This window comes from Papilio machaon, chromosome 15, assembly GCF_912999745.1.
Source record: "Papilio machaon chromosome 15, ilPapMach1.1, whole genome shotgun sequence".
Taxonomy (NCBI): Eukaryota; Metazoa; Arthropoda; class Insecta; order Lepidoptera; family Papilionidae; genus Papilio; species Papilio machaon.
Window position 1 is genome coordinate 6,826,788 of NC_060000.1, and position 72,089 is coordinate 6,898,876.

At 34.1% G+C, this 72,089-nt stretch overlaps 4 protein-coding genes across 4 annotated transcripts; all 4 read right to left on the minus strand.

The window, feature by feature from the left end:
* Positions 1 to 8,879: 8,879 nt before the first annotated feature.
* LOC106713105 (chromosome transmission fidelity protein 18 homolog) lies at positions 8,880 to 33,228 on the minus strand. Its single transcript, XM_045681187.1, has 16 exons — positions 32,960 to 33,228; positions 32,420 to 32,831; positions 32,129 to 32,282; positions 31,294 to 31,467; positions 30,841 to 31,060; positions 29,921 to 30,049; positions 29,461 to 29,623; positions 28,575 to 28,761; positions 27,887 to 28,035; positions 26,735 to 26,966; positions 26,025 to 26,180; positions 25,592 to 25,736; positions 24,629 to 24,720; positions 24,091 to 24,234; positions 11,536 to 11,590; positions 8,880 to 9,119 (listed from the first exon to the last, which is right to left on the minus strand). Exons 1-16 carry the CDS (start codon positions 33,045 to 33,047, stop codon positions 9,016 to 9,018), a joined length of 2,604 nt encoding a protein of 867 aa, XP_045537143.1. The 5' UTR covers positions 33,048 to 33,228; the 3' UTR covers positions 8,880 to 9,015.
* A 4,677-nt stretch (positions 33,229 to 37,905) lies between these two features.
* Positions 37,906 to 50,361, minus strand: LOC106713210 (cyclin-dependent kinase 5 activator 1). The gene is made up of 2 exons (XM_014505936.2): positions 49,687 to 50,361; positions 37,906 to 38,376 (listed from the first exon to the last, which is right to left on the minus strand). The coding sequence occupies exons 1-2, from the start codon at positions 50,359 to 50,361 to the stop codon at positions 37,996 to 37,998; spliced, it is 1,056 nt and encodes a 351-aa protein (XP_014361422.2). The 3' UTR covers positions 37,906 to 37,995.
* Positions 50,362 to 57,006: 6,645 nt separating this feature from the next.
* LOC123721741 lies at positions 57,007 to 58,493 on the minus strand. The gene is made up of 2 exons (XM_045681383.1): positions 57,137 to 58,493; positions 57,007 to 57,087 (listed from the first exon to the last, which is right to left on the minus strand). The coding sequence occupies exons 1-2, from the start codon at positions 58,193 to 58,195 to the stop codon at positions 57,007 to 57,009; spliced, it is 1,140 nt and encodes a 379-aa protein (XP_045537339.1). The 5' UTR covers positions 58,196 to 58,493.
* Positions 58,494 to 63,881: 5,388 nt separating this feature from the next.
* LOC106713166 (eukaryotic translation initiation factor 4E-binding protein) lies at positions 63,882 to 68,365 on the minus strand. Its single transcript, XM_014505882.2, has 2 exons — positions 68,150 to 68,365; positions 63,882 to 64,145 (listed from the first exon to the last, which is right to left on the minus strand). The coding sequence occupies exons 1-2, from the start codon at positions 68,289 to 68,291 to the stop codon at positions 63,940 to 63,942; spliced, it is 348 nt and encodes a 115-aa protein (XP_014361368.2). The 5' UTR covers positions 68,292 to 68,365; the 3' UTR covers positions 63,882 to 63,939.
* Positions 68,366 to 72,089: the final 3,724 nt, after the last annotated feature.

Sequence of the window (72,089 nt, forward strand, 5' to 3'; positions counted from 1 at the left end):
TTTGAGGGCTTAAGATTGAGTTTGATGTAAAATAAAAATTGTGCTGTTTGAGAAAAGGAATTCTTACCACAATTAAGCTGTTTAAGCTCCCGATATTTCGGTACAGTTGCATGCGCCATGTACACGGGTTGATTGTTAGTGTGACAGTCGTGATAGGAACCCCGATTATTAGTGAAAACCACGAAAATTTTAATTTATAATAATGGTTATTAAGCGTCTCTGACTATTGTTTCCTGAGACCGAAACCTCCGTTTACCTAAAACATATTGTTATCTCTGTTCTGTCATAAATAATGACAAGGTTGACGATATGGTTTACACAAAGATTTTCGTCTTAGTAATACACGTTGAGAATGGTAGCGTAAGTTTTGTTCAACTGTTATAGAGTTACATGGTCAAAGTATTTCATTTATCCATAAATTATAAGATAAACAACAAACATCCATACATCCATATAAACTTTGTAATTTTTTATATTTCTAAGATTTACAGGGCGTAAAAAATAATTATCTAATTCTGTCATAAGTAAAAAAGTATTAATAAATACTGGACAATTTAAATACCTGTCCATTTCATTGAAAGCAATCATTGGAGATGTTAAAGGTTACATTAATTCCCTTTGTTCCAAAACCTTCTTATATTCAATTCGCTAGTTGAATATTCATATTAGTCGAGTCTGGAAGGAGAACGTTTTCCTACCCGCCCCCTTCCTTCTAACCCACCACAACCCTGTTCCTACCCCCGCGGAAACCAATTAATAGAGGCACGCTTCGTTAGCCAGTCCCAAGATGACTTGACCCTTGTGCTACTAATGGAATCTTCACAGCCCCACTGCCTACACTTTGTATTATTCCAGCAAATTAATTATTAGTTACCAAATGACAACATTTCAAGTTAAATAATTAATTAGACAGAAGTTACTATTTAATTTGATATATTTTCAACGTCCGATAATTCGAACAATATTCCAAATTAATATTTAACCTCCAGACCTTTAAAAATTATCAAGAAACGACAAAAAGATGAATTAAACTAGTTGTTAATTTAAGAAATCAATGAGCCCGACTGACTTTACAACACTCAGGAACATAATACCGAATCAAATCACACCTCACTCTTCAAAATCGGTCAAGCCAGGCTACAGGCGGTCGCAATGTAACGGACTTGTACTCCTATACTAAACATACTTGCAAAATATCATCTACCACTCGGTCGGACTAAAAATAATAGCATATTGGAAATTTAGTTACACGTGTATAAAATAGTGCAAGGGCAGAGGGCGTAGGTCGTAGGGTATGAACATAGTGCAAGCCAAGCTGTCAGTGGTGGCCGTCGGCTCCCATCAATTATTACGCGCCGTAATGAACGCAAATCCTTTGATTCCATTGAACGAGTGCCCCGGGGAATTCGAGCTGCAATTCACAAGCGATAGCGTATTTAGATTTATACAGTCAATTGCTTTTAATTGATGAGTAAAATAAGTGTTATTCTTTCATTTATTGAACTCGCTGGAAAGTAAGAAAATAAATTTTGGAGATAATATTAAAGCTGAATATGGCGTAAGATTGAAAACTGGATGAATAAGTTGAAGTTGCTTTAATATTTTGTTTTTACCATGTAACTCCAGAATCGCTGAAAGAATCTAGAAAAAATATGTAACAGAGATATACAACATTCATAAGTTACTCAGTTTTTTTTCCTATGCTGATGAAGTCTCAAGCGACAGCTAGTACAACAATAAATTATAATAAATTACTTCGTAAGAAGAGTAATGAAGAATACTTTAGAGCTATGAATATTCATCATAAATATTAACCCGCTGTCGCCTGTGCTTTGTAACCGTCGTTCCGCTACATCGGCTATGCACTGAGGGAATGTGGGAGCGCGACACCTACGCTCTACTCCGCGCTCATTTCATTGTCTCCAATCTCTTCACAGCTGTGCGATGCTGCTGAATTTTACAGCATCAACCCATCGAGCACGTACGTGCGCTAAAACAATTTGCTATATCGCTTTTTGTCAGATTTTTATTTTATTTTATTTATCTTATTTAATATGATAAGGTGGCAAACGAGTAAGCAGCCACTTAAATCCACAGAAATAGCGAAGCGACGGCTGCCTATAGACATCCGCAATTGTAGATACTTACCTTTAATTGACGGAAGAGGGGATGCACAGATAGGTATATTTCTCCTTCCTATGCTTCCACTCCTGCGTTAAATTCACTTTCCCTTCTCATGCCCCCAGCATCACACTCATCAGACGAAACTCGGAATTGCTTCCACTTCACGACCGAACGAGCCGGTCCATCGAGTAACCGATGTTGTTGCCGGCGTCTACCACTATTAAAATATTTTTAGAGGTTTCAGTCGAGTTGACATCATTATACTGTACTATTTTTTTGGTTATTTAAGATTAACCAACCGAATACCGTCAGCGCCAAAATGGCGAAACTGAAATAGGCACAAAATATCACGTCTTATATCCCGTCCATTTATAAATTTCAGTGATTTGTTATTATTATAACAATGGATCAATCAACTATTGAACATAAGTTCACAAGCAACTAAAATATACATACATTTCTAAAGAAAAAAATCACATAAATGTGTATAATAAACATTTCATTTTATTTAAGTCTCAATAACTTAACCCTAACTGTATGACTGAATGAAAGTGATACGACATAAATAAATAGAAATATCATATAATTGGATTGTCTGAGTGAGTTTTATTCAAAGTAGTAAATAAAATAAGATGTTCGTCTCCAATCGACGTCGGTTGGCTGATCGCAAACGATATTTAGGGATCAAAGTGGCGCGGGATGTCGCAGCAGATCGATACCTTTCTCTGTTTCTTTCTGCACTGAAATATATTCAGATGAGGTCATTGAATGCTTTTATTTTAATTTAAGAAATTTTAAATTAAAAAAAAAACGTGAATAGTATAACCTTAAGTTAGTCGATTAAAGGATTAATTGATTATATTAATTAAATACAGAATTTTGATTAATTTTACTGTAAATAAAAATATTTAAGGTTTCTTTTCCTTTGTAATTAAGTGAAAGAATACTTTAAGCTAGTTGATTAGACACGGTTTGGCGTAAATTGAATTTATAGTAAACAATATTACAGATACAGATACTTATCGTATTTAACTTAATTAAAAAAAAACAGATGCAGAAATGTCGGATTTTCCTGATGGATTTGAAAAGAAATGATATCCGCTTAATCGTAGTATTGAAAGCTATAAATCATATTTATGGTATAATTTTCTTTGCAACAGTTCCGGTGGTTTCCGGTCGTCGGGTGGCGAGCAGGCAACAGCGCCTCCAGCGCCGCCGCTCTTCCTGCCCCCGCACCTCTCACATCTCTCGCACCATCTCAACCAACTGTCGCAGCCATTTTTCCCACTAAAAGGTAAGTTTTCACTAAAATTCGGTACATTTCTTAGAAGGCAGGCAGTATGAGTTAACTCTCATTAAAACAGTCGCATATTCTTCGATATACTTATTGACCTGTCTAAAACAAAAATAAAGTATTAAGAATCAGAAAGCATATCTGAATTTCAAAATAATACCTAAATAATATCAACAATTTTCTGGCAGCTAATTCCCAATCGGTGTGCGACATACGTCATTTTCGAAATCTCGAGTCATTTCTAAATTTATTTATTTTTTGTATATCCTACAGGTTGGGGAGCTCCATGTCCCTGCTGTCCTAAAGAGGAAGCACGTTCTTCCAGCGTGGCAGAACTACGTCGTAAAGCGCACGAACATTCCGCAGCATTACTGCACTCGCTGGCTAGTTTCCAGTCGAGGGCGTTGCTGCCTCTGCCACTGCCACCGCTGCCATTGCCCCTACCACTGCTGCCACACGACTCGAACGCACCCACAAACTCTACCGAACACAAACTTATGGAGTAAGGAAAATTATGGTGTTCGAAGTTTATTTCTTGATAAAAATTCTATACTTTGCATACTTAACCGTGGATTTACACTGACGTAACATTCATACGAAAAACATTGTTATCTATGGTTCTTTTAATAGATAATGAAAATATTGTAATTTTTTTAATATGTAAAGAAATATAGACTCGGGCTAAAATTACTTTTTCGGGGGCAACAATTTACAATAATCATGTTGTTGTTAACCACTTGTAAAGCTTTGACCGTGAAATTGTACTATTCATTCCATAGTTGGACTGATCATTGTAAATTTAAACCCTATCATGATATTTATATCTTTTGTTTCATATGAGAGCAGTTTCTTCAAAAATCGTAAGTAAAAATATTATTAAGATTTGAAATATATTAGTAATGTAATTATTAAAAAATTCCAATAAAAAAATATTGTGAAATAAAAAATTTGACATGTTTAATTTATTTTATGAAAATAATTTAGTATATAAAATACCATGTAAAATATATAATTTATCAAAAAAAGTGAATTGCAAATGTCGTGTAACAAATTGTGCCAATGTTTTGTGCCATAATATGTAATAAGTATGTTTAATTTTGAGTTTATAAGTTAACTTGTAAATAGCTAAAATATTCACAAGTTAGTAGGCTTGTTTTCATTACAGTGGAAAGTGAACGAACAATTTTGAAAATAGCTTTGTTAAAAGATTTTTATTTGAAATTTTTAATACAGTCAAAATCTGTTATAACGACATCGAAGGGACTACTCATATTGAGTCGTAAAAACCGATAGTTGTAACAACCGGTGACAGGTATTAATAGGAAAGATATGTAATAACATTCAGCCAGGACCTTTGATTTTGGTCAATTTAACCGGTATGTTGTTCTAAACGATGTCGCTATAAACGGTTTTGACTGTATCTGATAATAGATTTGAAATAGAATAATTAGTGACTTTCATATTTTTGTTGTTAATAGACTTAATGTCAGCTCACAGACGTACAGTTTAGACTAAACAATTAACTGTCCAGTTAAAGCTGAAGTTGTGTAGCGGACTTAAGCGACGAAAATTGAAATAAAATGGCGATTTCCAAAAATCTTTTAAGTGGCAATTAATATACGATAAATGCGTTATGATAAATTATTGGAGAAAAATGTTTTTTATTCCTAATCTGCTCTTAAATAAGATCGAAAAATTTTCCACGCACATTTTCTATACCAACCTCTGATACTTTTTTTTATAACAAAATTAAATATATTGTTGTTACGTTTAACGCGATTTAAATTTCATAGCACTGTAGTTTTTAATTTTATTTTAAGCCAATGAAATTTTCTAGTTTAGGTGAAATAAAATTTTACCAAATGAAATGTAAATAAAAAGCTTACATCACCGAAGCAGTATTCGACCAAAATGTTGTGAATATTTCTTTTTAATACGTAGTTTTTAGAATAAAACTTCAGGTAGACTGTATCGTATAACCATAGATCAATGTTCGTATTCTGTAGAATAAAAATTTAATGTAAATAATATTAATAATTAAGGTTTCAAACTTGTAAATTATGGCAATTCTTTTGTTGTACGTAATGACAGAAACTTTGACAGCTGTCCAAGTGACAGTACGGATGTGTTACCATTTAACCATAAATCATGAGTAATTTAAAATTTTATAACTATGTTTTGTTTATTTTAAAATTGTTACCTTTCTATTTTAAGGTTGTTTTTTAAAATTTAAGGATGAGATGGCGTTAAAAAAGACTTTTATTCTTACTGTCAAAATAAGTTTGTATTTTGTATTTCGTTTTTTGCCACTATCAAATATTTTACTTTGTAGAAAAATCCATTTTATGCACATTATTTGTAGCAATTACATATTCATTTTGAAATGTTCCTTTCAACGCAATATTTAAAATATTTTTGCTGTAATACTAAATAAGAGATAGTGTAGAAATATTTCTAGTTGTTAATTAACTTGTATTTTAAATGGCAATACCCGCGCCATGTTTGTATATAAGTGTGAGAGAGAGAGGAAGAAAGAAAGACGAGTATACCCACTGCACTATGCACGACTCGTGGAATTGTCGGCGCGGGAAAACTTGTAATATAATATAAATATGTATAACATACAATAAAATGTAGGTTCAAATATAGTTGTTTTAATTATTACTAAATAAAGAAACATTAAACACATACTATAGTTTAATTTAAAAATACCCAACAAAAAACAACCTTCCCCTATTTGTTCCATTTATTGTAACACGTGAAATATGTTTCCCAAAAAATGGAAAACCAACTGTATTTTCTTTGGTACAAGATAAAAGACATTCCACACAATGTCCTATAGCATATGTCATCAATTTCTTCGTTCGAAATTATGGTGAAAAGGTAAAGTAAATAAAGCATGATAATGATAAAGTAACGATTTTAATAATACAACACTCATGAAAACAATTAACAATTCGTGTGATTCGTAAAATATAAATGGCATATGGCAACACAATGCCAGCACCAAATCTTATCGAAACTTCAACATCAAATACATTGCGGGTTACACATGAGAAATAATTTATCAGCAATCAATGAATATCAAAATTTAAAAGGTACCTTTTAGTTAAAAAGAAGGAAACAAATGAAAACAAAAACCAACCATCATCTTTATTTATTGTGCTTTATTTGTACTTTCGTAGTTTAGAGATAGATAACAACTGAATGGTACAATACATTCATATATTATAGATGGGCAAATTTAATCGACCATATTTAAAATCTATAAATTTTAGCTTCATTGTGAGATGAGCTGATTAGAAAAATCGATTCGTACTTCAAACATATTTGAATCGAATTTAGTTGTAATGAAATGTCCATGTTTTCATTCGATTTTTTTGTAACATCTTTAGTGTTTAAAAAAGAAAAAGAGTTAACTGTCACAACATTGTAACGGCGTTCAATTCATGGTTACAATAAATACGTAAGCAAAATTTGAATAAAAGTAAGCAATTGTGCATTTGTATATGTAACTTCAAAAAAAAATATACGTTGTGTCATTACGTTGTGTCAGTTAATTCGAAAGACAAACCTTTTCTTTCTTTCGAAATCTTCTATACCAAAAAGAATAATTTCTCCCTGACGACTACCAAAATTACACTGTCCATTCCTCCTTTGATAGATGGCTAAAAACACTTTTTCTAAAAAGCTATAAATCATTTAAATTTACAAAAGCTATCATTAAAATTAAAACAGTTCCCATATCATTAGAAATCCCATCAGATAATTAACAAGAAACGCGGAGTTGTTACAAAGTTGGGCAGTTTGTCTTTTGTTTGTTGCCAACTAAACTCATAAATATAGCGACTGATGTATTTATTACAAGAGTTTGTTTGAACACCATATTTAACAACTTCTTAGAACTGGTTTTATTAATACAAATGGTATACTAAACACCTGTAACAAATACTAAAAGATTACTTAATACTTGGTTTATAATAGATGAGCCGTTTATTTTGAAAGTGACCTAACCCCGTTTTTCAATTTTTTGCCGCTTACCATAGTAACATGTACAACTTCATGTTATTTATCAGTGAAGCACTTCAGATTGCTTATATTCAGAGAAAATACGATACATTTTTTACACATAAGTTTTCCGAATTAATTGAATAACTGAGCCGTGTAGTTTGAAAGTGGCCCAACTCCATTTATAGTTACATCAAGTTATTGTTTCATGCATCTTAAAACATATTAAAAAATTAAGAAGTGAAAAACACATCACAGCTTACAGTGACATGTGCACCGGGCAAAATAGAAACATTAAAGAAGCTTTAATGTGGTTGAAAATTGTCCAAGCTTTGGATAATAATATAGAAATTATAGATCATAAATTTTTAATATCAGGACATTCGTTTTTACCAAATGATAGAGATTTTGCCGTGGTAGAAATGGCATTAAAAAAATAATTTACTGTACGTTCCCCAAGATTATTAAAAAGTGTCGGAAGGGTAATAATTTTATTCTAAATGAAATGAGACAGGAAGATTTTGTATCGACAAAATTATTAAAAGACGCAATTTTTAAAAGAGTAAAAAATTCTGATGGAGAATCAGTAAACTGGTTAAGAATATGCTCGATGCGTTTTGTCAGAAATGAACCATCTAAAATTTTTTATAAGACATCCATGAATGAAAATGAAAATTTTAAAGTTCTGAATTTATTACCACGTCGGGGTAGTCTAGTAAATTGTTTTGTAATAAATTTATGTTTGTAATTTTCTATGTTCTGTAATTAAAAAATGTTTTGAATCGCATAAATTATGTTTCCGAAGTGTTTTCAACATATGCAAAACAAATTCAGTATTCTTTTTTTTTATTTGAAACATCTTAAATTATGTTGAATGGACTTGGGCACCTTCAAATTTTATAATGAATCTGGCTGTTAATTTTGAAAGTGGCCCAACTCCATTCTTGATAAGAAAACGCACGTTATTTACTTAATAATTGCCACTATTTTAACAGGAACTTTAAATTTAACATCCTTAGATACGCTTAAGCAGTATGACTCCTTAGTATCTTATACGTATATTTTTAAATTCATTGAAACGCAAACCTTTCAATATCTCGATTTGAAGATAAATGGAGTTAGGCCACTTTCAAAATAAGCGGCTCAGATATTGAAAGAATCCTGGTAAAATTTGAGAGATGTTTCTAACTACTAGAAATTAAAACGGACTTACCTCAAAAGATTAAGACTTTTACGTGTACTATTATTGAGTACAGTGGAACCTTAAAAACGAGAGACTGAGGGACCGCGATATTTTCTCGCTTCTAGATGTTTCTCTCTAATCCGAGTATCTCACGTGTGGAGGTTGACCGTCGGGACTCTCGCTTACAAAAGTGCTTCGCTTATCAATGTTCAACTATACACGAATATATAATTTTTATTATATCACAACATTTTAATTATTTTTTGTCTAACATTTTAGTTTCTTTCACAATTTTAATAGTGAACGCAACATTACTTAAATATGTTAAAAACTATCAATTTCATTGAACTAGTTTCAAACCTAGATATATGTACAATATAGTGAGTTTATATTAACTGACGAGCTTTTAAAGTAAATCTCTGAGGCGCACATTCCGTCGCACGGCGTTGTTGAATCCCTCCCTGTACTGGTAGAACACACCGCTGGATGATATCACGTCGGGTAACGCCTCTGTGGGCAACAAATAATATTATTGTATGGAAGAATTTTTTCCTCACAATGGAGTCTTGGAACTACGACTCACATGAAATTTAGTTATATATAATTCTTTGTTTTTATATGTAGCAAACACAGTTTGTTATTTTTCTAAGTGATTTGCAGTTGAATACTAAAAAAAAGTGAGCTTAAAAATTTGCCTTACAATTAATAAGCATGAAATCTCTGTCCTAAAAGTCTCAGTCCTAAAATGAAGAAATAGTTACCAAAATAATTTGAAATAACCTCTTCTGCCAAAAACATAATACAAAATTCATAAGATAATTAGACAAAGTTATACGAAAACAAATAATATCTAAAACCATCCATCCATCCATCGTAGTAAGACTGATAAGACAAATTAAAACAATTCAATTCCATTCAAAGTTAAGTAGATAACCCTAAAACAAAATTAACAAGGGTATAATCACGGGCGCCGGGTGGGCAGGCGTTCGGGGGGTGCGGAATGGAGGTTGGGGGTATGTTTGCACTAGTTAATTGCCATCCATTGTGCCGCGCGGCGCTGGCGCGGGGCGACGCTTCTCCAACGCTATCGCATTATGTAATCTCGTGTGCGCTTACCTACTTTCTTTAATAACGACTCGCCGTAGGTATTTTAATATACACCGTTCTCAAAAGAGACCCCCCACTTAACTATTCAGTCGCTGAAGCTCGTTTGCGTTTCATTTAAGGCCCGGACAAAAATGCATGAATAAAATAAACACCATTTTTAAACGGATGTATTTTAAGAGATTCTTTTTAATTTTATTTTTAAATTCCTAGTTAAAACGGTGATTATTATTTAATAGCGCGTGACATACGCGGGAAATTAAAAAAGAAATTTAATATTTTACTGGAATGTTTTCTTCGGTTTACGTTAAAGGGTTACGTTAATAAAACAACACGAAACTATTATGCTATAAGGATCTCGTTAAACCAGAGACGTTTTCTCTAAAAATTATACCTACCAGTGTAATATCCTGTTTTTTGCGTTAGTTACGCATAACACATCTTAGTTGATTTTTTTTGTAAAATGACGTCTACTTCATTCATTAATGAAAATTGTTAAGCTCGCTTCATTTTAGTAAATCGCGTAATTAAAAGTTAAAATTATCAAAATTTAGTAGAGTCAAACAAACATCATAGTGATTAGAATCGGGCGGTTAATCCGACTGTTAAATCAAATAGCTCAGTTGAATTGTTCGGGTGTGGGCGGGGGCGGGGGCGAGAGCGAGGGGAAGCAGAAACAATTACTACATATAGCCTTCATTACAACTTCCTCCCGCCTCCAAAGTCATCTCCATAATGTTGAATGTTTATTTTATTGCTAATACTAAAACCGATAGTTAAATGGGTTTAAAAATCTAATGTAAAGTTTCAATTGTCGTTCGTAGATTGTAACCTTTTTCCGGCATCTACAATGCTACGGATAATCGTAGTCCATACGTAGCTGATAACGTAGAACTCTTCTACGATCCACTCGTAGATGTGTACATTCTACTTGTAGACATCTATGTACAAATCTACATAATATCTACGAATGTAGACGTTGTTTTTTTTATATATTATATTACAAGGTGGCAAACGAGCAAGCGGCTACATGAATTCGCCGAAATGGCGAAACGACCGCTGCCCATAGACATTCGCAATTGCAGATGCGTTGCCTACCCTCAATCGACGAAGGAGGAGACGCACAAAAAGAGAATATTTAACCTTCCTATGCATCTCCTCCTTCATCAAATCCGCCTCCCCTTCCCATCCTTTCCTTATAAGAAAAGGGGTGGAAAGGGAAAGAGGACTAAAATTAGGCCTCCGGCACCGCACTCATCAGACGAAACGCGGAATTGCTTCCACTTGAGGCCTGTCTTCTGTTTGGTCGTGGTATTTCACTGAGCGAGGCCAATTCGTGCAACTGATGTTGTTGTTGCTGTCGTCTACCACTGTTTAAGTAATCTCCGTAACATCTTTGAAAAAGGTTAATAAAATAAAGGTCATTAGTGTGTACACATCCTAAAGTCACCAAAGGCAATTCTATTGATGTCTATTAAAATTTCTCATTCGCGACCGAATTATACGCAATTAATATGAGAACGGTAGACAATCGGGATGTGGCGGGCTGCGGGGGGCGAGGTGCGGGGGTAAGGGGATCAGGTGTTCGATTCTCGGGCGAGTGTCGGGGAATGAATATTAACAACCCTTCCTGGCGGCGCGAGCGGGTAATTGAAAATAATAGACCCGCCGCTAACTCGACATGTGATTAACGTTATGTGATAATGGCCGGGCGACGTTCACTACTTGCGAATGAATTCGCTTTAGCCTAATATACTGCGGATTAGGGATATAATAAGTGGTTTTTATAACACTTTTTTTTATTCATGTAATTTGATCTTACCTTGTCGCTGTATCTGCGCCATCGGTACTATTCTTCCGAAGAAATCTTTATGTACCTGAGGAATAAAAATAAATTACATTAATTTTTTTTATAAAACTTCGAATGTATTTATCTGGTGGATCTAAAATAGAGATGTACCAGAGAACCATAAGTGTGTTGTAGTCGTAGCAGAGCCTGCGCCCGCGGCGTCGTCTCCAATTAGACGAGTGCAGTCGCGACGGTCGTTAGCCGCGGCGGCCCTACATCGTTACCGCGCCCTCAACGACCACTGACGCCACTGAAACGCCACTGAAATACCACTGAAACGCCACTCGACACGCTCGACGTCTTCCTTTACTCGGCGTGTAGACAGTTAGCACGTTTTTTAAAGTAATTCTAAGTAATCACCCGACTGTGTAGACTATTTCATACAGTGTATGTAGTTATAATTATCTTTGAGTCGTTTTGAAAATTTTTTGCGTAGTTAAATTTTACCTACATTATTATGTATTTTGCGATATGATAGAGTAATTCATAACATAAGAAATAGGAAGGGATGGTAACTACGAGAAAATACATACATATTAATAGAATTTTCACTCCAAACTTGTACCATACAGTAATTTTGTTTTGTCGCAATATTTTCTATCAGCCTGCCCCAGCGGTTGAGATAAATCGTTACATATAGGTATAAACACAATTTGCCGCTCATAAAAGTTATCGGCGGTATGTTACGAAGCTTCGGCGATATTGTCAATCATGAGACGAGATCCGCCTTATAGCTCTAACAATGTTTACAGATTTATAGCGAACCGAGACTTGAACTTTATTACGTTACGAGTGTGTAAAGATAAAAAGAAGATTGTTTTGAATTACACCACTAATATTATTATCAAATTACGTAGTAAACGTGAGACTTTATGCGAATTGCGTAGAAGGTGCTACGGGCATTGCTACGAACAAAATCTTGTTTAATAAAACACGTGTAAAAAATTTACTTTTTCACGCTTATGATCCAATGATTAATGTTTAAAATGCAATCCAAAATGCTATATCCATCACACAAGTAACGCTTGGGCACGCAAAACAAATTTAAACATTCATTCTACTCTCAAATATTTATCTCAAACATAGATATTTCGCGTTGTAGACGATATTTTTCCACTCGGATGCACCGTGGGGGGTGGTTGAAAGGGGGGTGTACTAGGTATCAATTCGCCCCGCCCCGCAAACAATACAATCAGAGGCAATCTGCCGCGCAAATAGGAAAATAGAGTGCGCGCCGAGACAGGGCCGCCTCAGGCGACGACGACGAATCTTACACTTTTCTGCAAATTACACATTATTTCAGGCGCATCCGTATGTCTTTAAATTGGCAACTATAGTTTCAATCTATTAGAGCTATAAAGTAGAATGTAAAACAATTTATACGATATTTGTTGGCACACATCTTAACAAATCGTTAAATTCTATTTGTACCGAAAATCGGATTTATATTTCTGAGACTTTTAGAAACATGATTAGATATTATCACAGACAAAATTATAAATTAAATATATCGTTAAAAAAATTGTATGAACTTTTTTTCCATTATTTATTTCAATGAATGACAATAAATTTCATTTAAGATCTTATCTTCTATTTGTTTCCGTTATGAATTGTAATTACGCCTATATTACCTACTACCAAATTTCACGTTACCGCAGTTATATAAATCGAGTCCGTCCCCTACAATATCTTGTAGTAACTCTGGGTGCGGATCCCTGCGAATCCGCGCAATTTTCCGCCGGTCATTTTTCATTGTTTCAACTTGAGAGCCTCGGGCTGGGCCAAGCCGGATACTTATTTGTTACCACTCGTAAATACAGCCATCGGTACGCTTAGATTGTGTTTACGACATAGACTTATATAGAAGATTGTTTAGAAAGTTTAATTGAAAAGGTGAATCGAGGCCTAAAAGATCCTATCAATGATTTACTATACAATAGTATTGCATAGATACAATACGATAGGATTCGAAATGAGTATTTTAGACGAAGTCTGAAAGTAGCACTGGTCGTCTGGTCTTATCGTGGTATGGGCATGTTGTGAGGAGGGAAGAATCGCACGTGGCAAAGAGAACATTAAGTATGAGTGTGGAGGTACACCAGTAGAGGTAGGCCTAGGAAGAGATGGATGGATTGCGTGAAAGACGACATGATCAAGAAAGGGGGTGACAATGGAGATGGCAGACAGATTCATTTGGAGGACGAAAACCTGGTGCACCGACCCTACGTAAGTGGTACAAGGCCAAGGAGATGATGATGACAATCCAAAATTTAAAAATATATATTCTTTTAACGCAATTTCAACTCACAATTTCTTCGAAATTATGGTCAATTAGACCTACTGTGATATTATCCCAAATATCAAGTCATAAATATATATTCAGAGGCTCGTATGGTCACTTAACTAATATATAATATATTATTCTATGAACAAAAAAGACTTTAAAGGAAAAACTCTTTAACCTTCACATGTATTTAAACATCTATTATTCACTAACGCATCCTTTTCTTTTATCACTGTCTACCCTTTATTCAAAGATCGTTTTGACATCATTACTACGATAGTACTTTAGCTTGAAGGTAATAAAAGTGAAGCAAAAGTACTGACTGACAGGTTAAATATCTTTTAAGCCTATAAACAATTCACGAGCGGTCAGAAAAAGGAAACTCATATATCGTAATGGTCTTCCTATTTGCTTTATATTTTGATTTAAAATTGTTTTTTTTATTTTTTGTTTACTGATGTATTGTTTACGATTGAAAGACGCCATTATCATCTTACTAATATTATAAATGCGAATGTTTAGATGGATGGATGATTGTTTGAAGGTATCTTCAGAAAGATTCAACGGATCTCGATGAAATTTGGCATAGATGTAGATCATAGTCTGGAAGAACAAATAGACTACTTATTATATGTTTTATTCCGCGCAGACAGAGTCTCGGGCGACAACTAGTATGACCATATAAACATTGGTTTAAAAAGAAAAAGAAAATCAATAAAAATTCTACTCATAGAATATCCCTAGAGAAGTAAGAGTTAAGTACAAAAATGAAAAAAGTTCGTAATAAAACTTGTAGCAAATTTGTAGTAATAGATTTGAATGGCTCTTAAATATAATTTCTCGCTTCTTTATACAAGTAAATATTAATATTCACAATCTTACTAATATTATAAACTAGCTTTTACCCGCGACTCCGTCCGCGCGAAATAAAAAAAATGCACACAAGGTAAAAAAGTGCCTACGTCCGTCGCCTAGTTCTAAGCTACCTCCCCATCAATTTTCAGCTAAATCAGTTCGACCGATCTTGAGTTATAAATATTGTAACTAACATGACTTTCTTTTATATATATAGATGCGAATGTTTAGATGGATGGTTGTTTATTACAAGGTATCTCCAGAACGGCTGCATATATCTCAAGAACACATAGACTACTAATTATTTTTTTTTATTCCGCGCGAACGGATTTGCGGGCGACAGTTCGTTTTGATATTTTAGAAGTGCTTTAAGTTTCTCAATTTAAAATAAGTATGCATTTTCCAATGAGGTTATTTTTAGCAAGGTTCGATCGGGCTCTTACACAAATTATATTCACCGACAACAATTTGTTACTGTTACAAATTGATAATGGGTATTCCCCGATCACTTTAGCTCTATGATCGATCGCTTATAAGCGTCAATAACAAATTATAATGTAAATTTTATAAAAACTCGAGTTCGCAAATGTTCCTTATTGAATTGGAATTTCGTAATTTACTTTATGAGTTGTTTAAAGTTTGAAGTACTTATTATCCACAAATGAATAATGTAACCGAGTTATCTTCATTTGTAGGCCAAAATTTCTGTATAAAACATATCGTCATCCTTGTCATTATAGTGACAAAACAGAGATAATAACATGTTTCAAACGCAGATTTTGGTCTTAGAAATCCACGCTGCATCTTTCATCCACATTATTAAAGCTTTGAATTGGTTTGTAATGTACTTTATCAAAAGTTTTAAAACCTTACAACTTTCAGGAAAACTACAAACAGAAAGAGTTACCAAAAAATCTGGACAAAAGAGTCTAAGCCCAACAACAAATTGCAATTAACCCGACCATTTTGTATAGTACAGTACAGCCTGGGGCGCTTGCTTTGAGCTCAAAGGCGTGGTCTACCACCGATAGCTATTCAAACTTGTTTGTGTTAATCAGATAGGGTCGGCATATGTAACATGTTTGAACAAGTCTAGGCTCATAATGGTTTTTATGCCGGCAACTGTCGCTTTGAACTTATGATTAGTGGTCACAACCACACACCATATTTTAACAGACATTAATTATATCTTTTCTTATCTTTTAATACCTAATTATTGATAACAGCTAAATTTAATATTCCTCACATATAAATTTCCTTAAATATTAAAGTAAAATTAATTATTTACACGTAAATATATTAATACTAGCTGTCGCCCGCGACTCCGTCCGCGCGCAGTTAAAAAATGGGGGGGAGTATGAAAAATAGATGTTGGCCGATTCTCAGACCTACTGAATATGCTCACAAAATTTCATGAGAATCGGTCAAGCCGTTTCGGAGGAGTACGGGAACGAAAACTGTGACACGAGAATTTTATATATTAGATAGTGATACTAAAAAGCTTCCAAGACAAATAAATGCGATACTTTGACTTATCAAATACTAGCAGTTGGATTTAAAATTAACTAGAACAAAAAAACTAGTAATAAATATAGCCTATGTCACTCGGGAATAGTGTAGCTTCGCAACAGTGAGATAATTTTTCGAGATCGGTTCAATAGTGTAGCTTTTTCTGTACAAACAAACAAACAATCAAATATTTACTCTTTATAACATTAGTGTAGAAAACATGTGTCATGATTTTTCTACTTTTTTCTCCAAACAAACTTGTTCAAACGCTAAATAATACCAAAAATATGAACAAAATAACATTTGCTTTTTATTGTACCGTTCTGTTTGCATGCACAAGGCGCGGTAAAGGGTGACGATGATGCAGGCATCGCCGCGGGCGACACATATGGCGTGTTCACGTCAATTTTGTAAATTATCCGCATGTTTAATTTTTGGAACCGCATTATTTGAGCCTATTTGAATTGTAACCGCCTCCTAATCGTAGTAGGATTTGTGACAAGATTAGTTACAATAATGCAAAGTTAGGGGAAGGGGATTGGATTCATTGTTTGTAATTTCAAGCGACATTATTATGTTCTTGGTCGACGTTAGCTTACTAATATTATAAATGCGAATGTTTAGATGGATAGATGTTTGTTTGAAGGTATCTCCGAGACGGCTCAACAGATATTAATTAAATTTGGCAAAGATGTAGAACAAGTCTGAAAGGACACATAGGCTACTTATTAAGTTTTTTTTTTTAATTCCGCGCGGATGAAGTCGACAGCTAGTGATATTATAAAGGACTGTTAAAAAACTTCTTAAAATACACGTTTACGTGACCTTCATTTTATACTGAATTATCTTAAGTATAGTTAAACATATTATATCCAACAAATATGGTTTTAATTAACAAAAAACAAAGAAAAAAGAATTTTTATTTACACTAATACTGTAATAATAAATGTCATTTTGTAAACGCCAAAACGGTATTCACATCAACATAAGGATAAATGAGACCTGAGTTTTATAAAAATACTAGCTTTTACCCGCGACTCCGTCCGCGCGAAATAAAAAATAGAAAACTGGGTAAAAATTATCCTATGTCCGTTTCCTGGTTCTAAGCTACCTGTCCATCAATTTTCAGTCAAATCGATTCAGCCGTTCTTGAGTTATAAATGGTGTAACTAACGCGACTTTCTTTTATATATATAGATTTTATTCATTTTTTTCCTCGAAAACGTGTTAAATCAACCTTCAAAGGAATCAAGTGAGAAAAAATGCAATAAATTATATAGAGAGAGAAATATGCATAGAGTAACAAAACGCCTGGAGGCAGAGGAGTGAGTGGGCCGTTCGTTTCCAAATTCAAATAATAGTGTAACGAGCTCGCGCGGGATCGCAACCGACAATCATATTACAGCACACCGCATTCACAAATGAAAATTTATTTTTGTATTGCAGTACTGAATTAAATAAACTATGTACTTGCTCTATAATCTTGGCATATTTAGAAGACTACGCTTTGGAAAAATTTTTGACTAAAAAAATATTAATTTTATATTCATTTTTACATTATACCTTTAATCAAATTAACAAGTGTAAACAATTGTTTTTGATGTGAAACATCTATAGGATCACTTGTAAACCGAATTGTTGGCGTGGCGACGTTCGCCGTGGCGACGGGTCGCCACGCTATACTAAGGTATAACATATATATTATGTGTAGTAAAGTGTACGGTGTGGCGACGGATCGCCACGCTATACTGAGGTATACATTATTATTATCATTATCACTACATTATCATTATATATTTATTTATTTAATTATAATATTTTATATTTTTTGCATATTACTTGTACATACACGATGTCTCACATCTGCCAGGCGTCCCATGACGGCTCACGTTTTTTTATTTCTATAGACATTTGGTTACCATGAGATACGACTGTACACTTTTACTTTGATGACCTGTCATTTTTTTATTACCAATAGAAATATATATATATATATATATATATATATATATATATATATATATATATATATATATATATATATATTTCTTCATATTAATAGTACGAAGGAAATTTAATACAAAAAAAGAAATTTACATTTCACTCTACGCTTACAGGACGTTAAGCAGAATATTTCCACTTTACGCCTGACTTCTCTAAAGTCAAATCTCACCGTGCAACTGATATGGCGATATTTATCACTTCAAATACTTTTTAAGTTCGAACTTGCTTTAAAAACAAGTAAATTTTTATAAATCGTTGTTTAATCACTATATTGTTCCTAGGCAAAGAATATAAAAATGCAGACAGGTCAAAAGTAATACATCATAGAGTAATAGCCCGCCTCTATAACACCGTAATGCAATACCAGTACAAAGGGGTTGCGGAGTAAAAACTAGCTAACAAGCGCCCGCGCCCCGCGGCGGCGGTCTAATTCACAATTCGCCTCAGCCGGGACTCGCGCTACAAAATTTTACACCCGACAAAATAACATTTGTTAAGAATAATTTTTCCTTCGGCGCATCCTCTTTAGCATATTTCATTTGATCACTGAATATTTTTGAGTTTCTATTGTACATAAAGAAAAGAACTTTGCAAGGGACTACAATAATCTTAGAAGAGAGAAAGATCACTTTGAAAAATCACAAGAGCCTTAAATAATATGAGTCGTAGTAAACTGATGTACATATAGCCCTGCCAACAGCATACTGACACTGCATTCATCGACGTATAACTATTATAAATAATTCAGTAGAGGAGGCATCACTATCGCCGGTAATCCGCGAGAGACAGAGCGTCGGGACGCGGAAAAATCTCACCCTAACCGAATAACCCTTGCGCGGGGGCGCCCCCGAGGAAGGCTTCCGATTGGCCGCCCCCCAGGAAGGATATGACCTATAGTTTTTCTTCTCGAGAACTTCCTGCGAGCATTGTGAGCGTGATATACGAGCGGGGGCCGGGGGCGTAGATTGATGATTGCCCGTATCCGGCCCTCGCAATCACATCTGCGCACGATCCGGCAATTTAGCCGCATATTCGTTTACCCAGCGCTACACTGGGGCGAACTCCTTCCGCGCCTGAGTGTTATTGCCTCTATTACGAGCGTCGAGACCTTAATGCTCGCCGTTACCCGATAAAGGAACGTAACGGCCACCCGCCGTCGTTTTTATGTCGTTTAGTTATACTCGAACGATGGGATTATGGATTTTTTTTATCCACTTGAACTTTTTATCAACTGAACTAAAGCTTTTTATTTCACAATTACTTTGATTTTTACACGACTATACAAAATAAAATAATTAATATAATTTCAACAATGACTAACTGAATATTAACATTTAAGTTTAGTTCCTTTGATTTATGGATTCTGTATAAATTTATTAAAAGTTTCTAAATCTTTCCAAATATTAAAATATTAAATTTTTTATAAATAAAATAGATTTCTATCACTTTAAATAAAACGTACAATCTCATAAGCTAACATTTTAATATACAGATCACAATAGAAATGGAAGACGACGTCCTCAATTTACTACCGGCTGGGGAGGTTCGGGGTTTGGGTGAGGGGGTTGTTCAGCCGGGGCGGCGCCGCTCCGGATTTATTGCACGCGATTACCGCCTAATGTACGGAACACTAACTACACTCCGTGCAAATTAACGGCTTCAATAGAAAAAACATTCACGCCCATAATTTATAGGGATAGGCAGAGATAACAAGTTTCGCATCAGCAAAGTCCTGATATACCTCTCTTATTTATTCACAAACGCTTTTCGATTATTCTTTACAGTACGGGGATAGTGAACCAATGGCACCCGACACAATATTTTAGGTACGTACGAGTGATAACAAAATTCATTATGCACTACAACGCTACGAAATTTTCCTAATAATCACAAAATCACACGTTGATATGTAAAGGTTCACCATCCCTGCCCTTGCTTTATGTCACTTACGGGATCGGTGAAGTTACAATAACAGAACCGCGAACGGGAATTTGTTACAAAATGTAATATGTAAACTGAGTGAAATTAAATAAAGAACAACATTCTCTCACAAAATGATTCAAATTTGATACAAACGCGCCTATTTGAAATGGTCATAGTATAACGCATTGGACATACTCGACTTTTACCCCGGCGTGCGTCGCCACGCCCGACAAATAAATTTACCCAGTATTAACTGCTCACCCGCAGAGCGCACGTGACTTAGCGAATAATGTGTTCAAACAGACCAAATAAACATTTCAAAACACAGTCACGCCTTAAATACGGAAAACAGCGATTTTTTTATATGTACCAATCCAGTCCAGTGAAATTTCAATGCCGAAATATTTATCTCAGCTTATTGCAACCATAATAAGAGGGACAAACAGACAGACAGATTTACTTTCTCATTTATAATATTAGTAAGTATTATAACGATGATGTTTCTTGATTTAAAAGGAGTTTATAATTTCTCAAAACCTGCAGTATTCAATTAATAATTACTTCCTAAAAAACCTTTTTAATTTTTACCGAGGTGAATGTAAAAAAAGTTAAATGAACAATATTCTTGATAAGACAGAAGATTATGGCGAGAATTGACGTGCGCCACCCGACCCTCGATACTCACCATTAACGGGAAAGAAAAACTTGTAAGAAAATTGTATAAAGCAAGACCCACACTTAACGTTAAAAATAAAAAAAAATAAAAAAAAATCTAACATTTTTTTTATTTTTTTTTAATTAAGGGAACATGCAAATGATGAACGAGACATCAAGATGATGTTTTATTATTTTTTTATTATTACATGATATTGTTTTAGGAGGCTTGTGCCGCGGAGACCCAACCACAAAAAATGTTAAAAACATTATTAGATTTAAACTACGTGAATTTATTTATATATAGATGTCAACCGCAATTGCGTCCGCTAGGAATTAAAAATTTAATTTAATTAGTAGCTTATGTGTTCTTCCAGACTGTATCTATACCAAATGTCATCGAGATCCATACAACCGTTCTGTAGATACCTTGTAATAAACATCTATCCATCTAAACATTCGCATTTATTATTAAGTAAGATTAAGTACGTATCTTTCAAACTTTCAACCAATAAATTCAGTCTTAGTGTGCGTCAACCTTTAAAAACAACCCTCCAATGAAATTCTTATGGTGTTTTTAAAAGAGACGGCCGCAACCCTTTTATTTTGATTAGTTATAATATTTACGTGGGCGGGTGTCGCCATTGACAAAAAAATCATTAAAACCTAAGAGGGAATCACAAATTGGAGGCGCTGTGTTTTGACAGTCATTATTTTATGAGCTACAGATTGGATTGCGAATCCAGTTTTCAGACTTGACAGCGAGTATTATATTAATAAAAAATGAAGTTAAATTGACAAAGTTTAAGCAATTTTTTGACTAGGATGAGAAATCAACCAGTAACAGTTTCATCATCATCTCCTTGGCCTTGTCCTACTTATGTAGGGTCGGTACACCAGGTTTCCGTCCTCCAAATCAATCTGTCTGCCATCATATCAATTGTCACCCCCTTCTTGATTATGTCACCTTTCACACAATCCATCCATCACTTCATAGGTCTACCTCTACTGGTGTACCTCCACACTCATACTTGACGTTCTCTTTACCACATGCGATTCTTCCCTCCTCATAACAATAAATTCCGCGCGGAATAAAAAATAGAAAACGGGGTAAAAATTATCCTATGTCCTTTTCCTGGTTCTAAGCTACCTGCCCACCAATTTTCAGTCAAATCGATTCAGCCGTTCTTAAGTTATAGTGTAACTAACACGACTTTCTTTTATATATATATATAGATGTCGAATTTTTTAGCTTTAAAAGCATCTAGCATGTTGAGAAACAAAGATAATCTAATATTAGAAATTATTTGATTGTTTATTATTTTGATTGCATCGAATAGACTCCGAAACTATTGAAGCGAATTGAAAAATTCTTTCACTGTTTTGAAGCTACATCCCCGGATGACATAGACCAGTGTTTTCCAAAGTTAAAGCATTGCTAATTCTCACTCTGTCTTCTTCTATTGACCTAAGTCAGAATGAATTATAATAATAATTGATTTTAAAAGAAGGTAATTTGGCCATGGGTGTCTGAGGTAACAGTTAATTTTGAAAAAGGGATCACTTGTCTAAAATAGTTTAGGGATCTCTGACATAGACTGTATTTTTTTTTTAATACCGCACGGACAAAGTCGTAGACAACTGCTAGTAATGTACATTTCTTTCGTTTCTATTCCGTCATAAAGCAGTGAACATGCTACGCAAATAGGCAAGATAAGGTAAATAGAGTTTTGTGGCGACAATACTTGTCGTTGGACTGAATGGCCGGCGCGCAGATTGCAGTTTACTTGCCTTGATGGAATATATTAACGTGTTTCTAACCAAGGGTTGCCAGTTTAAAAAAAAGTTATACTTTTATTTTTTTAACTGACCTAAGTTTGTTAAACAACTTTATAAATTACTATTTACATCAGATTAACTTAAAATTGTCTCTTAAACCTAGTTTCGTATTCAAATTCAAGAAATATTCAACCAAACTAAAATGCTGTTAACAATAACAATAATTATAGTTTATTAAGAAATTGGATTTAGTAACTGATATTAAAATTATTATTCTGCAAAGTATTATATCAATTTGCCAACCCTAATGAAGCAATAGGAATGACATGGCCAATTGAAAACGCTTCTTTGCGTTTGAAATCGTATGTGCGGTTGTAAAAACGTTATGTGAAGTCTTTCATAACATTTTGTCATTCTCTAGTCTTTTATAAGACTCCCAGGTGATTAAAAAAGTACCAACATATTAAACTATGAAAAAGACATCATTATAAAGTAAAATTAGTGCAAGATATAAAGCACAGCTGTCGCCCGCGACTTCGTGTGGAATAAAAAAAGGTTTTATTAGTAGTCAATGACTTCTTCTATGTTAAAACCTACATCTATGTATCGAGATCCGTTGTGTGATTCTGGAATAACATCCATCCATCTATACATCCATCCATCCATCCATCCAAAGATTCAAATTTATATAAGTAAGATTTGATCTCAACTTAGTCTGATATTTTAAATAAAAATTATCGGGTGTAAATCTTACTAATATAATAAATGCGAATATTTAGATGGATGGATGGATAAAACAATGTTCTTTTTCTGGATTACTTAAAAATTTAACACTTTTCACAAATATTAAATCAGTAACATATGTAAATTTTTAGAACATACGTTAAATTCACTGTCACGGAAACTACTCAGTTTACAGTCGAACCATGATAACTTAGAGTCCAAGAGACTTTGATATTTTTCTCGCTTAGTACTAGCTGTCGCCCGCGACTTCGTCCGCGCAGAATTAAAAAAAAAGCTTTATTAGTAGCCTATGTGTTCTTCCAGACTATGTTCTACATCTATGCCAAATATCATCAAGATTCGTTGAGACGTTCTAGAGATAGCGTCAAACAAACATCCATCTATCTAAACCAGTGTTTCCCAAAGTGGGCGATAACGCCCCCCTGGAGGCGTTTGGAACCTAGGAGGGGGCGATAAGAGGCCCAAAAAATGGGCGGCATTGAAATTAATTAAAGCAATGAAATTGTGATTTTTAAGTTTTAGGGCTGAATAAAAATTAGGGGCGTTCTGAAATATAATTGATTTTCAAAGGGGGCGGTGAAAGAAATAAGTTTGACAATCACTGATCTAAACATTCCCATTTATAATATTAAAAATATTTTTTCACCGTAGTTTCTATGGAGTTAATTAGGACTGGAAAATTATTAACTTATAGAAGTTTCTATTTTATCCAGATTCGACTGTATTTATAAAAAAAATATATATATTTTAAATAAAATATAAGATAAAACACTCACCTGAGGAATACGTTTTTCAATACTTTTAGGCTTCAAACGTTGCAAGTGATTTGGTAATCGAGATTCTTTTTCCGAAACATATACTAACTTTTCTTCCATTTTCTTAATATTTTCATCAATTTTCCTTGGTTTTACTCTTGCTGTCTAATAATATAAATATTTACTTATTAAAACCAAAAAAAAGACAATTTTTTTATATATTTTTTTTAATTTTTACCATGAATTCATCAAATGAAATTAGTGTTTATATTGCATATAAATAACGCAAACTAGTAATTGGTAAACTGAATTCGCCGAATTAGCGAATCAACTCTTACAGATGTATAATGAAAAAAACAAAATTTCTCCTTCCACGTCATTTCCACTATCAAATTCATTATCCTTTCCAATATAAGAATAGGGTTGGAAGGGAAAGAGGACTAAAGTTAGTCCTCTGTAACATATATATAAGAAATAGGCGTTTCTGTTGGTATATATCGATGTTTTTTTTTGTTTTTTTTTTTGGGCAAACGAGCAACGGAGTGAAAGTTAATCTTACCATCTCTTCGTTTCTCCTGATAATTTCAAGTTGTTGTTCTCTAGCTATAGCCTGTCGTATCGCTGGTTGAGGTCTTATTCTTTCTTCCGTACCTAAATAGAATAAAAAACAATAAAGAAATAAACAAATGTGAAAAAAATCACTCATTTTTTTATCTAGAAGTAGAAATCTGAATGGCTGGACCGGTTTCACATTTTGTTGTGTTTGTTAACAATAACAATAAGAACCTTCCCCTGACAACAGGGGAAGGTTCTTATGACAGAAAAATTTAAAAAATTTAAATGGATGGATGGATAATGAAGTAGAGTTTGAAGGTATTTCCAAAAAGGCTTAATGGATCCTAATGAAATTTGGTATAGATATAAAACGTAGTCTAGAAGAACATATAGGCTACATATTTTTTTTATTCCGCGCAGACGAAGTCGCAGGCGACAGCTAGTAAGAAATATAAAAGCTTTAATCTTTCTAATATTATAAATGCAAATTTTTGGGATGGATGAATGTATGTTTATTTGAATGTATCTCCCAAACGACTCAAGGGTTCTTGATGAAATTTGGCACGAAAATAGAATACAGTCTGGAAGAACACAAAGACTACTTATTAAGTTTTTTTTCTAACTCCGCGCGAACGGAGTCGCGGGCAACAGCTAGTTTATAAATAGACCTTATTCTTTAATTCTAATCACATTTTTTATTTAAAGCTATCACAAAATAATATCGCTTGTTTTATGTATACTCAGAATTATGTGACTAACGCCATCTAGTGCCCCATAATTCAAAAAAATCTTTTCTAAAAATTTAGCTTACAAATTAATAAATACTAAACGTATAATTCTCGATAACTTTTGAATAATAAAATTAACAACAATATTAAATTTACTCAAAAAAGAAAAAAATTAAGCTGTTTTTTTTTTAAGAATTGTCTATTTTTGTCCACGTTTTTACTAATTAAATATATTTTACCCATAAAAGCGATCTTATATACATCAGGTTCCAGCTGATATGTATACAGTCCGTCAGACGCACGCTGCTGCACGTATCTCAGCCCGTAGTCACACAATGCGCCTGCGCAAGTACGTACTGTGTTACGTTCGCTCTCACTGCACAACTGAAATAAAGGGGGCGCTGAAATCGAATTCTTTTACACAAAGGGGGCGCTATTATTGCCTCCTTATTACATAATTTATAGTTATTTTAAAATATATAAGATAGGAGATTTGTCTGTGACTTTGTGTGCATTAATCTCAGAAACGGATTAACCGATTTGCATACAATTTTTACTAATGTATTTTAATTTTTTACATTAGACATTAAATGTTTTATATCAACCAGTGCATAAATAAAATGCTAAGGTAGTTTGAGAGCGAAAATTGATAAAGTAAGGTTTAAAACATACCTGTATATTAGCAGATCGTAACGTGGGTGTCAATAAATAAGGTAAGAGTGGTATCACATCCAATTTCAATGCATTTCTATTGTTGACCACGTGAGGTCCACTGCCTCGCCACACTGACACCAATATGCTATCTAGTTCTACTTTCTTACGGTACATCTGAAACGTACAAACCAATAAGATAGATCAAATAAACGCTAAAAATATACTAAAACATTCTAAAATAATATAAAAGATTTTGCAAAGTAATAATGTATTAACTTATATAGAAAACGGCTAAAATACTCACGTACATTAATTCGGTGTCGGCACCGACTAGTTTCGAGCCCATCGAGGGCCAGTCAACGAAGAGCCCGATGGGCTAGAACAGTGTTTCCCAAAGTGGGCGATAACTCCCCCTTGGGGGCGTTTGAAACCTAGGAGGGGGCTATAAGGGGCCCAAAAAAAATGGGGGGCATTGAAATTAATTAAAGTAATGAAATTGTGGTTTTTAAGTTTTAGGGCTGAATAAAAATTAGGGGGCTCTGAAATATAATTGATTTTCAAAGGGGGCGGTGAAAGAAATAAGAACACCGGACAAATGTACGTGAGTATTTTAGCCGTTTTCTATATTAGTTAATGATAATATCTCACGAAATTTTTATTAATTTAGTAATACTTTATGTTACTTTTTTTCGTAACATTTATATATAAATAATACACTAAAAACTAACCTCCTGCGCTTGCATAGGAAACTTCAACTTATGATATGTCCTTGTAGCGAGCAGTCTATGACACCGCGCTATACAGAGTGGCAATGTACCATAGAGGGAATAATTCTGACACCGCATTGTCCACGCCTGCACTATGTCATAGTATCCTAACCAGCTCATTGTCTCCGATGCTATATGGAGACGGGTGTCAACGCGAGCTGTTATATAATTTTCAAATATACCCTCAACTAATCTGGAAATATGAATAATGAGTTCTTGGTGTGAACGATTTTTTTTTCACAATTTATAAGTTCTGCTTTTTTATTTTATTTTTATATTCTGAAAAAACGTGGATGTGAAATTGGAAGTTCATAAAATATAATTGATGAAAAACTGCACACTAATTGGTACTGTATCTGTCATGACATATTTTTTTCTTTAATGCAATTTTCTATGGCCAAGTTTTACATACTCTCATCATGCTAGATAGCCTTGTTTGACTATATGTACCTAATATACCTTGGATAAGCGAGAGTCCAAGTTTTCTCGCCTATAAAAGTTTCACTCTTACTTGACTTTCTCGCTTATGAAGGTTTCACTCTTACTTGACTTTCTCGCTTATGAAGGTTTCACTCTTACTTGACTTTCTCACTTATGAAGGTTTCACTCTTACTTGACTTTCTCGCTTATGAAGGTTTCACTCTTACTTGACTTTCTCGCTTATGAAGGTTTCACTCTTACTTGACTTTCTCGCTTATGAAGGTTTCACTCTTACTTGACTTTCTCGCTTATGAAGGTTTCACTCTTACTTGACTTTCTCGCTTATGAAGGTTTCACTCTTACTTGACTTTCTCGCTTATGAAGGTTTCACTCTTACTTGACTTTCTCGCTTATGAAGGTTTCACTCTTACTTGACTTTCTCGCTTATGAAGGTTTCACTCTTACTTGACTTTCTCGCTTATGAAGGTTTCACTCTTACTTGACTTTCTCGCTTATGAAGGTTTCACTCTTACTTGACTTTCTCGCTTATGAAGGTTTCACTCTTACTTGACTTTCTCGCTTATGAAGGTTTCACTCTTACTTGACTTTCTCGCTTATGGAGTTTGTCTATCGAGGCCGGACAATGACTCTCGCTTATCCAGGTTCGACTGTACATGTGTATGTATGACTTACCTATCATATTCTCCAGCAGCTTGTATGATCCTGTGGAAAGCTTCAGTGTTGCTATCGTCCAATGTGAACACAGCTTGCAACGCTTGCATTATACTCTTGCTTGTATCCTTTGTGCCGATTGCTACATTCTCTATGTCTTTTATTGTCAACTATAATCAATAAATTAAGATACGCGTCAAATGGAAGCAATTTCGCGTTTTGTTTGATGACTGTGTGTGTCGAAAGCCTAATTTTAGTCCACATTCCCTTCCCACCTTAATAAATTATTGAAGCCATAAAACCATAAAGAAATTATTTGAAGGTGAAGTGGATTTAGCGAAGGAAGTGGAATTATCCACAAGCGTTACTGGAGAATTGAAAAAGGTAAAACTTACTTTAAAAGTACTTCGAAAATGGCCATTTTTAAGTAGCTGTTTCCCCCTCCCCACCTTTCTAGACCTAACCTAGATCATCAGGCGACGCGTAAATTGCTAATGTTTAGATGGATGGATGTTTGTTTGTAGGTATCTCCGGAACAGCTCAACAGATCTTGATGAAATTTGGCACAGAGGTAGAATATAATCTGGAAGAATATATAGTGTACTTATTATGTTTTTTTAATGCCACAGTGACAGAGTTGGGAGCAACAGCTAGTATAGTATAATAAACTTGAACAAATCGCACATAACTTAGACTGACACTAGAATACCTTAGTCTTAGCTCGCAGGAAGTTGAGGACATGTAAGGCAGTACGTATGTCACCACCAGCTCGTGTGGCGAGAGCACTCAGCACCTTTGTCTCCACCCTCAGCCTCTCATAGCTTGCCACCACAGCAAGACGTGATGCCAACCTCGCTGCTGACACACTGCCCACTGTCACTGTCAGCGCTACTGGCCTGGAAGGTGACATTATTCTTTTATATTACTAATATTATAAATGTGAATGTTCGAATGTATGGATGGATGTTTATTTGAAGGTATCTCCGGAACGGCTAAACAGATCTTGATAAAATTTGGCACATATGTAGAACATAGTCTGGAAGAACACAAAGGCTACTAATTAAGTTTTTTTTTAACAATTTCCATAGGTGGCAAATTCACCAAGAAAGTAAAGCGACCCCTGTCCATAGACATCTGTGGACATGTTTCATATTGTACTTAAAACCACTCTTATACATGGAAAGGGTGTAGATCATGGTATTTTGTGCGTATTTGATTTTCTCCATTTTGGCGCTGACAGTTGTGATTGGTAAAGTGGTCAGTAACTTTTGGCGCTTTTAAGTCGGAACTAAGGAAAAGCTGTTATTTCCAAGCAATAACCTATAGAGATTAGTGTGTTAAAAAGAAAAAAAGAATTGCTGTGCTTGTAACATTCAGCCATACATCCATCGATCCAAGATGTACTAAAATTATCGTAATTTAAAAAAATAAGCTGGAAAAATGGGAAAAAAAATTCATTTAGATAGAAGAAAAGTTTCGCTTAACACAGGTAAAAGAAAAATAATAAAGATAGTAAATTAAATAAAAAAAAAAACATAAAAACTTGCGTTCTAAAAAAAAAAACAACGTTTCAAATATAAATATTGTAAACAAACCTCAAAGGTCTTAAAGAAGTAGCGTACAAGTCATTACATATAGCTATGACAGGTCTCCGCAGTGGTTGAGTCTTGGATTTCTTCTTGGCCCCCTCCGCTACTGTTGTGGTGCACCACTTCACCAACAGTTCCACTGTTTGTGTTGGTGCACCATCTATCTCATCTATATTACAAAATAAACATTACAAGATTGTATTATACTAATATTTTTCACAGTTAAAACCTTTTTTGCTGTAAATTATAAGGTTTCGGATGAAATTTATTGAACAGAAAAGTCATAGAGACTCTTTCCTTTACTACACGTCACCTTCCCTGCCAAATACACATGCACTTAGCTTCATTTTCTCATAAGAAAAAGTTTGGAATACTAAGAGAACAAGAATCTGAACAAAAAAGGCTTTAAATTTTGGCCATTATCATTTCAAATATTAAATGCACTTATTATTTTGTTTACACTAACCTAGTATAAGACAATTAGGTCTTTTATCAACATCCATGACCGACCTCATTGAGGTGGCACTCACCAACGCTGATCTAAATGCTTCTGTACTTCTGTCATCTGATGCATTCAGCTCTACTGGCCTGTAACCTGATAATATACAACAGCTATCTATAAATTAGATCCGAATCAGTACAAAAGTTCAGCTCACATAAACTTGAACCATTGAGCTGCGGATCAACAACTTAAGGCAGCTCATTGCTCATCAAAATGTACTATATCTATGAAATTAAAAAGAGCCACGAGATACTTGGTGACTCGCAACTCGCATTGCTCAAACTATCCAAATACAAATTAAGCTGAGTTGCAAGTCAGTTCACTGTTCTGATTCACACATATGAGCAATCAGCTGATCTGCAGGTCATCAATTTTAGTTGATTTCTCCATGCCTTATACACAAATCAAAACAGAAAATATTCGTAAATAATTTGAATTACTAATTTCAGATACTGTCTTCATCAGGACTTTGAGATTACAAAAAATATAAATAAATGTTTGTAAAAAAGTATTTTATTAAGATATAGATTGTTTTTTTATATAAATCCTTTTTAAAACCATCTATGGCAATAGAGCGTCGGTGGCTCAGGAGTTAAGCACTTGACTTGCAATCTGCAGGTCCTGGGTTCGAATGCTGCTATGTACCAATGTGTTTTTCGATTTTCGATTTACATATGTACATTTATCCGACGTTCTTACGGTGAAGGAGAACATCGTGATGCTGCACATTCTGAGAAGTAATTCAAAGATATGTGTGAAGTCAACCCGCACTAGGCCTGTAGTTGACTATGGCCTAGTCACCCCTAAGTTAGGGTAGGCTCCGAGACCCTCATTGGGGATCTATGACGTTTAACCTTTTAAATGCTATACATGTTAACACTTACCAGCCAATCTCGCCAGTAAGTGTGCCAAAGTTGTCTTCCCCACTCCTGGTGGTCCACATAGAAGTGCTACTTTATGATGAGGTCTTCCATCATCATCTATCTCCGGTTCAGATTCCTTTTTACCTTTCCACTTGTTGGTTAGTTGAAATTGTCCAGCTCGCTTGCTGAAAGTGGTACGTTGTTGTGGGTCTTTTGTTTTCACTTCTTTCTTGAACACTACCTGGAATTTAACTATATATATTATATATTTAATATTTTAACTTTGTTTTTTTTTTCAATTCACAGATCACTAGTGGTTAAGGATACGTAACAATACGAGAGTTACGGATCTAGTGGTTATTGATTGGAATTCCGCTATCAACTAATTTCGAAATGTTACTAGAAATATTAGTAGATTGACTGCTACGAAGAAAATAACTAAAGTGTTAGTTTTTATCAAAAAATTCTCTTTACCTTATCCCACAAATGCAGCCAATGTAATAAAGCTCTGTTGACAGGTTCCTCTGATAATAGATCTATATATGAACTAGGTCTGTACTTTTCTACCCACAAACAAGTATTATGCTCTCCTATATCTATCATGGGTGTATCATCTTCTTTCAATGATTTTTGCTCCTTTTTCTCTAACTGTAATAATTATTTAATGCTTCTACATTTATTAATTTACTAGCTTTTACCCGCGACTCCGTCCGCGCGGAATAAAAAATAGAAAACGGGGTAAAAATCCTATGTCCGTTTCCTGGTTCTAAGCTACTTGCCCACCAATTTTCAGTCAAATCGATTCAGCCGTTCTTGAGTTATAAATAGTGTATCTAACACGACTTTCTTTTATATATATAGATTACAAAAATCTTGAAAATTGACTCAATGACTATGTATGTTATTGGAGTGACTTAATAAATGACATCCATATACATATTTTTCATGTATAATGAATGTGCATCTAATGTGCTTACTGAATTTCAAACCATTTTCACACTTTATAGCTAGTTCATTTTGTAGGTTATTACTAGCTGACGCCCTCAACTCTGTCCGCGCAACATAAAAAAAAACTTAATAAGTACCCTATGTGTTTTTCCAGACTATGTTCTACATATGTGCCAAATTTCATCAAGAACTGTGCCATTCGGGAGATAACTTCAAACATCCATTTATCCTTACATCTAAACTTTAGCTTTTATAAAATTAGTACCATTTAATGTATTGACATTTAAATATACAGCAACAACAACAAAAAGGTAATATATGTCACAATAGCAAATTATATATACATAATAATGATACTTACAATTTTTTGTGCCTCTTCCCAAGCAGATGAGTAAGTAGACCTTAAAGACAACTGTTCTGTGTCCATTTCCAAAGATTTATTCCAATAATCTTCAGACTCCAGTCTTATGTAAATACGATCCCCATCTGAATTTGTTAACGGCATAAATGGCCATCTGAAAATTACAATTTATAATTTTAAACAATATATTTAAAATATTAACTGATTCAATAAAGTTCTATCTTAAAAATTATATTAGAATTATTAAGTCACAAGGTTTGACTTCATTTTTCAATTAAAAAATCATATTACTTTGGAATATTGATTGATATATTTTCCTTGACATCAAAGTTAACTTTTGTCTTCATATTCCTACCACTTGCAGGCTCCGTAAGCAATTGTTTAAGTCTTCTTCCTTCCAAAATCTTATTTATTAAATCAAAATCATTTTCCTCATCAGTCTTTTGCCTTTTACTTGGTAGTTCAAGATTGTCAAAATCTATATCATCTATGTCACCAAATAAATCCTCGGCAGTTCTTTTACTGGGCACATTTGTTTGTGCCAAGACTTCTTCCATGTTTTGCAAACTAGGTGTCAAGTTAATATCATTGTCTTTTGTATTAGATTCCAATTTTTCTTGCAGATCTGTATTTTTGGATATATGGGACGAAAAATCTAAACTTCGTTTTGCTGGTAGAGATTTTTGTTTAACTGGGTTAGAATCTAGAAAAGATAAAAGTTTAATTTGTTATTTTATTTGAACCAGTTTCATGTACCAATGTTTTTTCCTTTTGTTTACCATACTTCAACAAATAAAGGTTTAACTTTCTAGTGTAATATTCTAAAGGTACCTGTTTTATCTTCATTTTCTTTCATTAATTCAAGCTCGTCTGAATACATAAGCTCGTATTCTTCATCGGGGTCGGGAAAATCAGACATTTTCGAGCCGGTTTTTATTTATAAGATGATAATCAAGTACTGTAAAACTCTAATGATTGAATTTATAAATTCTAACTTTTACAGACCGATAAAAATATGGTCTAAACTATTTATCTTAAAAAATACCTAAAACTTTTCAATAGAAATAATCATAAACAGAAAGGAAAAGCCCGCCACCTCCACCCGACAAGACAAAAACTTTTTTGACGTAACGTAACTTGATTTTGACATTGACAGTTGACTGTTGGGCCAAAATAGGGTCGGTGTAAGTGTTGTACAGTTTATCGATGGTTAAGACCATATCGAAGCCCCCACCGAATAACCCCGTAATAGGAAAAATCAAATTTTTCAGGAGAAACAAAAAACCGTATTTCTTTAATAACTTCATCAATAATTATTGTACAAGAATCTTTTAGATACCAAAACAAAGCTAATTTTTATAGCTTCATTGTATTTAATTTTCATTCATGTATTCCGGGCATATTCTAAGGAAAATTTATAATACTGGAAAAAAAAATCTGTTTCAATAATGACTTTTTATCTCCGTAATTAACATTAAAAAAATATAAAAAAAAAATCACAACTTGTAATAGGACCTATAGATGCCGAATTCGAACCCGGTAAGAGTGCATTACAGGATTATTCGATGGGAGCGTCGATATTTGGTATAGTCACCACCAAATATGGTCTTAACTTATATATGGATGCAGTCCTATACATGACACAGGCATCTGTGATGTTTGCGTTAGAGTATTGAATGGTGAAAGAAATTCGTTATTTTGTTATTACAGATATTATTGCACACAATGATTAAGTGAACAATCAACATTGGGCGACCCACTGCTTTTCTGCAGCTTATCTTAAAATATGTATTTTAAAGGTCAACTTATAATTTCTTCATTTACATTTTCCTTTTTAGGCTTAGGGTCTGTAATATTTGCTTCCGTCATAAGCTAAATTGCTTTTGAATCAGCAACGGTTAAGCTTCTACGTTTTTTTAAAGGTTTTAACTAGAACTACAATGTTAACAGGATCAAAATCAAACAATTAATTTATATACGAAATTTTTAATAATAATTGGGTATATTTACAATTGGTTAACAAACGTGAGTTACATGAATAATTTTAGAAGAGGTCCATCAACAGCAACATTCCTGAATAACACACGTTCACATTTACCAAATGTCAAAGTATAAGTACGTCTACTTATTATTAGAACACCCGAAATCCCAAATCGCCAAACCATCCGGACTTCTAGTCTAGTCGTAAATCGTAATGTACATTCCTACCTTATCTATCTTAAGGTTTACTTTGAAAACCAAATTCTATTACAATAAGTATAATTTAACTGCAAAGAGTAGTTAGAATGTAATTTGGGACTGATCATTTTTATAATTAAACTATAATCCAAGAGTCTTATTGGTAATTTCCTGTACGGTTTTCAAATTTCACTAGTATGTTATTAGAGAACTTCGTAATTTTTAGTTTTCTTTTTCATAGTAAATGGTACCGTAAGGTTTCTGGAGCTCGATTTATAAATTGTTAAGTTATACTCAAATATCAAATAATAACTACAAAATGAATTCGAATAAGTTGAAGGGACCTAAGAAGGAATAATTCTCTAAGATGTTTTTGAAACTTTGGTCGCATATTGCAGCTCTCATATCTTCATAATGTGTGATAAATATATTTCATATGAACCTTGTCTATTATGGCATTTTGACAGAAAAGTGGACAAGTTTTCTTCGTTAAACATAGTTGAATAATTTTCAATTCAATTGGTCATTTATTCATCCAAAAAAGGAAAAGTCCAATATTGTGAAACTGAATTTAATTTAATTAAATCATATGAATTCGTGCAAAAGTTGATGCGATCCACTGTCGAACAAGCCGCGTCTTGGACGGCTCTGGACGAATCAATTATAAGGACATATTAATATGAATTTAGATACTTTCGTTAAGCTGTGATTTTAATACTTTTGAATACGAAGTTATTTTTAAATTCGTTAGTATACTGGACTTTGATTAATTGTGAAGACAGAAAAATTTGCATTAAATTTGTATTCCTTGTTTCTAGTGCTTTTAAAAACTCAAACTTAACAAAATATAAATCGATTACTTGACACTTTTATAACATTGCAAGAGATCCAAAGGAATAATATTAATAACTATTTATTAACTACTAACAAGACACTAGCGCAAAATAAATTATTAAACAAAACATGGTAAAACAAACACAATATTTAAACATCACAGACTTCTACTTCTACATAATAAAATGAGTCAGCTGTAGATTTGAGATTCACAATTACACATACAATCCTCGTTACATTTACTTAACTAATATTTCTCCTTAACTATGGCACTCGGTGACAAAAATATTATAACTAGTACAAGCAATATATGTCTCAAACCTCACTCTCTAACAAAAATAAATAAAAAAACATGAATAACAAAGAAAGGTTACAACTAAAGAATATTTTAAGTATCATTCGTGTACACCGTATAATTTAAAATGACTAGAGCTAGAGTATGTTTATGTTTGTAGCATAATAGCTTTAAGACTTATCAGTAACTTAAGTAGAAATATGTCCCTTAATCGTAAACGAAGCATATATTGAATTTAATTGCCCAATACACATTAAAAACAACCCAACAAAACAGTAGAGGGAAATCCAAAAATACCTAAAACACTAAAATGAGAAAGTTATTAGTCAAATTGTAAAAATATGACAATTTTTATATATAAATAATGATTTATAAAACTAAATAATATCACGAAGAAAAATTAATATTACTAATATAAAAAGTCTTGTCATTACGGATATACTATATTTAGCTTAGACACGTGTAATTGTATGAAGACGTTGTGAAAATCTTTATCAACCCGAGTGCCATCAGGTTGACCAAAATACCTGCGTTTCATTTGACTAGACTATGCTATCGCTTAAGACTTAATATAGATATTAATTTTAATCGTTATTTCTGTACAAAATACTAAATCGTTCGCGAAATTTGACCTATTCATCAATAAATATTCCACACCGAATATTATAATATATCGCCCCGCTTTTAGCCGGTCAAATCTTTATACGTACATATTGTAGAAGGGTTAACCGGAATACAGACAGACATTATACAGTAACCTTATATTGCATACCCCCGCCTGCCGCATTTCGCTAATATCAAACTAACTATATGGCAATACGATTTCACTACAAATACGAGACTTACATACTAACAGCTTTTCTATTGGACTAACATACCGTTTATCTTGACAACGGTATAAGGCCTGAGTACGTAGATGTTTTTCGTCAATTTAACACACAATTTATCGACAATAAACATTAAAATCGATAGTCAAAATACGCTATCAGACTGGCACGTCACTACCGTTCGGATACTAAAAATTCAAATCTGAGAAATTTTATTGAATACGTTTTTTTTGTAATTCAGTGCTACATATAACAGAAACAATTTGGATTAATCTTTTGATACAAAATATTTAAGTGCATGAAACCTTTTAAAAATTGTCTGACATTTACTTATTTAAACATTACAGATCTAAAACATTGACTATTTTAAGTTGGTCTTTCTGACCATAAACCGAACAATGTCATTTCTCATTAGTACATGATCGTGTTTGAAAGGAATAGCAAATAGATTCATAGAGATATTATAATAAGAATTAATTATATTATTTTATAAATTTTATTAGCTTTAATTTATAGCCACTTCTTTGACTTAACGTAGCTAAAGCTATTTACAGTCTAGTTTTTTTTCCAACAAAATTTACAACTTTTTAATTATGTAACATCGGAAAGTTAAAGAGCTAAAACAATTTTAAATTTATTCCATTTTGTTCTTATCGTTAATCGAAGACTTTAAAACATATTTCAGAAATATACATGCGTTTAAAAAAATAAAATGATTCTTAATGTAAAATCTCTAATCTCTATTTGTAAACCAATCTTCTTCCGTCGTCAATAATAACTTTTCATAATACTCAACCCATCGATGCTAAACGGTTTTTCTAATATTAATCTCGTATTTGGACAACATGTAATAAAATCTGAATACATTTAATCAGATTATGAGAAGTTTTCAAAATACAAAACAATATATCCAAATGTCCAAAAGATGGAAAGAGAGAACAAAAGAAAAAAAGACTAAATACTAAGAAAAGAAGAAGAAGAAGAAATTAATGAAAGAGATATTGTCATATTGCATGTTGTCAAATGAGTTAATTTTGTTAGTTCAGGTTCCCGTTTTAAGATGTTAAGGATCTATTGCAACTATTTTAACAGTGAACCAAAGCTCTTTGGTCTTGTTTCGGAGCCGTTTTGAGGTCTCCAATAATGTATTTTTCGTGGTCATCGCTTAAATTTGACTTTTGCAACGTCTTGGTCAATCGTTATAATATATATAACTTGAGCAATATCATATATATAGTTTTTTTCTATGAATATTGAATATTTTACGAAAAAAAAATTGAAATTGAATAAAAAACATTTTGTTAAATATTAGACCAGTCAAGTAAATGAAAATTAAACTTGACTTGAGTAAATAATTTATGACTACATTGTATTAGACAATGTTCTATTGATCCATCATATATTTACTGCAAATTAAGAATTGATTGAATTCAATCGGATTTCTATATTTGGAGCGTGTAGAGCCAAACAAACTATGATGATGAGATTGCCATTAAAAATTAAAATAATTGAAATTCAATACAAATACACCGCCCAAATAATGACCAATACCGGCGTCATAGATCAATCAATCTAAATATTTTTATTTTGACAATTAAAAAATAACATGGGAGCCTCTAGATTTTTCGGCAGTTCCAATACGATTGACCAAGGCCGTCACCAGTCAGAAGCCGGCATCAGACGCGGCTGGGGCGGTCGGTGAGGGCCAGCCGCAGCACGGCCACCTCTGTATGTCAGGCGGCCTGCAGGGCGTGCGGCGGCGGCGGCGCTGGGTGCGGCGGCGCGGGCGGGGTGCTCTCGACTGCGCCACACGCCTTCAGCTCCGTGAACACCTCGGTAAAGAAACCGGGCTCCGAGTTAATCCGGAGCATGTTAAAGGATAGCCTGTCGACAATGAGCAGGCAGCGATCCCAGAACTTGTCCTTGGAGTCTTCAACGAGGAAGGGCTTGAGGGGGTAGGAGATCTCGTTGCCCATGTAGGAGTAGGAGAGGTAGAGGCAGGTGAGCACGACGGCTTGCAGCTCCTGCGGGCGCGCTATCCGCTCGCCATCCACCAGTTCGCGTACCAGCATGTACACGAAGACTACGTTGGCAGGGTTTATGAACGCCACGTCCTGGAATTACACAAAATATAGTATAAATTCATATCCTTCAAGGTACAAACCATCATTCGAAGAATTAAATTAAAAAGAGCTATTGTAGTTGATATCTTATTGATAAACTTAGCTTTCTAGTTTTATCTCGGTTAGAATTATGAACGTAATTGAAACATAAATAAATAGGCCACACATGTGGCTGAAAACATAAAAAAAACTGGCTTTAAAACATCAATCCATAGTTGCTACATTCCATGCTACATTTTTAAAAACGTGTCACGAAGGACAATACTGATTTTTTTTTTTTTCATTTTTAAAACAAAACGTGAAGCTGTTAGGGTGTTCCGTTTTATATTTTACAGCAAAATTTTCAAGTTAAAGTTACATTTTTTCCTAAAAAAAATCCGAAGTAGGTCGGACACATTCTACCCCTATTTCGATATAATTTCCGTCGACGCTAAAACAAAAGGCCGTGTTACGCATATTATACATCCCCTAACACTCTAACTGGGGTGACACATCCCTTTAGTCCGCACCCCACTTTACAATTGCATCGTCTAGACACCTTCCATGCCTTTCGGTTGCATCTTTCCGGAGATGCACGATAGAGGTCGCAAACTATGCTTTTTAAGCGTAAAAGCTTTTTAAGTAAAAATTTATATTAAGTTATATTGGATTGGAAACTTTAAACGAGTTACTGCTAAAAGTTAACTCTACTTAAGTACTTACAAGATCGAGTAATAGGAATAAAATAACAATACAAAAATCGTAAATATTTTTTCACCACAATGAAAATCGAAACGATATTTTCTGATGATTCTATGAAGTATTCTGAGTAAAACATTGATTTATATAACCTTCAAGCATACTGCGTATCTTACGAACTTATGACTCAAGTATGAATACAAGTTTTGGCAGGGTTATTAAAGGTTGATTGATTTCAAATGCAACTTTATTCTAGCAATTTCCATAACACTACGCTTTTTACATTAATTTCACCAGTTGAAATATATAATTACAAAGTATATTTAGCACAAAATCGGCAAAGAAACAACATAATATGATTCACTGCGGGGAAAAGTAAGGTTAAGTACTTTCCTTGACAAGTTTGCAAAGCATTTTGAAAGATTGGATTACAAAAAAGAAATAACAGTGTTATTTTCTCCGATAATCTTTCTACTTTCTTTATGCTCTTTAACTTATAGAATAATACGATTGTATAAATATGGGAAATATAACGCAGAAAATAATTTCCGTTATCCACGTTACTCGTATTCAACCATACTAGAATTTTATATAATATTTTCCTCACACGTGACCTCGTTATCTTATACTCAATGTATTCGGTTCACACAAAAATAGTTAGCTTAGAATTTTATATGTCTATTTAAAATAGAAACAATCAAAAATTAAGCTTATGAAATGAAGAAAAAGACATCTTTACCTGCTTTACTAACTTAACTCTAATTCAATTTACTTTGGCTGAGCAACGTGTAATAAAATACCAACATCAGTCAAAACAGAAGTGAACTGAACGTCTGAAGCGTTTTTAGTCCTTGCTAAATAAGTATATTTCTATTAAGACCCATGAATAATGTGTAATTTTTTAAATATATTAGGCTAATACTCTAAACCAGGGATTCCCAAACTATTTTGGACAAGCGACCCCATTTTCCAAAATGAACCGTTACCACAGGCCCCCATGTCCAAATTATCTACTTTTAAGATCAATTTTTATTATTATTTTTTATACATTTATTCTGTCTCCGCCTGGCATGTTTTTATATGATAGATAAAGTAAATAAATAATGGTAAAATGTTTAAAAACAATGCTTTAAGTTCAATATAGACCCCATGGGGTCGATATCGACCCCTTTGGGAATCCCTGCTCTAAACTTACTCTATACGTAACTTTATTTTCGTAATTCGTTTGATATCGCAGACGAAATCTACAGGCAAATTGACTCACAAATAGCGCCCTACTTACCACGAGTTCCCACTGCGTTATTACATGTATAAAAACATTATTGCTGTCCCTGTTTTTTTAAGTAAAACAAGCGGGATATCAATATGTATTTATACAGATTTTTGACATTCAAAACCCGCGGTTATTACTTTTTCAACTTGAAGGACTTTCAGTGTTCGTGCATTTTATAAAAATGAGGTTAATGTTATTCGTTTATCAATTGTAGTTATTAATTGAATACAAATTATTACGTAATTTATTATTTAAAAAAAATAATTTATGAAGCTACTAAAATAAATAAAAAAAGTTCATTTGTTTTTTGTATTAACAATTAAGAACAAATTAACTGTAGTTGTATCTAGGTTAAAGATATGAAAATAGGCTTTAAAACTATACTGAGGTCAGGGGTAAAAGAGTTTATTATTTAGTTGAGGTTATATAAGAGGTCGTTTAATCAACTTAAAGCCAAAGTCGTGTCAGTAAATGGAGCCTATTTAAAACACTCTCTAGTAGAGTTGTTAAAAGTTAATATTAATATTTTTAGGAGCTTTTAAAGCAAGCGACATTTATACTATACGAAATGGACTATGGACTTGTTAAAAATTAACAAAAAGAAATATAAACAGACCTTTAAATATGAAATCATTGGTAGAGATAGGCCGAAGTAACAGTTACGTATTAAGTGTTTCGGCTGTGAAAACGCATGTTAACATGTGTGGATAACAAAACAAGTTATTGACCCTATCTTTTCGCAAACCTCGTCTGAATAAATGTAACCGTAAGGTCACTGCTGTGTACAACCACATTGAAGTGTAAACAAAAGGTCGTTGTGACGAGTCGTCTGGGATTTGATCAGAGGTCTTCAGGTTCGTTAGAACTTTCAACTTGACTATATCATTCGATAACAATATTTTACCTTTATAAGCACCTTTGCCAATTAATAACGTGTAGGAATAGGCAGAGGTTAAAGGTTTCTACTTGTCGTCAACATTTCGCTTTTTTTAGATACATCTACGTATGAATGTAGATAACTCACGCCCGTGATTCAGGGGGATAGGCAGAGATTACATCTTCCATTGAATGCATCACTGACTCCCTTCTCCCAACTCTACCACACATATCTAGACATGTATGATTTATCTTAGTTCTTACTAATCTTGCTAATATTATAAATGCGAATGTTTAAATAGATGGATGGATGGATATTTGTTTGAAGGTATCTCCGGAACGGCTCAACGCATCTTGATGAAAGACACACATGTAGAACATAGTCTGAAGGAACACATAGGCTATTTATTAATTCTTTTTAATTCCACGCGGACGGAGTGGCGGGCGATAGATCGATGTTTGTTTGAAGGTATCTCCGGAACAGCTACATAGATCTCGATGAAATTTGGCTTAGAAGTTGAGCATAGTCTGGAAGAACACATGGCTACTAATTATTTTTTTTTAATTACGTGCGGACGGAGTCGCAGGTATGGTAGTAACTGATATAAATTATGTATTTTAATAGAGCTACGCTTTAAATGATTTCTAAGTTATTTGAAGATTATATAGCAGTCGTAAGAATTCAATAACAACCTTGTCTATAGGTGCAATTGTATTGATCGCCTACAAGTCTTGAAGGTTCTCTCTGAATACATAATATGTCAAGAGGTACTCCACGCCACTATCTACATCCTTGTCTGATATTTATTGCACTTGAATTTTATATTGCAAATAAAATCGACAAACATTGCTAACGTATTTTGCAAATTGACTTGTTTTTATTGCAAACTAGCTTTTATCCGCGACTCCGTCCACGCGGAATAAAAAGTAGAAAACGGGGTAAAAATTATCCTATGTCCGTTTCCTGGTTCTAAGTTACCTCCCCATCAATTTTCAGCTAAATCAGTTCGACCGATCTTGAGTTATAAATAGTGTAACTAAAACTACTTTCTTTTATATCTATAGATTACAAATTATTGTTTAGTTTTATTTTGTTTGTTATTTTATTTTTGGAAATAAATTACAAAGATTTAATTCTAGTTCTTTTCAAACGTGAAAAAACAAGAATCACTGATCTCTATAAATCGATAGGCGATTGCATGGAAATGAAATTGCTTCGTTCCGATTTAAACGTGCCTGTTGATGTTACGTGACAGTTAATTCTATCTTGGAATCCACACGACGACCGCCCGTTACCATCAGCGCTAGAATGGCAAAAATCAAATGGGCACAAAATACTACGTCTTATAGCCCGTCCATTTATAAAGGTCAGTGGCGTGAACACACTCATCGCTGTCAACAATTTTTTATTATAAAAGAATTCTTCAGTGTAAATTCTTAACACTTGAAGAAATGAAACAATAGTCACGTTCGTTGAGTTGTCGATAATGTCGCGGAGAGAACTCAAAGTAACTCGAGCTCAAGTGAAATCAAGCATTCTTATTGACTGACGCCTTTCAACTGGTTACTTAAAAACCGTCTCGATTTTACAATCGGAAGTACCTAATACTTTCTATACTTCTATCAATAAAAAGTTATACTATATTAGCTATCGCCCTCGACTCCGTCCGCGCGGAATTGAAAGAAAACTCAATTAGTTGCCTATGTCTTTTTCTGGCTATGTTATACATCTACGCCAAATTTCAGCGAGATCCATACATCCAGACATTCGAATTTATAATATTAGTAAGATTAAAGTTCTTACATCCAATAAAAAATTTATTTAACGATTCTGTGAGAAATCAATTTGAGATCGGGTAGAAAAAAAAATCATTTTTTCACTTTTACCATTTGGCATATTATTTGAGTTTTTTTATATGAAAAGCATGATTTTAATTATTTGCAAACCTTTATATCTTTATGCACATTAGACTAATTTTAGGTACGTAATATAAGGTCACATACTCGCTGGCAAATTATTATATATAGTTTTGTGGGACATTTTGTAATCAGAAGATTAACAATGTCCATTTACAAATAAATATATAAACAAATAAATAAATTAATAAAATAATAAACTGTATCGTTACATTCGTATATATTAAATTACACAATGCAATTCGTTTTTAAATGTACAAAGCGTTATTCAACTTAAGCCCTAACAATGCCGCGTTGGGATTCTATTTCAAGGTACTTTAGGGGTTTCAGTAACTGACAATATTGTTACTACGGAGTTTAACATAACTTTAAGGTCTATGAACGATTTTCTAACTACTATTAACATTGTCGTGGTGTCTTACTAAAACTACATATTATTTCTAGATTTTTGAGCCATTTGTAGATTTCCATCCTAAAATTCAAACATAATCTGAAAAATGGTTTTTGAATTATTCTTAATACTAATTTAATTCATAACTCTTAGGTAAACTAATTTTGATTTTTCTTTTTATTTGTGTTATCTTCTGATGTTTTAATATAGAAAGCTGTCGCCCGCGACTCCGTCCGCACGAAAGTATTATTATTATTTATTTATTTATAATACAATGTTAACCTAAAATACAACTATGTCCCACAAAATTATTTAAAATAATTATTAAGTAGTCTGGACGTAATAAGTAGTTTAAGTATTCTTCCAGACTATGTTCTACATCTGTACCAAATTTCATCAAGATCCGTTGAGCTTTGCCAGAGATACCTTCAAAGAAACATTCATCCATCTAAACATTCACATTTATAATGTAAGTAAGATTGTTTAAGTCATATGGCTATATTAATTTATTAACATCAAGTAAATGAGGTTTCCAGTCTGTTGCTTTAGACATTCATCTCTTATGTCTGACAAGCTCGCAGCAATGTTTGCCGGCTCATTGAATTTTCAACATCCACCAATATTAGGAATTGATCCGATTCGATGACAACCTCAGTTTGTAGCACACGAAGGATTCTGGGATATTTACTTTTTGAAATTAACGAAAAAATTAACATTATTTTGGTGAAGAGTTAAAATAACTAAGTGATAAGCGTTGCTTGACGTCTAATTATTCCTCTTCTGCAATATTTTTTTAATAACTATCGTAATCAAATAAGTTTAGCTTTTAGGTGATTGTAGCTTTGACTAGAAATGATTATTTTGTAAAATAATAAAACCGCACTGATTTTTTAGACTCTACACTACATAGAGTCTGTGGATTAGTGTTTGAAAAGCAATATCTGTGTGCAAAAAGTAGTTACGATGACTCGGAGCAATGTTCTATTCAAAATTGTTAGTACAAAAAACCAAATACGCCTCTATATTCATTTAGAGAAGCATAACCGCACATTAAATAGCTCGAGTTCGCTTCACACGAACTGTGTATTTACTATCGATCTGACATCTCTCACCACAGGTACGTGAATATTGAATGAATAATTAAACGCACGCAAGTCGACGATAATCAGAACAAATAGAATTGGGTCAACTAGAAATAATCCTTAAAAATGTAAGCAATTTATAATATAATTCTATCTTTTTTATTATTCTTGTTTTATTTATTTTTGTAAAGGGGCCAGCTGGAAACCAGCATAGGGACAGTTTAGTCTGTCCCTGCTTTTGAGCTGGCTTCCTTTTGCAAGACTATTGTACCAAATTTGTGCCGTGTGTGTGTTTTATGTTTTATATTTTTTGTGTGTCAATAAATGTTTTTTCTTTCTTTCTCATTTCTATTAATTATTATTTGAAAAAAAAAACATTATCATCTTGTCAATCGGGTAACCAGGGACTAAATTGACATCTTAATAATAATATAAATGCGAATACCAGATGGATTGATATTTGTTCGAAGTTATCTCTAGAATGGCTCTACGAATCTGAACGAAATTTGGCATCGAACATTATGTTCTATATCCAATGGATATTATCCATGGTCTATCCAGGTTTTATATGACTTGAAAAAATAACGCGCTCCTTATCTTTACTACTAAATAAATAATATAAACTAAATTATTTGTACATAAAAATCCATGGTTCTATTTTAAACTACGAAACTTTTTTCTCTATTAAAATTTAATATCAATAAAAACTGTATGAGTGTGTGCTTGAAAAAAATTTGTACCCTTACCCTAATAGCAATGTAACTTTTACCATTCTATCCCATGGGTAATGTAAATGGATGGTAGGGTCTCAAGAAATATATCGTCTATAGTGGTTTTAAGAAGGGCAATAAATTTCTCGGGTCGGTTTAGTTAGAATAAATGGTGAAATACTACAAGTGTATACAGCAATACAGATAAAAAAAAAAACTGTAAGCATACATTACATTCTAAAAGATAATGAAGGTAAACAAACTTTAAAATATGTAATTATACTTTTAAATCTGGTTAATATTCCTAAACCATTTGTTAAAAACAGCAGAATCTTCAAAACTAGTATTTCGAAAATCACAATAAACAAGTTTTAAAATTATGATTATTTTTTTAAACTGAAGTAAGTAATCATATTGTTTTCATTTTAAATGAACTCTATTTAGATTTGTTGGTGCAGCAAATTACAAATACAAGCACTTCGTAGAACTCACGTAGCAAGCTCTACGTCGGTCTACGATCATTATGACACATTTTGTGTACCGCGAACTTATACTTTGAATATTTAATAACCCCAATTAAAAAAAGATTAAGGTTACTTCTTTTTTTATGTCGTAATTAAATATACTAGACAATAATCATACTAATATTATAAATGCGAATGTTTAGATGGATGAATTTTTGAAGGTATCTCCAGAATAGCTCAACTGATCTTGATGAAATTTGGTATAAATGTAGACCATAGTCTGGAACACATAGGATAATTGAGCTTTTTTTTTATTCCGCCCGGACCAAGCCATGTTCAACAGCTAGTTAGTTATTATGTTTATGAAAAAAAGGTATGAAAAAGTCGTGTCATAATAATTTTTACTTACTAATTATCCTCACCAGATTTATATAAATTCTCGTCGGTTTAAAATAGAATATAAAAGTACATTTGAAGTTTCGACATTAATTGCTCGCAGTTGAAAACAATTAACTGCGTCATTCCCTCTTGCAAGTCTGGAAACTGTTTTTACGTAATAATTTTACGTATTTCACAACGGAAAATCAACCATAGCTACAGTAAATTTATGACTAATGTTGAAATATTTGGTGATCGTTTCATTTACGATTCGATCTTCAAACATACAATATATCCAATGCAATATACCATGCAATGTATTAGCTAAGTCATAACGAAATCTAACAGAATAAAAATGTTTAAATTTCATATGTTATGGAAGAACGGGGCATCCTTACACAAGTATTTATTTACTTAAAAGGATGCCTCTATCTAAACTATGTGTATGGTAATTGTGTTTTGAAATAAAAAAAAAAAATATTGTTATTATTTTTAGTATCCAATTTTCTAATATAAACTGGACATAACATAGAAGTAGAGATTTAGCAAGCTAACAAACAATATAAGATTATTTAACCAAATAAAACTATGGGTATATTACAAGAACCCGTAACATATAGCATGTATTTATATATAACATCCACTACATTCAGATATATCGTTTAGTGTGTAAGTTATATAACTACGTATGTTTACATTATAAATTCTGTAAGCTAAGACGGTTGGTGAATCTTTTCTAAGTGGTCGGTTGTAAAGAAACATGTTGGTAAGACAAGTTGCGTGTTTAAAGAGTACTTGACGAGAACATTATGCATCCGCTTTAGAAAAGCTTAACTGCTCTTCACAACGAAAGAGATTGCTTCCTAGTCTCGTAGACGCACATTTTTCACTCTTACTGTGGGATTGCTACATTTTCAGTTGTATTAAATAAAGACTATTTTGTCAGGGATGACAGTGTATAAATACAATTAGCCCTGCAGTAAAGTTAGCAAATACCTTTCGCATTTAGATTCGTTAAGTTGTCCCCTTAGTATAGATTTACAGCCAATCTCAGACTCGATATTTTTCACTTAAGCTACACTAAGTGGCTGCCATAGTGACCAAAAAATCCGTCGGTTAACATTATACAATGCCCTCTACAACAATATATTTTTACAATCTAAATCAGCATATACTAATTACAACGTTTATTTTTTTTTAATTAATATACTTTTTTTCATTACGAAATCTACGATGTTTTTTTTTAAATATAACTTTCTATATGCATTCAACTTAGCTATAAAAAAGCATCTAGAAAAATATTCATACTCAGTACTGGTGCTACAAATGTGAATTTCATAAAGTTGCTTTCCATGTGACCTATTTTTAAATATATTTTAGAAATTCAACGTGGGTTTCCACTGCGATACACATATGTATGAAAACATATGATTTTTTACATCAATCTCTTATTATCAGATTACAGAAGTTGCCCAGGTTTTTTTACAGTGAATAATTTGTTTAAACATGTACGATGATAACAGGTAAACAAATTTATAGCTGATTACACGTGTAATACTTACTGATAACATATGATAAAGTATTGAAGTACTAATCAATGAACTTAGTGCTTAAGTTATAGAGTCTATTAGGTCCCTATTAGGTCTAAAGGGAAAAACGATATGCAAATGGTAACGAAGACTCGCTCAGTGTTTATTTGTCACGCTATTGCGTGAAGTCTTAAGAAGGTCCTTTAAGGATCACTTAAAATACCAGGGTGTTCAAAAAGTCACGGATCAAAATAAAATGGGGGATATTTAAGGTTGTCCGCAGAAAAAATTATTCTACAAACCTACGGCCAATATTTTCGCATCGATATTTAAAAGCAAAAAAAAAGAAAACTAAGAAAATCAAACTAATTAAAAAGTAAAAATTGCTACTTCGTAATAAATCCAAAGCATTTTACGCTCACGTGCGACCGATGTAGAAATAGCCTCACGTTATAAAATACTGTGTCGATACTCATTTATAGATATTTATAGAAATTTTATGAACCTTACAGAAAACTTTGAATAATTATTTCGTAAGATTTATGACGTTGATAATTTGAAATATTAACGATTCGATTCAATTTTTCAATGTTTACTAATTTCTCTTGATACGAAATGAAAGTAAGTATTTTATTCATATATGTATATTACTAGCTGTCGCCTGCGACTCCGTCCGCGCGCAGTTAAAAAAAATGAAAAATAGATGTTGGCCGATTCTCAGACCTATTGAATATGCTCACAAAATTTCATGAGAATCGGCCAAGCCGTTTCGGAGGAGTACGGGAACGAAAACTGTGACACGAGAATTTTATATATTAGATAAAAAATGTTCCGCATCGCTGTCAAAATCTAATAAAATTTTGGCAAACGATACCGGAATACGTAACAATCGATTTGTTTTACATAACTGCCTCTACTGAATAAAACAGCATCTTTTATTTCAAAGATAACCTATGAACAATAAATGTAAAACAAAAGAAGTATAGGTAGCAATAAAGATGCTAAATTTCATGACAGATAATGTCTACAGCAGAGCTTACCTGTTCATCTTGCTTTTCTTTTAACTAATGAAAGCATATTATTGTCTCAGTTTCCTCCAATAGAAAGAAAAGGATAATAATATGTTTTATAAAACAGTAATTTTGAAGTAGATGATAGATGTTTTGAATCAAAATCCACTGTTATAGCGTTAGGCGAAATTAATAAAAAAAAAGTATTAATTTTCTAAAAGTTTTCATCTCTTGTAATACATAATTTGTAATCTTACTTCTTATTAATATTATAAATGCGAAAGTTTACATGGATGGATGTATGGATGTTTGTGTGAAGGTATCTCTGGAACGGTTCAACTGATCTTGATAAAATTTGGCACGGATATAGAACATAGTCTAATAGAAGAACATACAGACTTATTAAGTTCTTTTGTTTTTAATTTTGCACAGACGGAGTCACGGGCGACAGCTAGTTTCCTAATATTTTCCGCAGCGCAATATGAAATTCCACTGCGGGCAACATCTTAAATTGCTCTGCGACTGTACTGAATGTTTGACAGCATTGAAGGTAGACTCGTAAAATTGACCGTGTAAATAATTAACTGAAACTGAGTTTTAAATAAAAAGATGCAATGCATATAAAAGACACAGTAAGTATTTTGCATAAGTAATAAGCCTTAAAAATGAATGATGAGAACCCACGGGCAATTGTGGTTGCCAATTGTCAGTAGATTTATTTATTTCAAACCAGTATTTGTAAAATTGTTAATGGTATTAAAAATAGAATCAGGAATTACGTTAAATTAGTAAAGCTAATTAAGCTCAAGTTTTCACATTCGACGTAATTACGATGAAAAGCTGATATATATATGATGAGATATAGCTGATGTAGCTACTAGTAATCTAATTAGATTAGTGGTAGCTACATTAGCTTATAACTTATATCTCTAACTATATGAATTTTATAAAGTCAAATAAGGCAAAGTAATATAATGAACTGTGGTGGTATACCTGCCAGCCCTGCAGCAGCAGCGACCGATCTACAGTGCGCAGCCACATGACCGCGTCGCCTGCTTGGAAGTCGCGAAGACGGTGGCAGCGCGCGTGCAGGAACAGCCCCAGGCACTTGAGCAGTTCCGAGGTGGACGCCTGGATGACCGTCTTGCGCGCCGGCGGAGGCTTCTCGCAAACGTTGTTGTTGAGCGCGCTGGCTCGCAGCGGCTCGGGCGGCGCAGGAGCTGGCGCCGGCCGCAGTGCACCCAACGCCCCGCCGCCCGGCGCCCCCACGCTCACATTCTTGTTCCGGTCGAGCGGCGCGTTGTCCGTCAGTGGCGCCCGGAAAGTCGTCACACTCTTGCTCTTGCATTCCAGCTTCTTCTTGTTGTTGTTGGCGGTCGAGAACCTCTTCCACGACAGTGCGTTTATGAACAGCGAGTGTTTCTTTAGGTTCTTCTCGAGCGCCGTCTTCTCGGAGATGATCTTGGCGGCGTCGTCGAGCGTGGCGCGGCGCTCGTCGCGCGGCGCGTCGCGGTTCTCGCGGTTCTTGGCGTTGTTGAGACGCTCGTAGGAGTAGGCGAGGGCGGCGCGGTCGGGCGGCGCACCGGCGGGCGGGCGCCGCTCGCGCGGGCTGAAGCTCAGCACGGTGCCCATGAGGCCCGCGCGCGGAGGCCTGCTAAGTCCCGGCATGCATAACGTCGGCCCGGTGCGACGGCGGCGGCCCGAGTGGGCTCGATAGCGCCGCGCCTGCGCGCCGAGCACGTATCGACCGTCAGCTGGTCGTCGCCGGCCCCGCCCCGGTAAACAAACCCTCCGAGCCGTAAATCACGGAATTACCGATCGGGATAACTCCGAACCGATTAACTCGCGTAGTCCCGGAGATTTGTCCGGAGAAGTCGAAGAAACAATATTAACTTGTCAGCCGCCAACTCCGACTGCAGCCAAGACCCGGGCTGCGTGCAGGCAGTTGTTACATAATGCTGCGGGCGCCCCGCGTAGACTGCACGCTGATAATCAAATATTACCTACTGTGTTACCTCTCGAGAAACACAACCTCAAAACCAACCTAGATCCGCGATGCTTGACCTGAATACAATTTTCATTAAACCCCAGCCGGCGGCGGTGCGGCGGCGGTGCGCCGATCGCCACGAGGGGAAGCGAAAATTCTTCGCGACAATTCTACACCCTTTTATGAAAGCTCGTAGTAGTAAGAAGTCGTAACGTCTTTTTGCTAAAATAATCACGTCGATTCAACTTTCTTTACTTAAGAAGCGCAATCATTAGTAACAATGCGAGAGTAATGAACAACAACAGAGTAACAGAAGGGTACATTGACCGGGGTGGCGGGGCAGCCGGGTGGAGGGGAGGGGGCCGCGGTGCCGGAAGGGCCGGCTAACCGCACTAGGATACAGTCGATAATAATGCTACAGTACCCGTTAACACGAACATACATTTTAAGACTTGTAGTTCTATAATTATTAAGCGACAATAACATTATGAAACTATACAAAACTGACGAAAAGAAAAGAAAATGCTTAAATCTACAATCCGTGCTATCACTAGCCCTTTCTTTTTCTTTGTGAAAAAAGAGATAACAATATAATTAATATTAACGCTGTGTACGTCAAAGTGTTCTTTGACGTACACAGCGCTCGAATAGACCTATTAAATCAATGACGTGAGTTAATTCGTAGCGACAGATTCAACGTGTTCTAATTATTTACATAATGAGTACAACTTAATCTCAACGTTTCTGAGAAAACGCTTTATTTAATCACTAGCTGTGCCCGCGACTTCGTCCGCGTGAAATTCTGTCTTCGGATAGAATTTTTTTTAGACTAATTATTTTACTTAACATAGAGAGAGGTGTGCCAGGACCGCGCCAAATGTCTGGTCCTGGGTCTCTGCCTACCCTTCTGGGTTACTGGCATGAATTTTGTTGTTGTGGTATTTTACTTAAACTTATTAAAAATTACAACAAAACATATTAAACTTACAAAACATTCACATAAAATCGTATATTCCCATACAAACTTTCATCCCCTATTCCCTTTTGTAATATTGCAGCGTTGAGGGTAAAACTCTTACAAAATTCAAATGTCAATTTATTTATATCAAATCAGCAGCCTAAAAAATAAGTTTCAAACTTCTAACTGTAAAAATGACGACACTCACATTAAATTTTCCACCCCCACTTTCAACCCCTTACAAACCCTTTTTCGCGTTAAAATGGGCCCTATGTTCTTCCTCAGGCTCTAGACTAAATATTGGTAAGGGTAACAGCAAAACTTATTAAACAAAACATTCACCAAAACCTCACATATTGCTAAACAAAATTTCATCCCCTATTGTTATTTAGCACCCTTAGGGGTAAAAATTTGACGAAAATGTAATTTCATATTTATTGATATCAAATTAGCAGCCTTGAAAATAAGTTTCAAGCTTCAATCTGTAAAAATAACAATAATTTCATACAAAATTTCACCCCCACTTTCAACCCTTTACAACCCCTTTTTCGCGTTAAAATGTAGCCTACATCATTTCTCAGGCTCTAGACTAAATATTGGTAAGGGTTACAGTAAAGCATATTAAACAAAACATTCACCAAAACCAAACATATTGCCAAACAAAATTTCATCCCCTATTATTATTTTGCACCCTTAGGGGTAAAATTTTTACAAAAATCTATATTTCGTATTTATCTATATCAAATTAGCAGCCTTGAAAATAAGTTTCAAGCTTCAATCTGTAAAAATGACGATAATTCCATACAAACTTTCACCCCCACTTTCAACCCCTTACAACCCCTTTTTCGCGTTAAAATGTAGCCTATGTCCATCCTCAGGCTCTAGACTATCTGTGTACAAAATTTCATTTAAATCGGTTCAGTAGTTTTTGCGTGAAAGCGAGACAGACAGACAGACAGACAGACAGACAGACAGACAGAGTTACTTTCGCATTTACAATATTAAGTAAGGATATTAGTAAGGATTAATAAGGATAATAGTAAGGATTAGCAACCTCAAAAATAAGTTTCAAGCTTCCAACTGGAAAAATGACGATAATTCCCTACAAACTTACACCCCCACGTTCAACCCCTTGCAAACCCTTTTTCGCGTTAAAATGTGCCCTATGTCCTTTCTCAGGCTCTAGACTAAATATTGGTAAGGGTAATAGCAAAACATATTAAAGAAAACATTCAACAAAACCTCACATATTGCCAAACAAAATATCATCCCCTATTGTTATTTAGCACACTTGGGGGTAAAATTTTACAAAAATTTAATTTCATATTTATCTTTATCAAATTAGCAGCCTTGAAAATAAGTTTCAACCTTCTACCTGTAAAAATGACGATAATTCCATACAAACTTTCACCCCCACCTTCAACCCCTTCAAACCCCTTTTTCGCGTTAAAATGTAGCCTACGTCTTTCCTCAGGCTCTAGACTAAATATTGGTAAGGGTTACAGCAAAGCATATTAAAACAAAACATTCACCAAAACCGAATATATTGCAAAACAAAATTTCATCCCCTATTGTTATTTAGCACCCTTGGGGGTAAAATTTTTCCAAAAATTTAATTTCATATTTATCTTTATCAAATTAGCCTTGAAAATAAGTTTCAACCTTCTACCTGTAGAAATGACGATAATTCCATACAAACTTTCACCCCCACTTTCAACCCCTTACAACCCCTTTTTCGCGTTAAAATGTAGCCTATGTCCATCCTCAGGCTCTAGACTATCTGTGTACAAAATTTCATTTAAATCGGTTCAGTAGTTTTTGCGTGAAAGCAAGACAGACAGACAGACAGACAGACAGACAGAGTTACTTTCGCATTTATAATATTAGTAAGGAAGTAAGGATTAATCTTGCGCGTGACTTAAGGCTAAGTGAGTAAAGAAACAGTTTCTAACAGTTTTGATAAAATGCAAATATTCAGTTATGTTTCAAGTTAGTTTTCATAGGGAAAATTCGTATAAAGCTACCTATGGACTTCCTCGGCAATGAAGACAGTTATAGACGCACCTCCTAATCCATCAAGAGTTAAGAAAAGATAAGACCAGGTAAAAGAACTATATGTAACTTCGGTGAAAAATAGTTATTCTGTGCATCCTACTAGCGTCAAAATCGAAGGCTCTTACGAATAAGGGCCAATGTGCAAATTGACAACTTTTCAGGACTCTTAATGTTTCAACCATAGAGGAAAGTAGGCCGCATAAGCCCTATTACTTCATCAAAAATAGCATTTACACCTGTAAATGAGTATTTTATTAAATTACTAGCTGTCGCCCGCGACTCCGTCCGCGCGCAGTTAAAAAAAACTAAATGGGGGGGGGTTATGAAAAATAGAGGTTGGCCGATTCTCAGACCTACTGAATATGCTCACAAAATTTCATGAGAATCGGTCAAGCCGTTTCGGAGGAGTACGGGAACGAAAACTGTGACACCAGAATTTTATATATTAGAAGAGGTACCTTTTAACACCAAAAAGGTAAAAATCATCAATTTGTTACTTTTGGCCCTTATACTTAGGACCCATCGAAATATTGGCATTTTTTCTCTATGGTTTCTCTTGGTTAATCATGTAAACAAAACACGTGCAAAATAGACTCGCAATTCATATCTAATTTCATCTTCAGCTCACTATAAGTCCCCACTGAGGGGCTCGGAGCCTACCCCAAGTTAGGGGTGACTAGGCCATAATCAACCACGCTGGCCAAGTGCGGGTTGGTTGACTTCACACATATCGGTGAATTGTCTAATTTACAAGTAGACAATTCACCGTAGGCGCATAGTAAATTGTCTAACAAATCTGCGGCAGTAAGTCCGAGGTCGATGCTTAATGAGTTTAGCTGAAGCCGCACCAAGTACGCCTAATGCTTAAATTGACCACACATTCTTAAAAGTTTGGGATAATTCCAGCAGTTAAGAGTACAACAAATCGGGACTCAAAATTTCATTGATACGTTGATGGATACCATTTAATCAGCTTCACTTTAGCTTTCAGTTAATCAATTTTCTGACTTAAAAAAGCAGTGTATGATTTGTTTTATCCCGTAACAAAAAAAATGTAATCCGTCACGGGACGCCTGGCAGATGTGAAACATCGTGTGTGTACAATATGCATAAAGGTAATATTATTAAAATAATATATATATATATATATATTGTTTATTCTATGAATAAAAACTTAAATCTTCACAAGAAGTACATTTATTTTCTACAAATTTTCGTTATCTCTTGTCACGTCGTTGCTATGGTGAAGTCGCGCTCATTCGTCGTTAACATACTCCCCCCCCTTGAAACTTGTGGTTTCAAGAAGCTAATAGGAATCCTTTGTAGGCAGATAGCAGACCCTGTTCAGGGCTCTCTTGATGACGCCCTTGGATGTTGTTACATCAACGACTCGGCATATTCCGTCTGGTACATTGTGCAGTGCGTGAATACGTCCCAGTATCCACTTCATCGGTGGTTGCTCGTCCTTCACCACCACCATGTCGCCAATCTTTATATCTGTTCTACTGTATTGTTTCCATTTGACCCTCTGCTGAAGCTCGGATAAGAATTCTCTGGACCACCTTGACCAGAAATGGTGTCTCAAGCGCTCCAGCTGCTGGTACCGATTAATAGACATCTTGGTTGTTATTGGAGATGGTAAAGACGACAAAGGACGTCCGATAAGGAAGTGGCCAGGTGTTAGAGCAGTAAAATCGTTAGGATCCGCAGACAGAGGTGTCAGCGGTCTTGAGTTTAATATAGCCTCAATTTGAGAGAAAAGGGTAGTCAACTCTTCAAAAGTTAAGCTAATCCCTGGTCCTAACGTACGTTTTAAATGAAATTTTGCCGACTTTACGCCAGCCTCCCAGATACAGCCAAAATGAGGTGCATACGCGGGACTCAATTTAAACTCTATGCCCTCACCGGCACCGAAGTCAGTGACAGACCCGTTAGCGGCTTTAAGCATTCGACCTAGCTCGTTATTCGCTCCTACAAAATTCGTGCCGTTGTCACAGTGTATCATTCGTGGTTTTCCGCGTCTAGATATGAATCGGCGTAAACATAGAATGAATGAATTTGTACTCAATTCACTCACAACCTTGGCAAACAATCGCGCACCTAATAGAGCACCCTTTAACTCCAGCCTAGGTATAGTCAATTCAGGTTTTAATGTGGCTACCTTTGTTTTGGCGCAAAACAGATGGACTGCAGTCCTGCCTAATCTGTCAGTGGACTTGAGGTACAAACACACTGCGTAAGCCATTTGCGAAGCATCCGTGAAGCAATGTAATTCCATACAATTTGGAGCCTGACAAGCGACGTGCCTAGGAACATCAAAGGTGGATAAAGCGTGTAAATTACTAAAAAAATCTTGCCATTCTTTCGCGATTTTATTTGGAATAGGATCGTCCCAGCCGTTTTTTAGCAGCCATAATTTTTGTAGCAACATTTTGGGAATTATAGTGGTAGCTGACAACAACCAAGAGGATCAAATAGTTTTGACGATGTTGAAAGAATATTACGTTTAGTAAAGATTGGATCAACGTCGCTCGTAGTTAAAAAACGTAGCGTATCAGTCTGAGGAGACCAGTTAAGACCTAGAACCGTAGACTCTTTACAGAAATCCTGACCGTCATTGGTTGTAGGGATATCATTGAAAATATCAGGTACATTCGTACGGAACTTCCGCAATGGCAAACAAGCTTCTGATAGTTTATTAATTACTTGTTTGACGTTACGTTGTAATTCTTTATTAATTACGATAGGGAAGTCTCGATATTGCGTGTAAAATGACAAGCCTTATTAAGGGGTCCAAAACCTACACCGGTTGGTCCAGATATCAACCACCCCAACTCGGACTCCTGAAGAGTGGGCTTGTTTCGCCCGAGTCTTATTTGTTGATCGCGTACGATCTCCCAAAACACGTCCGCTCCCAGTAGCACATCGATGTCGGAGGGACTAAAGAAGCTCGGGTCAGCTAGCTCAATGTTTGCTGGTAAGTTGAACGTCGATATATCTATTTCTACACATGGTAGTCTTGTAGTTATTTGCGGTATAATATGACAAGGTACGTTTACATGGAAATTATTAATACGAGATTTAATTTGTAATGTACATTGCTGAGAAATAGTACTTATATTATTATTAATGTCAGATATTTTAATCGGATAGTTGGTTTCAGAGATGGATAAATTTATTTTCCTTTGCAGATTTTGTGAAATAAACGACGACTGGCTGCCATTATCTAAAAGCGCCTTAACAGAAAAATATTTATTCGAGATTGGGTCTAAAACGTCGACTTGCGCAGTACATAATAACACTGGGCCGGGCATCACGGCGGACAACGAAACTTCGGTATTATTATCGTCGCCGTGAACGCTGCCGGGTGAGTGAGGTAGTTCACTGTCTTTGCCTGGAGAATGAGATAGAACATTATCTTTAATTAATTTTGTATAACCTACCTCTTCCATATGCAAAAACGTATTGTGTTTTATGTTACATAGACGACAGCATTGACGAAAGCATCGAGAGGGACGATGGCCCGGTCGCAGACAGTTGGCGCAAAGATTAAGTCTGGCAACTTCACTCAACCGAGTTTCCACTCTCATGTTTCTAAACTGATCGCAATTATGTAATAAATGATTCCCTTTGCAAACAACACAAGATTTATTATTTGTGCGTTTATTGGTTATTACAAAGGATCTTGTTACTTTTGGATCATATCTATGAGAACCTTTTTCGTATTTAAAATTATCAGATTTGTTAAATTGTAGTGTTTCTAAAATATCAGCTCGATTACGAAGAAATATATAAAAATCGTCCAGGCAGAGAGAGTCCGGTAAAGAACTTCTATATTCCTCCCATTTACAACTAGTGACGCCATCTAGTTTGATCGTCATCATAAATATAATTAATGGATCCCAAGAATCGGTCGGTTCATTTAAAACATTAAGTGATCGTAAATTTTTGGTAAAATAATCAATCATATAACGTAATGATTGGTGAGATTCCTTAGTAAGAGGTTGAAAGGAAAATAATGATTTCAAGTGATTATTCACTAACAGCCTAGTATTATCGTACCTATTACAAAGCATCTCCCATGCTAATTTATTATTTGCAGCCGTAAAAGCAATTGAGTTTATGACGACAATAGCGCCATCTCTTAGCGAGGAACGTAAATAGTGGAACTTATTAATCTCCGGAATTTGGTCATTTTCATTTACTAATGAATTAAACGTATCGCGAAATTCTAACCATTTTAATGAATTTCCATCAAAGTGAGGCAAATCTATAGTCGGCAATTTGATATTAAATGATTTGGAGTGTTTGGATGAATGTGAATTAACTACCAAATCATTTTCGCCATTATTATGAAAGTTATGAAACCCTTCAATATATTTTTTCACTTGACAGATTAATGAACCAAAATTATCTTCCATAACATCCCTTTCATTTATCTGTTCTTCAGAATCAGAAGACAACATTTCGATCTTTCCTTGAATTTCATCAAATTGCGACATTAATGATTGGAACCGATCTAGTTTAAATTGAAGTTCATCAATTTGTATTTCAGTAATAGTTTTATAGTCATTCGTTTTGACATTATTAAAATGTTTGGTGAATATAGTAATTCTCGATTTTATGGTACTACGAGCACGGACCAGTGCCTTAAGTCTTCGGCCATTGTTAAAATCAAGATAAATTAAAAATACGTACGAGCGAATAACGTGCTAAGTAAAGCGAAATAAACAAAGCCAAACCGCGCAGACTATTGCTAAAAGAGCAAAACGGCCAGTCAGCTGATCCCGATGCGGACACCGCGGTGGCGCGGTGATGGGTGACAGCGAGGCTCGGCGCACTCGGCTGACCGGCAGAACTACGGACAGCAGCACGCAGGATCTGGAGGCTGGTGCAGCGGCGGCAGCTGGAGTAGTCGGCATACACCGATATACTAACTGCGATTTACAAAGTATAATGTAGCTATGATTTCTTTAATAAGAACGCCACATACTTATTTTTTGGATGTATAGGCGTACATAAGTGCGCGAAATCAATTTTTATTTCGATTCTAAACGAAATTAAGCAAATGGAGGCAAATTAAACTGGAAAAAGTCAAATTAGAATTTACGTTTTTAACTAAAATTGTTACTTCCTTTGTCGTTTGTCAAAGTCCAATGCAGCAATCCTTTATCGTAATAACTGTTCTTAATGATTTGTTCTTGACGTCCATCCACGTCGAAGCCTGGCGTACGGAAACGGTCTACTTCCACAACGGGATTCGTTGGGTACGAGTAAACCACGTTGTCCCCTCAGCCTTTATTCTCCAACGTCCCCAGGTAGCGTCGGTTCGTTGCCGTGATGTATATTCTTCGACGATTATTTTAATAAATAATCGGACCTTTACATCACGACGGCAGGGTCACCAATGTTTATTCTATGAATAAAAACTTAAATCTTCACAAGAAGTACATTTATTTTCTACAAATTTTCGTTATCTCTTGTCACGTCGTTGCTATGGTGAAGTCGCGCTCAACAACAAACAATATTAACAATATTCTAAAACACGATATTGAAGTTTTTCTAGTAGCTTAATATATATGCAAAGCAACGATTTAAAATGTTCGAGGTTCCGATCAGTTCAATTATCGGGGTTCCTTCATCCTGTGGAAAGTACCCGGAGACAAGGACGGAAAGCATCATATTATGGTGGATTCAGGCCGGGTTCGGTATATATGATGTATACCTTAGTATAGCTTGGCGACCGTCGCCACGGCAAGCGTCGCCAACTCAACGATTCGGTTTACAAGTGATCCTATAGATGTTTCACATCAAAATACTTCTATTTTTTAACGTAAAATGTATGTTATTAGCGTAAAGAATGTCAATGCTTTTTACTTTTAAATATTAAACAAAAGGACTGTCCTGACTGTCAAAACTTGTATACTCTCTAGTGAAAGCAACGACGCTATTGTTTGCTTATTAGCACCAGTACTGACCGTGGGTTACTGAGACCAAAATCTCCGTTTAAAACGTTTTGTTCTGTTTTGTCAAAGATAATGGCAGAGATGACGATGTTTTATACTTAGTTTTTGGGCTCAGAAAGCCGCGATTAATTGACATTTTGTCCCCAAATAACTCTTTATTTATAACACATACAACCTTCAGATAAAATATATTCTATAACTAGCTGTCGCCCGCGACTCCGTCCGCGCGCAGTTAAAAAAAAATGAAAAATAGATGTTAGCCGATTCTCAGACCTACTGAATATGCTCACAAAATTTCATGAGAATCGGTCAAGCCGTTTCGGAGGAGTACGGTGACGAAAACTGTGACACGAGAATTTTATATATTAGATTATAAATTAGTTAAAAGAGTAGTACAAAATTAACCCTTTGTTTTGATCGTTATTAGTTATAAATTTTTCAAATTTCTTTGCGGTTGAAGGTCATCGGTGCAGTCGTCGTCCCTCCACCCCCGCATCCCACTACGCCTCTCTGCACCTCAAATTGAGTTCTGCGCAGCGACTCGCGCGAAGTTAGAGTTAGCCGTCGACATATTTGAAATCTTACTAGTACATTTTTAATGCAAATGTTTAGATGAATGGATGGATGGATGATGGATGTTTGTCGAAGCCAGCCAGTCAAAGCCGAAGATACCAAGGTATCTTCGGAAAGACTCAATAGATCTTGATGAAATTTTGCGCAGATGTAGAACATAGTCTGGAAGAACACATAGGCTACTTCTTAAGTTTTTTTTTTGTAACTCCGCGCGGACGGAGTCGCGGACGATAGCTAGTCATTTATATATTTAGATATTTAGTCTTCATTAATAAGAATAATTTTGACTAATGACAAAGTAGTAGTAAAGTTTACAAATTTGTTTCCATATTTGCACTATAAATTAAAACAAGCTTGTGTATTAAAACTATTCGTAATTATCTTGTCACGCTGATGAAGTTGGAAAACTCAATTTATACAATATAATTGTCTATGAATATGTTATAAGATTTTCTTGCAAGGCTGTCTTTAGTGAGGGCATTAGAATTTCAAATTGACTACAACTCTGCCCCGCTTGTTATAACAATAAAGGGGTTGGACATGGTCGTCTGTCTGTTTTGACTACGTTTGTAATATTTAAATGACAACATATATTTATTTAATATACTAATTAAGAGTTAATATATTAAGTTTTACGTATTTAATAAGCAAAATTTGAATAATGCTAAACCATAATTTGAGTCAGCTTGGGACAGGATCTAACCTGTTCCAAAGCATGTAACTCACCTTCTGTCTTTTCTGTATTACGATATTTGTAATTTTCTTCTTTACAATGGTTACAGTTTATTTAAACTTTACTTTCGTTGCTTTACGAATTATAATATTTATTTACGATTTTGAAATCGGTTAAACATGAACAAATTGAATTGAAATTATTATTTTAAAAATACGGCGGATGAGCAAAAATTCGGGACCGAATAATGTTGGTTGTTTGTTCAACGAATGACAGATAAAAAGTGTTCGCTACCAGACAGTGCAAACCCCAGCAATAGTAAAATTTTAATCCTATAATTTAGACAAAACACAGGCAAATATTAAGTGTGATTAGTTCCAGACAGTATTATAACGTCATACGTGGGGAGAGGGTGAGCAGAGGGTTGAAAAAATTGCTGTACTCTCCAATTTCGATCTAGTAACAATAGTTTTAAGGTTTTGAATTGTCTAAATCGATTCGATAAAGTAATAGATTGGTGAAATACCGATGTAAGAGGTCACTGAACCCCGTTAGTATACGTGAATAATATTCGTTCCCTTGAGTTACGCAAATGATAAGGGTTTTACAATTTTTGCATTGCAACCTCTTTATTTTAATAATTTTTTCAAAGCAAATGAATTGCGACATTCTATTAATTTATTCACAGACAATTAATGTCAACTTGGCCAACCTATTTAATATAACAAACAAAATAAATAAAAAATCGTGTTTTTTTTACTTTTCAAAAATCAATTTTATAAAATCATATTCATTATTTAATTCTTTTTATTAAATAGGTTTCACATTAAAAATTTCTGATAATATATTCATAACAAAGCGAAACACATTAATTTTCAGAAATATCCATCAAACCGTGATGAAAACACACAAAACAAGGCAATATCCAATAATAACACTCAGAATCTACTTAACTCGAATAAGATTACGCTTTTTGTATTCGGAATCATTGGAGTATCTATTTAAAAACTTCGCTTACTTTTTCCTTTTTTTCATATTGACAGAACCTTCCCTTACCTATCTCCTGCAACCACTTTCCTGTGTAAAGATGTACTCTGTATTGTCGGATTCTTCTTCGAAAATCATTGGTTGAGAGGTTATAGGACTGCAAAGTATAGACAAAATAAAACATCGTTTTATTTCAAATATTTATTAGACAGTCGAAAAATAATATCTATAATTACATCATGAACATTTATTTTTGGACAAATCAAATCAAAGAAGTAATAAAATTGTAGATTTTAAAACAAAAATATACTTTTATTGTCTGTGGTCTATTTAACCAACTCTAAAAAGGTTATTGGTCTGTAGGTTTTTTGGTAGTAAGATATTTTCTTAAGTTTTACCGTACAAAGGCTGTCCTGTTACCTTAATACTAAAATAAAGAGAGACGACAAAATGTGACTAATATTTATTTTAATCTTGTACTTAATTCATAAATGCTTTGGAACAACAAATTAAAAAAAACTCTTTCCGCAATTTTGCTTTCATACCAACTTAAAACAAAAGATATTATATAGCAATTTAAAGTTTTTAAAAATACATTGGGCTAATGCACAAACTTGCCAAAGCCAAAAATAAAAAGAAAAAAAAATAGATTGAACTGTTAGCGGTATTGTAATATACATTGATTTCAACTTCATATCTAATTTTTATTATTTTTAAATGATAAGATTATTTTACGATAAAAAGGCAAAGGTTTTAAGAATATACAGCCAAAATTTATAACAAAATTTATTCTATTTTTTTACAAGATTATAAAAGCATTTAAAAGTGTGACTAGTAAATACTATTTTAACTATTTAGATGAATATGAGAGTAAATTCTGTCATAAATATTGTAAGTCTCCAAGCCTTTGACCTTACAGTATATTATATTTAGATTATAAACTATTACATAATATATGAGTAGCACAGCTAGTAATAAATGTCAAAAAACAGAATTGTTTTAAATGAAAATAATTGTGACCACTACTTTATTTTTAAATAATTATCTCACGTAATGAGATTACTATAATATCGCAAGATCATGACATGATGAAAATTATTTAATACAAAATTAACTTCAATGCATTGACTTGCTTACAAAACAAAAAACTTAGACCCTTAAGACATTAATTGTGCGTTAAACGCATGCCTTAATCTAAGGTTAACTAACAGAACTGTATCCGTTTTCACATTGAATAACAATATTTAAAAATTATTGTTGGTTTCTGTAACCAAGATTCTTCTATAAAAATTTTGTTTTTATCTGCTTTGCCAGAGACAATCAGAAGAATGACGATATGTTTTAAACCGGGATTTTGTCATTGGCACGCAGCATTTTGACGAAAAAGGAAAAAGAATGAACAGCGCCATCTATGATTTGAAAAAGGAACCTCTCAAAAGACCTCAAATAAGTTTAATTTTAATAAAATATCAATCTGAGAGGTTTTATAACAAAATATATTTAAAGTTAAGTTATCGTCTGTGTTACGGATGTGCGTTTCGAACGCAATATACAAATTCAGTCACACTTTATAGACTAGCACCTAAATATAAAAAAATGCTTAAGCTAAATTAAAAAATCATATTTTTTTACTGAAATAAACTGAAGCGAATCATAAATAGAATATTCCCGATTAATTTTATCCAATTTGTATAATGCACATAAATAAATATATTTCATAAAAAATTTACGAAAAATATATATTTTTTTTTGCCTGAAAAGGATTTATAGAACATTGTTATATAAATAATTAAATATTATAAACATTAACTATGATTTTCTGAGACCAAAATCTTTGTATAAAACATGTCATCTCTATCATTTGACAGAACAGAAATAAAAATATGTTGTAAACAGAGATTTTGGCTTCAAAAACCCACAGTAAGTCACAAAAATTACATAAGCTTTCACGGACTTATATTTAAAAAAAGTTATTGTCTGCTTTTCTGCATTGCTTACACTTAGCAGACTACATGAACTATTTTTAGGAAATAAATAATTAAAGCTATTAGAGATCCATACTGAATGTCTCCTGCGATTCGTCAAAGGATATAGAATTAGAACGTGGTTTCTGAGCCGGTGTGTTTGGTGTGTTTGGTGAGGACCCAGGGTTCCTGAGTAATGCTGCAGGCAAATTGCACTTGGGCGGAGTTTGTGAGATCGGAGATTGTCGAAGTGACATCATGAATGATCTTTCATAGACTATCCTGGTACCTGGAATAGATAAAAAAAATTATTACTAAAAAGAAGTCGCGATAGTCAAGTCCTGTCTCGTCGTTTAATGAAATTTTGTGCAATCTTACTAATATTATAAATAGTAATATTGTTAGTTAAAGGTATTTTAAACTAGTATATGTTCAAACGTCATGTTTAATTATGTTTTATTTCACAAATATTTCATAATATTTTTATATTGATAAGCAAATCTTTAAAAATAGGTTTTGCCACCGTTTTCGCTACTCCGTAATAGATGGCGCTGTAGATTTTTTTTCTTAAAGGATTTATCTTCACATTTGCGTATTAGCGAAATTAAATAACGTTAATTCTATTTACATACTCATAATGTTAACATAAATCGACTTGTAAATATTGATAAGCATGATAAACAAACAAAATAATCATTTTTAATACAAGGAAAAAGACACTAATGTTTTAAGGACAGCATAATTTAACTTTAATATTTACTTCTAAACGTTTTTTTTTTTTTCAATAAAATTTAATCTGTTCAACATTAAAATCTCCAGTTTGTCTATGGTTGAAAATAATACTTTGGATTGAAACAGAGGGATTTTTGTTGTTTTCTTAGTGTGAACGAATCATAATATGTTAACTGCTTATCTTAATATCATACCTACTTATCATAAACATCTTTTATCAAAAAACTTAACACATAAGGTCATTTGTTTTGAGATTATCAACGATTACGTATCTAGAGAAATATAGACATTACAAAGTTAAAATATCTTATCAATTTTATACGCGCATTTTTTAATTTAATACTTTCTGACGATAAAAAAAAACTGTCTATATTTATTTAGAATTTTTTAACAGTCCGACGTTTGGATAATTGGCGTTATTCTGTAATGAGAAAAAAACTTGTTTTTTTTTTCATATACGAATATGAAAATACTACAAACACGAACAGGTTTATATTGCGTTTGGAAGTTTTTCGTCACCAAACAAGTTTCCCAAAACCATTATCCAAATGTGCGTGTTTGAAAATTATTAATATGATGCAAGTAGTGGTGAGAACGAAAAGTGATAAAGAAATTCAATAAAAATCATAACCTCAAAATTGACCTTAATAGATTATTAGAAAAGCACAGATGAATTATCAATAGCCAAGTAGATACTATTTTCGCCATTTGAATGCATGTTTTACTGTCGAAAAGTATTGTTCCGTAGTAAAAAGAAACTGTAATAATTCTTGCAAACCATGTTGGAGAGTATATTCCCTTTGATTGCAAGTAATCAAAGCTTTAATAAAGAACTACTTCGTAAGTAAAAGCCACAAATATTAGGTCCTTACATATGAAATTGGCGTTTTTCGTACTGGCCACTTTAATCACGAATTTCTCCTCTTTGGTAAGGAATTCCAAATTCAAATTTGTACAGCTATAGACTCATGTATTTGTGGTTCGATGAGCGTCATTCATTTGTTTTTTTTCTTCTGTTTTTTTCTGTTTGCGTCACTCATTTTACAAAATGAAAAACTTAAAATATCGCTTTATTTACGAGTACGAGTTCCGCCGTGGTACTAGTGCTGCGGAAACGACTCGAAGGGTGAATGATGTGTATGGTGGTCGTCTTGCAAAAGAAAACACAGTTCGTTTTTGGTTCCAACGTTTTCGTTCTGGAAATTTCGATCTGCAGAACAAGCTCCGTGGACGGCCTAAGACTCAAGTTGATAATGAAGAGTTGAAGGCTATTGTGGAAGCGGATCCATCGCAAACTACGTCCGAGTTAGCTGCAGGCTGCGATGTTAGTGATAAAACTGTTTTAATTCACTTGAAGCAAATTGGGAAGATTAAAAAGCTTGAAAGGTGGGTACCTCACAAATTGACTGAAGCAAACCGGCAAACGCGCGTCGACTGTTGCGTTACATTACTGAACCGGCACAATAATGAAGGTATTTTAAACCGAATACCCTGTGGTGAAAAATGGGTTCTTTACGATAATCGGAAGCGCTCAGCGCAATGGTTGGATCCTGGCCAGCCAGCCAAATCCTGCCCCAAGCGAAAATTAACCCCAAAAAAGTTACTTGTAAGCGTTTGGTGGGTTAGTGCCGGTATTGTTCATTACAGTTTTCTCAAATCTGGCCAGACTATTACGGCTGATGTCTATTGTCAGCAATTGCAAACCATGATGGAAAAGCTAGCGGCTAAACAACCTAGGCTGGTCAATCGCTCCACGGCACTGCTGCTTCACGACAACGCTAGACCACACACTGCGCAACAGACGGCTACTAAATTAGAAGAGCTTCAATTGGAAAGTCTAAGACATCCTCCGTACTCCCCGGACCTTGCTCCAACAGATTACCATTTTTTTCGAAATTTTGATAACTTCTTGCAAGGGAAAAAATTCAACTCCGATGGGGCAGTCCAAATCGCCTTCAAAGATTTTATTGATTCCCGTCCGACTGGTTTTTTTAGTAAAGGGATCAATGAACTACCTATGAGATGGCAAAAGTGCATAGAAAATAATGGTTCATACTTTGATTAATTAAATATATTATATTAAAAAATATTCGACTTTTTGTTCCTCCCATACAAAACGCCAATTTCATATGTAAGGACCTAATATATAAATTATAAATCCGGAGCACAAAAGTGAGGCTAGAAAAGGTTATCCGGAGGCATTTTGTTGAGATAAATTCCCTTAGTATTGTTAATTAAAATCCAAAATGACATTTCGAAAATGGATTCCCGATTAGACGTCAAACGTATAAAAGATTCCATCCATCCAGGATATATACTCGTATTGACAGAAAAAGCATTTTCATAAAAAAATTAAGGCCTAATAAAAAAGCAACGTGTAAGTACTATATTCAGCAATATTGCGCCCGCGCAAACGTAAGGACCCCTAAATTTTATTAAATACATGAGATGTAACGCAAATATAGTTGACATTAAAAAAATTCAAATAGACTTTTAGGTTAAGTTCACATCAGACTTTACTAATGTCGTTTTGTTTACTAAATACTAATTTCTGTAGCCAAAGTACATAATTGATAAACAAACATTTTAGTATTTAATTTGTGTACATAATCTGTGTAATGGCTCGCCTGTACGATCTGTTCTTGATTTATTTATATACGTTTATTTATGTTTATCTGTGCACACGTGTTCTTGGCTACTATCATGGTGTGGCCTTGACCCATTTGGAGCAAATCGACGAGTGCAGTACGATTTTTTTAAACACTAAAATATAATCGCGTGGGTCAATATTTCGTCAAATTACCAGGTAAAATTACAACGAATAAAAAGAACCAAGACCGTTTTTACCCGGGGGTGCAAGAAGTGTGGAGCACCGGGCCTTAGTAGACGCCAGCCAAAGGATATATAGGGGCGCAAGATATACACGCGCAAGAGATTTATACACACTGGGGAGTCAAATCTGGTGAAGGCTATCCTGAAAGAACCCTTAGTAAAAGTCTTGAATTGGAAATTTATTATTTGGGTCGTAACCACGTGGTCACGTGTACAAGGCAAGAAAGATTGTACGTAGCAATGTAAAGAGGGTGTATTGGGTAATATTTGAATACGCAGCGCTTTTGCGCGTTTATATTAAACTACGCCTTCATAAACTTTGGTATAAATGGTCTAAAAAGTCAATCTTAAGTTTACTTTTAAAAACACAGGAACACGTGTTTATTTAAATAATAGAGTTTACGATAAGAGCACGTGTTTATATTAGCCAATGACATCACGACTTATAATACGTCAAGGTCATACCAATGCGAAAAAGAAACAGCGAGTTGTCTAATTTTGCGATCACGTCTTTCCTCATGTCCCACATTTATTCTAACCGGTTAAAACCGCTTGAAAATACAGGTTACTGCACTAATGTAATTGCCAACAATACTTAACCTAGATTAGATACATTATACTCATTAATGTTATGTAAGAAAAACGTGGTCAAAATCTTACGACTTCATAAACATCCTATTAAGAGATAAGCGGCATTTTTAATAAATTGAAATTGAAACTATTATTTACCTCCAGGAGTGGTAGAGTAAATAGTTCCTCCGGGTGTACTCGAGTAAACATCAGGCATCTGCGATGGATCAGTAATTAAAACTTTTCTTGATGGTATTGCTTGGCTGTGAGTGGCCTGTCTTGCGATCGGTGACGCCGACATTTTCAATTTATTTATTAAAATTAAATCTCAATCATAAACACAACTAGCAACACGAACGAACAGAGCCTGGACTGAGCCGAGTTGAACCGGCGCCTAAAATAAATACGACACCGGCTTACTGCGCACACAAACGTCGCACGATGTAAACATAACACACACATAAGAAGGGACACATCAAAACAATCATAGATCAGATTAGTAATTTTTCGTTTTTGTACCTAAGCCAATATTCTAGTAATCAAATCAATCACGCCCATAAGCCATAGGAATATATTATGGTATTTAATTTAGCTCGATCTTAATATCTCCGCCCTTTTATATATTTATGTGATTGATTTAATTTATTTAACATTACCTACCAACACTGTCTTTTTAATGCAAGGCATATAGTGCTTCCATAATGATAAAATATGATTGCCTCTAAACTACAAAGTTTAAAAAGCGCCAATAGACTAATGGTTAAGGGCTTGCGGCCACGTTGTGGGTTCAATGGATCAAATTAGTTCCACTATTGTAAATTAGGAATGCTTGATGAAAAATAAAATTGTCTCACAAATCGCTAATCTTTGACAAAAGCACACGAAGTGGAATGTTATCTTATTATTACTAACGCACACACGCGCAACGCGACTAGTGCGTAGTTTTTTTTTGTATGTTTGAAACGGCCAGAATTGATAGTTGATAGGAACATTTTATAATGTGACTTTTTTGTCATAGACTGTTTATTATCACGCCATTGCCAATCCGGAAGTGGTTATGTGTTTGAATTAATCATTAGGATGTATTACGACTCTGTTTACTAGAGTACGGTCAAGTATTATACATCGTTTAGACACATACATCTAGCTTTTACTAGGTTCGTCTATTTTTACCTTCATGCCTTTTGACCTAATTACCTACATAGTAATTGCGTTCCGTTCTTCTACAATCGTATTATCTTTCAACCATATGAGTTTCGTAGATCATCAATATTCCTCAATAGAAAGCCAGAAACTTATCGATAAAAATTAGGTTTGAAGTTGTATGTCTTTTTTCTATACGGCGCAAGTATGTTTATTGACTAATTATTTTTTCCCTGTTGCCTTTTCCTTTGACTGGTTTGTTTATTCTATAAACGTATAAAGTTGACTTTCCTCTTTCGTGACAACTGGCAATTTGTATTAATTCTGTTTGTGTAGGATTTTTTTTTAAATAAATACACGACCAGTTTTCTTTAATTCTGGCTACGAGCAAATATTTTTTATCAACGTAAGAGCTGTCTTAATCGTATTCTAGAAATTAAACAGTTTTGATTAAAGGTAAATATTACAAAAAAGAAGTTATCTCTTGTTATCACAAATTATAATTTAATTTAATGCTCATAAAATTTATCACTCATTAAATATCCTAGTTTAACCCAGTAACCGATATCTTATCATTGTTTAAGTTTGTTTTGGTTTTTATTACCTTTTTGTTGATTTGAAATAATTGGTTTTTATAACGTTTGGGAGTTATCTTTTCGATTTGAACATACCTAACCTTAAATATTTTAACTAAAGTAAACGCTAACTAAAGTTGAAATATTTGAGGTTATGTTTTAGCATGATCAAGAACAAGTCAAGCTAATAATTTGTAATCGTGGGATTCCGAGACTATATTCACCGTTTAAAACATATTGTTCTCTCTTTTTGTCAAAGATAATGAGAAGGATAGCGATAAGTTGTATACAGGGATTTTGATCTTGGAAACCAACGATAAGTCGTGCGATTAAGACAACGTTACCGTAAGTTTCCACTGATGAAAGACATGTATAAAACATTTTGTCTATTTAATGAAAGAGCATGTAAAAGATAACATATTTTTGTTTATTTGTCTAGCCAGTTAAATCTCACGCTTACAATATTTAAATAATGGATTTATCTTGACTTTTTCCACGTAGCCTTGATCTTTGCGCGACAAAATATTCATTATTCAAATGAAAGACGTCACAGTACATAGTTTATATTCGATACGTGGTGTGCAGTGTTGTGACTTCGCATGACTTTATCATTTTTCTTATTTTTATTTTAGTATATCTATGTGGGCGGAGCGTCTGTGGCTCCGGGGTTAAGCACTTGACCTGTAATCTACAGATGCTGGGTTCAAATCCCGAGATGTACTAATGTTTTTTCAATTTTCGATTTACATATGTATATTTATCTAACGTTTTTACGGTGAAGAAAAACATTGTGATGCAACCTGCACATATCCGAGAAGAAATTCAATGATGTGTGTGAAGTCAACCAACCCGCACTGGGCCAGCGTGGTTAATTATGGCTTCCGCCCCTTACTTGGGCTCCAATCCCCTCAGTGGGGACGTAATGTGCAGTGAGCTGATGATAATGATGTCTATCTGACGATTTTTTAATTTGTAATCATTTTAATTTAATAACTTATTATCTATATAATACATTTTATTAAAAAAAATTATGTCAAAATTTCTTGTATAAAATATAGTGCGTCACCGGCTGCGGAATCCCATGACTAAAGTAACCATTGGTCAAAGCTGCAGAGACAGGAACTAGTATGCGCGCAGTTTCTATCGGGTTTCAGTTTTGTATCTAGCACTTAATCCAACTGTTTAGCGAGATCTTAAGATGTTGACTCTTCGCTATTAGTAATTTCTAATATATTTATGTAAAACAATACAATATTTTGATTTCTTATAATTTACCGCTTGGCCAACGGAACGTTCTAAATGCAGTGTAAATAGAAAGCATTCGTCAATGCATTTTACCACACACTAGAGTACAGATTTAACTTCATTTCTTTTAATAATTATTTACAGTTAAAATAGCTTGTTTCCTGGATTTATAGTGTACAATCAAATTTGATCTGCTGAATTTGTATATAACAAAATATCTACGATCATTGAAACAGAAATTAACAGCAAGATGGCTCGAAATAAGGACGGAGAAATAACTGGTCTGTTAATTATTCCTTTTTTCTACGAACTAAGTTAGTTTGCCTGATTATAACCTTAAAAAAAGAATAAAACTATGTCATTAACTCGTCAAAAGATACAGTAAATCATTGCCAGAATATAGTCAAGGTGTTTTAAAATATGTCAATCTTTCGAGTAAACAAAAACGTTTCAGCAAACACAACAACTTCTGTGTAAAATAGTCGATTAAAATTAGCCTACGTGTCGCGGATCATGCGTTTTTTGTTTTCTTATCTTAGTTCAAACTCACGTGTTTTTGTTATCGAGTCTATGTCCCAAGGTTATAAGCGAAGCGATTGTTACAATCAGATTACAATATATTCGTAAAGTGTACCAAGTAGAAACTTCAGCCACCTTAATGAAATTTCCAAGTTTCACTGACTTAATTAAAATTCTAGCTTTTATATACGACTCAGTCAGCGCAGAATTAAAAAAAACGTTTTATGTAATGTACTACGGAAACAGGTAAAATTTCCTTTTTTAGTAATCTGCTGTTTTGAATATCTACAAAGAAAATGAGAGGGATGGATATGTTTTATAAAGATTCACCTGATGACATTCTATACATATGTACATGCCGATTCAAATTATTTACTTTTGAAGTTTTTCTTTACAATACAAAAGTGTTGTAATAAGTGCTTAATAGTATAATGAAAATCCTAACCTAACCTAAAAACGTCAGTTATGGTACTTAAATTTTAACACTAATTTTGAATCACCATATCGTAATTCGCCGCTCATCAAAATTCGCTCTCCGCTTATGACTCAAATATCGCCCGTTCCGCAAAATTATATAACTTTGTGTTGTTTTGTTTTCTACAATGAACTGCGTAGTT

What these genes read in the sequence shown, in the direction of transcription:
- LOC106713210 (XM_014505936.2), bottom strand. Translation starts at nt 50,361, where the DNA reads ATGCCGGGACTTAGCAGGCCTCCGCGCGCGGGCCTCATGGGCACCGTG. An exon ending in TGCTGCTGCAGGGCTGGCAG is followed by an intron (nt 38,377 to 49,686) that starts GTATACCACCAC and finishes GTGTAATTCCAG; the next exon opens with GACGTGGCGTTCATAAACCC.
- LOC106713105 (XM_045681187.1), bottom strand. Translation starts at nt 33,047, where the DNA reads ATGTCTGATTTTCCCGACCCCGATGAAGAATACGAGCTTATGTATTCA. An exon ending in AGAAAATGAAGATAAAACAG is followed by an intron (nt 32,832 to 32,959) that starts GTACCTTTAGAA and finishes TATCTTTTCTAG; the next exon opens with ATTCTAACCCAGTTAAACAA. An exon ending in ACCTAATTGTCTTATACTAG is followed by an intron (nt 29,624 to 29,920) that starts GTTAGTGTAAAC and finishes TTTGTAATATAG; the next exon opens with ATGAGATAGATGGTGCACCA.
- LOC106713166 (XM_014505882.2), bottom strand. Translation starts at nt 68,291, where the DNA reads ATGTCGGCGTCACCGATCGCAAGACAGGCCACTCACAGCCAAGCAATA. An exon ending in TTACTCTACCACTCCTGGAG is followed by an intron (nt 64,146 to 68,149) that starts GTAAATAATAGT and finishes TATCTATTCCAG; the next exon opens with GTACCAGGATAGTCTATGAA.
- LOC123721741 (XM_045681383.1), bottom strand. Translation starts at nt 58,195, where the DNA reads ATGTCGCAATTTGATGAAATTCAAGGAAAGATCGAAATGTTGTCTTCT. An exon ending in CGTTTTTGCATATGGAAGAG is followed by an intron (nt 57,088 to 57,136) that starts GTAGGTTATACA and finishes CTCATTCTCCAG; the next exon opens with GCAAAGACAGTGAACTACCT.